The sequence below is a fragment of the Microcebus murinus genome, chromosome 7, assembly GCF_040939455.1.
Source record: "Microcebus murinus isolate Inina chromosome 7, M.murinus_Inina_mat1.0, whole genome shotgun sequence".
Taxonomy (NCBI): Eukaryota; Metazoa; Chordata; class Mammalia; order Primates; family Cheirogaleidae; genus Microcebus; species Microcebus murinus.
Genome location: NC_134110.1, coordinates 56584047 through 56644994, shown reverse-complemented (window position 1 = coordinate 56644994; position 60948 = coordinate 56584047). Strand labels below are relative to the sequence as shown.

Sequence of the window (60948 nt, the reverse complement as noted above, 5' to 3'; positions counted from 1 at the left end):
CACAGTGGCATATCTTCGTGGTTATGATAAACTGGCCTCAAACACATAGGAATAAATAAGAGTTTTGATCTTCGCTAGAAGATAAACGATGACAAGTTGAACCAAGTGATAAATCTCATGAGTCTTTTTTTCTTTAAGCAAGAGAGGACTAGTAACTGAAGTTTAAAATATTGAGAAATGAATCACCCTTCTCTTTCCAACATGACAATATGACAAGGTTAAAGCAACATTTTATATAGTGAAGATCCACCTTAAATTTCAAACCTATCTGCATGGTTCCAACATCAAGACTAGTTCACAGAGAAGGAGACTGGAGATTGTTCAGGAATTCTATTTTAGGCTAGCTTAATCTCAACTGTATTCTCTATGAAGTCAAGTTGATTATTTGCCTATTATGAGCTCAACTCTTTTCCATCCCTAATCCCCATTTGCCAAGTAAAACTTTCTTCTGGTTGGTAGCTAACTGATGACCAGTTTCATTTTAATCTTTTCCAGGGCTGTGTGTATTCTGATTTAGCATGAAAAGCACAGCCCCATTACCTTTTTCTCCCTACTGATGGGGCTTTTGAGGTCCCACTACTGAATGCTATTGGTGAAACTTTGTCTTTTCTGATACAGTGACAGACCCTAAGAACATGGCCTGACTTTTTAGTCAGTAGCTGAACAATATGATCTCATGTTTCTCTCTTACTGTATTCCCCCACTGGACTTTAAGAAACAACTCAGTTGCATTTTAATCTAAAAATATGGCTGACTTGCTTGACCTTTCTATTCTTCAAAGTCTCTTGGCAAAAATTGGGGTATCGGCTACCTCCTTGAACATTTCGTAGCAAAAGTAGAACATGTTCTTTTTCACCGCTTTCCAACTACCAACTGCTTATCTCAGCAGGAAGCTATGTTGTAGTTGGAAAAGCTAGCCTTCCAATAGACCTAATACTTATTTAACAAAAAAAGCAACCTCTGGGGCTAACCTACAAGCACAGTGAGGCTCAAACATTGTCTGTGCATCCAGCATGTCTTAAGTATGTCAAAAACTTGTGATTAGAAACCCCAATAGTGGGACTTACAATCACTTGGGCTCCTGAGTGCTTTTGGGTCTCAGAGCTTATACTTGAGACATCTTCGAAATATGAAAAGGAAATAGGAATGTACCAAATGTAGTACAATCTAATGTATAAGCCAAGATCTGTGTCAGAGTCAAGTTGCTTTGGTTAAATTACAATTTTTGAATGCATTTATGTGAAAGTAGCCTTTTATTTTAAAGCTACTAAGCAGAGACTTATAAAAGGTGTACAAAAAAAGAAAGAAGGTGTAAATAAAAGCAAATAAGAATTTTTTAAAAAGATAAACCATAAACTTCTTATGTTTTAGTCCCTTATAGGGTAAAGTATAAAAATGTTGGGGAAGATTTAGATTTTTTTATTGTATTCTAGGTTCCCAGATCTTCTTCCCCAAAGTTCAACTTATTTCTTAAAGCTTCTCTCTTTATTCTCAGAATTATCCTAGAAAATTCATATATCAATTCACTGTAACCCATAACTCACCTAACTTTACTTAATGCCCTAATCCACCAAAGAGAGCTATACCACTTATCTGTCTTTACAAGCTACTGTCTTAGTCTATTCAGGCTGCTGGAAATAAATACCATAAACTTATAAGCAACACCTGTTTTATTTCTCATAGTTCTGAAGGCTGGGAAGTCCAAGCAAGGCACCTGAACATTCTATGTCGGGCGAGGACCTGCTGCAGCTTCTCACCATAACCTCACATGGAAGGTGAGAGAGGGTTTCTGGAGTCTCTTTTATAAGAGCACTAATCCCATTCATTAGGGCTCCACCCACATGACCTGTTCACCTCTGCAAACCCCCACCTCCTAATACCATCATCTTGGGGGCTGGAATTTTAATGTATGAATTTGAGGGGGTACACATGCCTTCATACCCATCCCTCTGCTCTTTGTTCAATCCTCATTTCACATCCTAGTCTTAAATCTCTCCTATCTTTCTATTCTTACTCACTGAAGTAAACATGCTTCTATGCACCTGTTGGTATGGGCTCGCCATTACCAACCAGAAGAGCTCTCTGAAAATTCTTTAACCAATGAAAGTAAAAAAAAAACCAAACAGAAAAAAGGTGAGAAAAATGCTGATTTAATTAACATTTTTGAGCACCACTATATTATGTGTCAAGCACTAAGCTAAGTGGTTTTGCACAAATTTTCTCACTTCACATGAACTATAAGCCACAGTTTATACAGAATCCATTGATCTAATTCTCCACTATAAGGAACCAAGCCAAGAATATGAAAGCACTTTTATATGTTTCAGAACACTCAGAATAAATGCCAATCTGTAAATTTAATCATTCTGAACATATTGATTGAGTGTCGATTACGTATCAGCCACTCATTCCAAGGACATAGATGTGGCATGGCACTACTGTCTTAGATTTTAGAGTATAGAGAGTGATGAAGATAAAATATAGACAATGTACTGAAATTGTTATGCCTAATTCATTGTAGAGCTTCTTAAATGATGACATAGAATCTAGGTATCTTATTTTAGACAAAATACAAACAAACTCAGTTATGCATTATCCCTTCTACAGCAGGTTGGGCTCTCCAATGAGGAAGATACACTACTAGTACTAAGAAGCCTCAGTTGACTCTCTAGCAATGGAGGAGGACACAGCAGACAGAACTCCAATAGCAGGTGAGTTTGAAGTCATCTAGTATATTGACTAAAGATGTTTGCAAACCCCAGTAAATCATAAGCCCTGAGGCCGCCACTGATTTTGATCTCATTAATTTAATTATTTTTATCTATGATCCAGATATGTATGCTAACCAAGGTATTAAAGAAAATAATGCACTTTTTTTTAGAAGGTAACGCACAATTAAAATAATCACCTGAAGAAATTTCCTGTGTTGAATACCTCATTCTATGATAATATTAAATAAACAACACAGTATTCTGTTAGGACCATTAAAAGGCAACTACATGTGTAAAGCAATGAAAAAGTTATTTACTTCTATCTTCATTTTAATGCATAGGTCTTTGTGCAGGTCTTTATATTCAGTTGATATCAAAGACATCCATGGAAATTTCTACTTATTTGCTAGTAAAGGTTGAAAACCTAAGGAAAAATTACAAGATAAATCCAAAGGGCATACACTGAGAATCTAGGAAAATATTTAATGGCTGGAGGCACTCCTTCTGGTGGAGTTGAGATTTCCTAAGGCTCATTCTCCAGAGGTCAAGAAGCAGCTCTCAAACTTTTATCTGCTTCCACCCACAGAATAGATGGTACTTAAAAAAATTTGGATGTAAGTTTAAGCAAAGTTTGCCATAAATGCATCAGAGTCAATACAGATGTGCATATACTACTTACTCTTTCTGCATTTTCTCTTCCTTTCTTCCTTGTTCAAAGCATATCTATTAATAAAATGACAAAACAAGTTGGAAGGAATTATGAAATTATAACCCACAAATACCACCATAATTTGTACCTGTTGCTGCTATCATGAAATTTAGTGAAAAATAGGCTAGGCTTGTCTTTCACAAATGCTTTTGCTAAGACTCCACTGTGCTGTACAGAGTTGAATACTGTTAATTTTGTCCACTTGTCTCTCATTTTTCTGGAAATAGCAACTCAATTTTTCTTTGGGAAATCATCTTACTCCCTGCCTATGCAGTTGGATGGGCCTGAAATCCCGCCACCTGCCAGTTCCTTCCCTCCCACGGAGTGACTAGACTAACGAATCAGCATATTTTATTCCTCCCTGGAGGCAGGGACAGACACATGACCTTATTGATATGGAGAGACTCATTCCCAGGGTTTTGCTGGGGATATAGGGAAGGAGAGGTTTCCTTTCTGTTGGTGCTGCTAAGTTATAAGGTAAGCTGTTTTGCCACTTCATGGAGAAAGCCAACATGAAAATGAAATCAATATAAAGAAAAACAAGGCAAAAGATGGAGAGAGTCAGATTCTTGATAAGATTATTTTTAGCACCTTGATCAAACTATATCTGAAGATGTTACTCTCCTTAGGATCTTCCATATGTTAATTAATAAATTCCTTTTTGTTTATTTAAGCCAACTTGTATAGAAACTTCATCATTTAAAATCTAGAAAAATCTGGAATTTCATAAAATATAACCCAGTGAGAGAGCTATTATAGGAATAAACCATTTTTCTGCCTTAATTGAAGGAAAAAAATGCATGAACGTTGGTTCCTTAGTGGCAATTAGGTATTACTCATTTTGTGCCATTCACCTCTTGGCACTATGAGATGTCTGTGAAGGAGAGCATAAATTGAGGCAATAATTTTTCCTTTTCACATGTTTTAATTAAAGGAAGAAATTTACTACACTTAAGAATGTCTTATGATCAAGTGTCATAAGAAACAATTGGTCCCTGCCATTCATGAGAAATCCCAGCACAAAATACAATAGAACACTAAACCTCATAGGTCTTCTTGAAATATATGCTATGATGTCCCAAAGAAAAGAGTTCATGAATTAGATTGGATGTAGCCAACCCAAGTGAATATCAATAAACAAGAAATGAGATGCCTTATGTTACCTTCAAAAGCTGGTACAAATGTTATGTCATAGAGAAGCTGTTGTTTAATTAACAGCTATCGTGTGCCAGGTACTACAATAAATCTTTGCGTGCAGCGTATCACTAGCTGCAAGATTGTAGTTCCAGTGGTATTAGGGAGGTAAATATTTACACTTCTCAAAAGGGAGGATTGTGTTCAGTTTTTCTGCCAAGTAACTTGTCCTTCAGGGTCAACAAGGACATTGTAACTGGATCCACTTAAAATCTGCTTGTAGGGGAAAGGTCAACCTTTCCTCTTATTCCTAAGAAAGAACCTATCTGAAAGAATCACTCCTTTCCTACGTTTTTCTCAAGTCCTGTTTGGCCATCTTGCCCACATGCCTGCAAGTCCAAATTTTCCTTCCTCAGCAGGAAATAGTCTCTCTGGCATGTTAACAAGTCAGCCCTGCCTCAGATTAGGCTCGCCTCTGAATTCTAATCAGAAGTTATTTTTGACCCCTCAGCAGTCATTCTCAGGCATTCTTTTGTCTCAGTCTTTAACTTTCAACTCACCAAAATCAGTGTGTGTGTGTGTGTGTGTGTGTGTGTGTGTGTGTGTGTGTGTGTGTGCGTGCCTCTGTGTGTGTGTGAAAAACAAGTGGCTACTTTTAAACATATGAGTGGTTCTTTGCCATATCTCACAGTGGAGTCCTGTGAGCGTCTGCAAGGAAAGGAATTTCCCAGCACTGCAGGTTAATTGCAATGAAGGAGACACGGCATAGCTGGATGACGTGTTTGATGAATCAACACAAGGATATGTGTTTACTAGGTCTATGCCAGAGAGAGCATGGCCTCCAATGTATCTTATTAGTCTCTGTTGTGTGTAATAAAATAGGCTTTGTGTGGTGGTGAAGAACATATATTCTATAGTCAGTCATATCTGGTTTTAAATTCAGGCTGAGCCACTCACTAGTTGTATGACCTCAGGCGACTTTCTGTTGGTTGGTTTCCTTGTTTGTAAAATAGGAAGAGAATAATAATAAGGAAGCTGAAAGGTTTCCATGTGATAATGTTAGCAAAGTGCTTAGCACCCAGTGAGCACTCAATAGTTCATAGTTGACCAGCACAGTGGCTCATGCCTGTAATCCTAACACTCTGGGAGGCCAAGGAGTTCGAGGTCAGCCTGAGCAAGAGCAAGTCCCCATCTCTACAAAGAACAGAGAAAATTACCCAGGCGTGGTGGCACACACTTATAGTCCCAGCTACTCAGGAGGCTGAGGCAGGAGGATTGCTTAAGTTTGGGGTTACTGTGAGCTAGGCTGACGCTAGGGCACTCTAGCCCAGGTGACAGAGCAAGATTCTGTCTCAAAAAGAAATAAAAAAGTTCACTGATAAACTCTGACCCTACCTGAAAGTGGCCGGGGCTCTGCACTTTCTCAAGTAGTCAATGTCTATTTGTCCCCTGATACAATTCTTTGGTGGCAGTTGAAGTTTAACACGAACACTTTGGCACTGTTTGTATTGAACAAAGTACTAGGAATGTGCATTGTGACAGGCATCTAAATTCTAAGTTAGAATGAAATGATACACTCACTGGATTCTCCTTCTTTCTCTTGCATTTGGAGAGCAAGTCCAGCCTGTAGGTTTAGGATGGACTTGCTGAATCTTGCCACATCTCTACACCATTGATTTAAAGCTGAGTATCTCTAGTCTCTTGGATAATGAAACTTATGTCCATTTTGGGGACCAAATCTTCCATCCTTGGAATAGAATGACTCTGAGAGGTTTCATATGTCTCCTTTACACAGAACCCAAATTAATTGACTTGAGGTTATATGGAACTATTCCTGTGCCTAAGAAGAATTAGACTCAAAGCTTTTAGAAAGTAAATAAATGTTCCCTTTTTTTGTTCAATACTGATTATCTACTGGTAAACCCAATAGTATTATTGCCAAAAAAGAATACATGATATTTGAAATCTCCCTGCTAATTTTACTTTCTTTGTATGTGATCTACTTTTAATTGTCCAAGCCTACATTTCCGCTTACCTGTAATCCACAGCAGAAGGTCTTCCCAAGTCAATTTTCAGTTTGCTGAATACAACGTGTACTATGAAGTTTTTGTTGTTCTTTTATTCACCAGGTGAAATGTCATTTATTAATGGTTTTTAAAGCGGTTCAGATATTCCATGCTTTCTAATAGTTTACATATTTACTAATTATAACCTTTAAAACTCTATATTAGGAAAAATTTCAAACAGAAAATGTAGCAAGTATAGTATAACAACATGTATGTACGCAAAGTCCCTATCACCAGGTTCAACAATCATAAGTTAATGACTAAATTTGTCACATCTACATAGGTATTTACCATCCCTCCATTATCAGATTATGTTGAAATAAACCCTAGACAGCATGTCACTTTATGGATAAATATTTCAGCCTGTCTTTTTAAAAGATAAGTTCTTGTTTTATTTTTAATATGTCTATAATACCATGATCACATCTAAAAATAATATTTTCTTAGCATCATGATCAATCAGTCTGGGTTCCAATTTCATCAAATGGATCGTACTTGTTAACTTCAGAAAACTGCTGCTTCTTTTACCAGGTGTGATTTCCAGAACTAATTGTCAAAATCTGTGGTCACCTGTTGGATGGACACTCTGTGCCTACCAAGAAGCTTTGGCAACCAAGCTGATCCACTTTTATTCAGAACTCTGGGTATTCCCTGGGATTGTTGATTGCCAAGGCCCAGGGGAGCTGCCAGCCCTGAGAAAAAGGGGAGGGAGTAGCCCCTGAAAATCCATCTACACCCATGAAACAGTGAACCAGCGATAGTGGCTAAGGGTGGGAGTCCGAGAAGGCTTTCTCTTGTCTCGGCAGTAAGCCGGGTGACGCAGGGTGTGGGCAGGGGCCCTAAGTATAGACAGTGCTGCTTAGGCCGCCTCCACACCATCTCCCTACCCTTCAACATCAGGCAGCCTGCAGACAGAGGGCGGGGGAGGCTGCGATTGGTATCTGTCATTCCAGAATGTCCTTTTCAAGCAACACTTGGGGGAAAGACAAGGACGAGACTCCTTCAGCATGGAGGGGACACGTTATCTCATTAACACTCTCCTCACTAACCTCCCCCTCTAGCTGAGGCTGTCCCTTGAGAACAATGCTGATAGGTGCACACACCACATTGAGGTCCCTGCTCCAGCCCATCTGCTGCAAGGCAATGCTAGAATTAGGGAGCTGGGGGTGGCCCCAAGCCTGTGCTGTGTAACAGCCACCACCAGTAGGCCCTCTCTGAGAGATGGTGGAGCTTCCTAGCAGCCTTTGGTGGAAGTGCGGGGAGTTAGGGAAGAGGGACAGTCACCATCTCCACCATCAGTGTCACCTCTGAGTTGTGTGGAGGACAGGTATCCAGAACAGATCGTCACCTGGATTTGCATGGGCAGGGACAGGGTGGAGTGTTTGATAGTACTCGGAGGGTGGCATTTTCCTTGTTCCCACTATAATTAGCTTGGTGTGGCTACACCACATGGGGAGAAGAACATCTACCCACCCCTCAGCCTCATTGCTCAGGGCTCTCTACCTGGTCCTTTGCAAGGCGGCCACCCGCAGCAGCTTCTACCACCTCCTCAAAAGCACATAGCTCTGTGCTTTCCCCTTTGTTTGGAGCACTCTTCTTCTCTTTGTCTAATCCCCACTCCTTCCTCAGGTCTCTGTGCAAAGCCCCTGGCTATGGCAAACCTCACCTCACTCCAGTAGGTGAGAAGCTGCTTCCACATACTCCTGCAAGGCCCTCTGTTTCCCCTTTTATACCTCACTTAGGCTGTGCTTGTTGTTTGCATATCTTCCCTGTTTGACTATAGAGGCCTTGAGGGGCAGGGGCCACCCCTCCCTTGCTCACCACTGTAATCCCAGTGCCTGCTACAGGACCTTATTCTTAATACATAGTTACTGAATGAATGATTTGTATTTATAATATATAAAGGGAACAGATTTGAGCCCAAATTTTGATCTGGCTTAAAAAACATCAATAAGGGACCTAGAATATTAGGAATGGAACTATAACTGGATTACAAAAAGTTTTATTGTTGAGGAGAGAAGAGTAAGAGGCAGAAAAACAGGGGGCAGGGTGGGCCCAGACTGCTCATAACCTGCTAGTACATGCTAATTGCTCAGGTGCTCAGTCATGACCAGCGGCTCCGTCACAGAAGCTAGGACAAGGCCCTGTCACTGATTCTCTGGGGGCCATGTCAGGTTCCTCTGGGCCTTTGGGGGTGGAGCAGTCATCTGACATCTTAGAACCCAGGACCTGCAGATGCCCAATGACAGCCACCTCTTAGATGCTGTTACTACAGTGTAGACCCCGACGGTGTGAAGAGAACATTTTAAAGGTGGCTGGTCTAGTCTCTCATTGAAACCAGGGCTTTCACATGAACCATTTGTAATAAGTGATGCTGCAGCCCTTTCTGGAAGAACTGATTCACAATAGAGCTCATTCTGTCAAGTGATTCTCATTCAACAACAAAAAAAAGGTTTTTGGTGTTTTGTTCTGAAACCTGATTTTCTAAAACTTCCATTCATGGGCCCTACTCCTGAAGAAATACACAGGAACTTAATCCTCCTCTCAGGTAACAGACTTTGAAATGTACGTTAAAGAAAATACCAATTTAAAAAAGTCTCAATCCCACAAAAGACATCTAGCCAAATTTATTAATGATCTGGAAAAAAGTGTCACCCAACTGCTTAGTTGTTTTGCTGTACACTTGAACCTTGGATCATCTGCTCCATTAATTTATTACTTTGGGTTAATATGATCATGATGATGAATTACATTTTGCTCTAGGCTGAATTGTTCATTTCAAAGTGCTGTCAGTTGAATTTGTGTACTGATTTATTCACAGGTTACAAACAGCTAACTCAGTTGCTTTGTTTAGTTCCTAAATCACTTCCCTATTTTTAGATCATTACCATGTTTGAGAAGAATAGATAACCTTTGATTTCTCATGCATGTCATAGCCTCAGGTGCCAGAAGGTAGGGCTAGCGTAGCTCTAAGTCTCATTCATGAAATTAAATTATGTGACAGGTTGTACATGTGACATCTAATTCAATGGAATTTCTATTTTTTTCTGGGAATAGATCCCATATAGTAACTTAGCCCAAGTTAATTTAGCTCTGTTTGAGGCCTCGGCCCCTCTCAGTCGGTGGCTGTAGGACAACTTCCCCCCTTGCCCACTGGCCTGTGCTGTGTAACTTGAAGCCACCTGCAGTTGGTTGTGTTGGTGTGTGATATCCTAAGAAGTCATGCCATGTCCTTACAAGTGAAGCCATGATGCCTAGATCCATTTAACAGCATTCTAAGTCACTTTGCCAGGAAAAACGATTGACTCATGGAAACAGCTTATATTGAAAATGCAAGAAAGCACAGAATTTATCTAAGAAGATCTTGATACCTACATCACTTAGAAATGGATATTTGTGTCCCTGACCCTATTTGTTTAATGTTCTGGAAGTATAAAGGACTATGGAAGTGACACATATCCTACCAGTATTAATTATTGAATTAATTATTGAATAATTTCTTAATTATTGAATAATTTCATCTCCTGACATATCTAAGTTATCCTTATATAACAACTCCTTGTTTTTTTCTGAGAGATCTTTAGGATAGGACAGTGGTTCTTAACCATGGGTGATTTTGCCCCCTAGGAAACATTTGGCAATGTCTGGAGACATTTTTGGTTGTCACAGCTGGAGGGTTATTGCTGGTATCTAGTGGGTAGAGGCCAGGGATGCTGCTAAAAATCCTACAATGAGCAGGATACCCTCCCCACCGTCAACAAATAATTATCTGGCCCAAGATGACAATAGTGCTGAGGTTGAGAAACCCTGGGTTCAAGGATTTATTTCTGAGTCATTTAAATCTTCTCATGATTGACTTCAACTTTATTCACTGTTTTAGGTAATTGTCTTGAGTCTGGCAATCACTGAGGTTACTAAAGACCTGCTGCTTATCAAAATCTACTAAACCACACCCCCGAGGAACCCACACTACAAGTGTCTCAGGGTATTCCTAAGTGAGACTTGCTCCTCCATGCTTTTTGTACCCTCAGTGACGAGAAACTGAAAAGGAATAGATATTAGTTTTCTATTGCTGCCATTACAAATTGCCACAAACTTAGTGGCTTAAAGCAACATACATTTTTTATCTTATAGTTCTGTAGGTCAGACATCTGACACAGGTCTTAATGGGCTAAAATCAAGGTGTGGGTAAAGTGGCATTCCTTCTGGGGCTCCCCATATTTGTTCCCTTGCCCTTTTCCACGTCTATAGGCTGCCTCCATTTTTGGCTTGTGGTCCTTTTCCTCCACTTCAAAGTCAGTAGTGTTGCAACTCTCTCACCATTCTTCTGTAGCCATATCTTCTTCTGACCAAAGCCAAGAAAGTCTCTCTGCTTTTAAAGACCCTGGTTATTATATCAGACCCACCCAGATAATCCAGGATAACGTCCCCATTTCATGGTCCTTAACTTAATCCTAGCTGCAAACTACCTTTTGCCATGTAAGATAACATACATAATCACAGGTCCCAAGATTAGCATACAGATACCTTTGGGAGCCATTATTCTGCCTATCACAAAATAAGAGGAATTTTGGCACCACCTAACTTCACTTGGGCTATTAATGTTCTATGAACTGGGCCCCCAAAGAACAGGGGCTTTGGGAAATGTGCCAATATCTGTCATTATAGGATTTTTCTTGTGAGCAGCTCAATCACAGCTGTGTAGATAGGAGTAGGTTTGCCTCCAAAAGGAAATGCACATTTCAATTGTCAATGATTTTGGAAAGAAGTCATTCCTGGGTGAGTCTGAAAATAGGGATAGGGAAACACTTTCTTCTCTCTCCAAGGCCCAGGTTCCTTTGGCCTAGAACTGGAGGTGTGGAGGGACCTGGAGCACACACAGTGTTTGGGAGTGAGATTGACCCCTGGGCCTGAGCATGTGGCCTGGGAAAGAGGACATTAAGTGAACCTACTTTGTAAGGTACCTAGAAAGGGGCAGATACTATGCAATATCTGTGGGCTACTTTTAGAAAAGTCTTATTTGAAAAAAAAAAAAGTAGCTTATTTCTGCAATGCTGTGAGAAATGGAGGGAAACAGCTTCTCTTATTCTTGAAGATGGCAATCCTGGAATGGGAAGACGCAGCCTACAGAGTGCAGAATCAGATGGCTGATGAAGGCAGCATTTGGGGAATATGATGGTTAATTTTATGTGTCAACTTGACTGGGTTAAGGGTTGCCCAGAAAGCTAGTAAAACATTATTTCTGGGTGTGTCACTGAGGGTATTTGCAGAAGAGACTGGCATTTGAATTAGTAGACTGAGTAAGGAAGATCTGCCCTTACCAATGTGGTCAGGCATCAGCCAGTTTTTTGAAGACACAAAAATTTTAAAAAAAGGTACAGGAAGGGTAAATTTTCTATCTCTCTCTTCTTGAACTGGGGCATCTGTCTTCTGCCCTGGACATTGGAGATCCTGCTTCTCAGGCCTTCAGCCTCCGACTGAACTACACCACGGGCTTTCCTGGTTCTCCATCTTGCAGATGGCATGTGGCGGGACTTCTTAGCCTCTACAGTCATGTGAGCCAATTCCACAGTAAATCTCCTCTACGTGTATCCTGTTGGTCTTGTTTTCCCAGAGAACCCTGACTAACACAGTGAACGCACATGATATTAAGATATCCAGAAACTATTAGAAGAAGAAAGCCTGGCAAAAGATTGCACATTAGAAGGATGAAGGGTTCCAACTATAGTGATTTGTATGTTAAAGGAAAGTATCTGGAATATTTGTGTTATATACCAAAATCTGCTTTATAGTAAGCAGTACAAGTGTGAAATTTCAGAGAATTTTGGTAATGAATATGACATTCTTGATTCACTTCAAACTTGCTTAAATCACAAGTTTTTGCAATGTAACATTACAGAGATTGCATTGTTAGACTTCTCAAGAAGAGACTGGGGTTTACCTCTCCTTTTTCCCTTTGCACGTTGTACCTGAATGAGCTCATCCATCCTGTATTTATCCACTGTCATACACAGATGATTCTTGGTGTAACACTTCAACCTTGACCTCCCAGTGGGAAGCCATAGCCCCTGCCCTCAAGGAAATCAAGGTGTAGTTTCTTTTCCCTTTTGTACACACAGTCCCTACTGCTGTGCCTGGAAAAATCACTAAGTGTTTTTGGCTAAATAACTACATCAAGGTTACTACTCTCTCTAACCAGCTAGCTGAAGTTGGTGAATTCACTTTATTGAGCCTCAGTTTCCTCACCAAAACTGAGAGGCTTAGAAATGCTAAGGCAATTTCTGACTCTAACATTTCACATTCTTTTCAATGCATAAAGTCTTTCTTCACTCTGAGATGGTTTTATCTACTCTTTTTTTGCATTTGACAAAGTAAAAAAGGCCCTTGATTGTCTTCCAGTAAAGTGTCAGAGGTGTTTTGATTGGTAAACTAAGGTAGGATGACTCTGAGATGTGTGCATTTGGGTCCTTTTGCTCCCATCAGTCCATGCTATGTCTACACAATAGAAAGTGCATTGGGAATTAATTTCACCCTGGTGCCTTGTCATATACAATCGAAGGAAGTAATTTCTGGGTGCTGTATCAGATAGCTGTTTGGGCAAAATGAGGAATGGGATGGGAGAGAACCTGCTCTTTCATTCTTCCCTTCTACTGTGCCATCTTCTTAGGCTTCTTGTCAGAGACATACAGTATATCTGGTCCCAGAGAGTCCATCCCTCGAGCCCGAAGCCCCTCTCCTCTCCAGCTCTCCCCCTGTATTAAAAGGAAATGCCGGGGCTGTGCAATGGAAGCTTCTTAGCTGCATTTTCCTCCAGGAACGACAGCAGCTGCCTTTCCTCCACTGCACACGGAGCTTCCTTTTGAGCGTTAGCCTGTGGGTGATGACAGAAATATACTGGTTTACAAATGCCAACAGCCAAGGCCACCACAGGGGTGCAGAATTCACCTGCCAGAGTGTTTGACACTTGTGTCAGGAAAAGGCAACAGCTGAGAAAAGCCCTGTGAGAAATATTTTCTCACGTAGGTGGAAAAGGCTGTCCAAAATTGTAAATCAATTTGATGCCTATTTCTTCCAGCTAATTCTCCCAAGGGTAGAGAAAAATGGGAAACCCTTACAGCTCGTTTGGTGATTGCGTGGCAAATGACAGCACACCAATGATGCAGAAGGAAAATTTCACCATGGGATAAAGGCTTTCATTTCTTTACCTCAGAGGTTTGGCCAAGACTAGGAGACCAATTGCTTCTAGAGGTAGATTTCTGTGTGCAGTCACCTCCTCATGTTTAGTATTAAGGATCACAAGCTTTGAGCATGTCCAAAGAGACCGGCTCTATTATTTACACCAACCATGATGATAATATTCACATGCTTTTCTCTTAGCTCTGCCTCATTGAAAGTCTTAGAGAAGAGTTCCTTTTATTTGTGGTGATATTCAGCCTTCTTTAGATACTAACAGGAAGTGGGTTGCACACGTTGCTGATAAAACAGAAAACCTTTTGATTTTAAACATAGTGATGAACCAAAGTGAGGTAGGTGGGCAGGGCTCTTTGCCCAGGGTTTAATCCTCAGAAGTGGTGGGCCCAGCAACATGCAGAAAGAATGTGTGTATCAACGTTATCATCAGGAAGAAAGTCCTCTATGCAGGAAGTTACTGTCATTAAACCTGGAGACCAGCCAGGGTGACCCCAATGGACCTAAAATTCTAGGTATGACCTTTTTGAGCCCAGAGACTCATGTAGTCCCATGTAAGGAGTAGTTTTACACTCAAAAAACATAATCCGGATCCCCAAAAGGAATCTAGGAAAAACTCAAATATTTTACTTGTGCTACTTTGAGATTATTAATAGGCAGAATCAAAACAGTGTCGGGTAATACTTATTCTTCTCCTCTTCAATCATCCAGCATCTCCAATCTCTCGCAATAGTTTCCCTTCCCAGTCTAGAATATTCTACATTCTTGGCAATAATCTTTTTATAGGCCCAACGGAAAGAGCTGCTTTCTTACCAGAGGGTGGATTCCATAGGAAACTCACTGTAATGCTTCTGGCAAGACATAGAAGTGATAAATAGTAAATTTGGCATGGCCTATGCCAGCATTTCTTCAGTTTTAGGACCCTGTTGCACCATTGTTCCTCTGATTGTTACCACAGAAATGAATATAAATGACACTTTAGAAGACTGTTTGCTTACTTTATGCCTAATAATGTGTTAGGCCAATGGTTCTCAAATTTTTTCAGGAGATACAGTGTCCAGATTTTATAGTACTTTTCAAAATATTATGAAAAATAGATGAGTTAATTCTATTATGTGAACTATGATCATCCTTGGTAACATAAAAATCACAATCTTGAACATACTTGTCCATGAAGTAAAGTCACCACACCAACTTCTTCCTAGGTTTATATTTATTGATTTTTAATATTTATTGACTTTTTACTTCCTTGTTTTCTCAGCCTCTAGCCACTGGATAGCACAAGTAAAGAGTAGATGCCAAAAATGTAACACAAATATGTAAGACAAACTTGAAATGGAGAACACATCCTATTTTATTTTTTTCCTGCAAATTGGGAAAGACTACCAGTATTTTAATGATACAATACCTTTTGTCTAACTTAAAATATATCTGAATTGCATGGGACAGTACTTTGGCAATTTTGTGTTGGGTTCTGTGGAGGGATGCAAGGGAAGTTTATATCTATAATGATGGGCAAAGGAAAGTCTTATTCCTCTAAGCTTATTTTTTCCTTTCTCTAGTCTACTACTCTACAATTTTGGCCTGCTTTTTTTGTTTGTTTTATGTTTTTCTAATCTTTTTTTTTAATGGGCATTTTCAGTCTGTAGCTTACATACACACTATTTAGCTTTTTATTTAGTCATACCTTTTTTATTTAGTCACACCTTTAGTCACACCTTTCTTGAATCTCTTTCTTGCCTTGTGTAAAATTAGTCTTTACAGATTCTCATCCTACATCTCTGACAGTGTCTTGGTGTCTCTTTGTTCTTATACTATCTCATAATAGTCGGCTGCTCCAAAGTTAGCCATATTTTATACATACTTCCTGGTCAGTTACATCCATTTTGATATTTTCTCTCTAACCTCTGTGGTGATGATTTGTACTTCCCCATCCACCTTTGAACCATTCTTTTAACTCTCAGACCTTGTTTCTACTGTCTCACGTTGGCTTTCTCACTCACATTGTAGTTATTTTATTCATACAACAACTATCTCTTGAGTACTGACAATATGACGATAATAGAGTAGGTTCTCTACCCTCAAGTTGTTCATGGTTTCCTGTGGGGGACAGTTTTTTTTGCCTTTCCTTTCTAGACTATAATATCATTGGAAATAGAAATAGTTTTGTGCATGTCCAGATTCTACCAGTAACTGGCATCTTGAGATGCTCAGGAAAATGTTCACTGAATTAAGTCAAGAATCATAGACAATTGAGGGCAAAAAGAATCTTGTCTTCAATCCACTTCCCCAGTTAGATATTTGATATTGGGACCAAATATCCCAGTAATTGGTCACCGAGTTTCTTCTGGCACTGGAGCATTATTGTTTGTCACTGCTGTTTATAGACTTGATGTGAACTGGCTTTCCTAGGTTTCTTCTTTCATAATAAGAAAGAAATGATTACTTAACCAACAAAGCCTAGAGAAAATCCTGGGATATGTGGACAGAGGTAGAAAGAAATGACCATTAGGCAATAAGGGAGTCATCTAAACAGGTTAGAAAAAGGGACTGAACTATTCACCTCACGTAGCACCCATTCAACAGAGGGTCAATAGCTACAGCTGTTTCAGTTTTGCCAATTTTGCCCTCCAAATTAGACACGTGCCTTCCATTTACTTTAATGGGAGCCATATGTGTGTAGTTGATGGTGGTACTTATCGCTAAGGAAGCAAAGTGCCGAGTTCCTGCCACCCACCCACATCTGTGGCTTTAATAAGCCAGGAGCAAATGAAAAACAAACATGCTACTGGCATATTAGGAAACCATGGGGCTTTAACAAAACCAACTAGAAAGAAAAAGAGAATCTGGTGTGGAGATTGTGCTGGTGGGCGGGTTGGGCTTCACAGCCGGCTAGCACCTAAACTCACTGGCCATGGGCGCTTTGGTGGAAACATTATGGAGGGTATTTCTGAGACACTTAGATCTGGGAATGAAGCCCAGCTCTCATGATAATCACAATAATCATCACTTTGTTTACTGAGCAAATGCTTATTTGGTTCCCAGAAGTTGTCAGCTAGGATATGTTGACTCTTCCCATAGTATCAGGTTTGACCATTAGGGAGAAAACTATTTTCATATATATAGTCAAGGATATGCATAGACTCCTTCACGGTATATCTAAATTTGATAGAGTCAGCAGTCAGCAACAGTGAACTTGATAAATAAATTAAAGAACGTTTCTATGAATAAATACCATTTACAGAAGTTAATGGGAGAGGGTTAAGCCAGTAGGCACTGGTATGGACCTCTTGCAAAGACACACTGCTAACTGCAAAAAGAAAAGCTACAGAACAATAGATGTCAATAATAATATATTGACCTTTGTTCAACAAACTGAGGATTCTCCAAAAACAAAAGTCCCTTAAAATCTTAATAGGTGTGTCAATTTTAGTACTGATAAAGTTAACGTTTTGTTGACACTGGTCCCAGAGTTTAGACTCTGGCCAATGGGCCCTAGACAGAGCTCTGCACATCTTACCAGTAATTAGCTTAATCTTCTCCAGTTTGGCCTTTGTCTCAAGACAGTTCAAAATTTCCATCTCATCTTTCTTTGTCTCCAGCCTGTAGTCCAATGACTAGCTCTTTTGTTTGGAGTTATCTCTTTTGTAAAACAGGGATTTCACAGGTTAGGGTGTTTAGAACAAGCCTGAAGGAGGAACCTGAGGAGCTTGAAGAGCAAACACCTCCTCCTCCTGGGTCCCGATCCTCTCCTGCTCTACTTTTGGCATCTATTCCAACTTTAATCTGGGGCTTAGAATTTAGTATCTCTAACCCTGAAAGTAAAAAGCTGAATAGACCCTCAAACACCTTCAGTAACTTACAGGCAGAAGGGGTCTTTCTTAGCAAAGTTTTATTGTCTTCCCTCTCTGTTCCAGGGAGGCTCACTTGCATACACATTCTTTGCAAACAAAGTCTCTTTCTTTTTGGACCTCAGTGAAGGCTGCAAGGCATAACCAATATATCCCTACATTCTAGAGTTTTTCTGCAGAGAGCTTAGTTTAGTGAGGGTAGCTTAGTGAGGGTAGAGACATCCCTACTTCCATCCACCATACCCCAGCTCAGCCAATTCCCCATCTAGGGACTCTTACTTGTAACACCCCATTTCCAAGGGATGATTTCTGTATTAGCCATAACTCTTTCAGTGTCAAGTAATAGAAACCAAACTCAGTCTACTTTAAAACAGCTCATTTTCTTCTATATGTGTAACACAGGATAGTTTTCCTTGAAGCACAGCTGAATTCCATCAAAAGCTTAGTAGGTTTGGAATTAACCTACTTGGGTGATGTCACACCCAGGTGCACCTTTTTTCCACCCATAAATTGCATTTCCTTGTCATTGGCTTCAATTTCAGACTTCCTACAGTCACTTTTAGCAATTATAGACTGATATACTCCTAAGGCTGGTGTCCTTGGAAGAAAGAGAAATATTCTTGTCTAATAGTGTAAACAGTCGGCCTGGAAGACATGTGCTCATCCTAAATGGGTCCATGTGGACTGTGAAGTGTTGGCCAGGTCTCATGCTCAGCCCCAAGTTGGGTTTTGTCAGCTATACCTGAAACACCTTTAAGGGGGCAGGGTTTGTTTCCCTAAGAAAAGTGCTATAATTACTAGAATAAGAAATGGAGATGTTGGTCAAAGGAAATAAAGTTTCGGTTAAGATGAATAAATTCTGGAGGCTTATTGTACAGCATGGTGATTATAGTTGATAATAATGTATTGGACACTTGAAAATTGCTGAGAGTACATTTTAAACGTGTCCACCACAAAAAAAATGATACGTATGTAAGGTGATACATATGTTAATTAGCTTAAGTTAATCATTTCATAATGTATACACATATTAAAATATCACATTGTATACCACAGATACATACAAGTTTTATTTGTCAATTATACCTTAATTAAACTGGGAGGTAAAAGAAATTATGGATTCTGACCATGAAAAAAGATGTTGACTGATGAAATATTAAAGAGATAGCTATTTATGGGAGGAAGTAATGGATTTGAAAAGGAGGAGGAGAGAAAGAAATGGAAAATCCTAAGTAGGCTGAACATTTGAAAGATAGGGTGTTTTGGAAAGATCAGGAAGGAGGTATTAGAGGCTTTTGTTATACTGTAACAGTGGATTTTGGGAGACAGTATTTTTAAGCATATTTTGCTATGCAATTTCTTTCTGTCGATTTTAAAGAAACATAAGTAAAAACACCATTTATCAAGGCTTCTTGGAAGTGTATTTGTGCTGTCTAGTGGATGCAGTACCATGCTGGTTCTGATCTAGAGAGCACTCACTTTTATTTGGGTTACATAAGAATCTTGGAAGCCATTGCCAAGTCTTTAAGGAAAATGTCTAGACTGAGGATAATGTTGAGTACAGATCTCCACTTCCAGGCATCAGATTTCTCCTCAGAGCTCTTTCTTTTCTAATAATCTTCAATGTTTCTTTTCAACAAGAATTTAGGACCATTTTTAGTACTATATCAATAAAGATGAATGGTAGGGGTGAACATCCCTAACAAATCAGAAGGCAGTGAAAACAGTTATGCACTCTGAAAATCAGGAGAATTTATTGTCCATGAAAATAATATAATGCAGAAATTCACCTAGCTGCACACACATTGGAATCATGAGGAAACTTTAAAAAAATACTAATGCCTGGCCCTTACTCCTAGTGATTTTAATATAGTTGGTCTGGGACAGGCTTGGCATCAGTATTTTTAAAAAGCTCTCCAGGTAATTCTAATGTGCTGCCAGACTTGAGAACCACTGCTGTAGAGATTATCACCTCCAAGCATGAAGATGAAGGCCCACAGTCGTATGAATCACATTCGTCGAGGACTCATACAGTTTTTCCAATACCCTTTGGTTGTTTAATTAGTTTAATATAACATGAGAAAGCCTACTCATAATGCTTCTTTAGGAAGTAAAGGTAGTGTCCAAGTCAAACAAGCTTTCTGGGTTGACATGAGCAACTAGAAGTTGACCTGTAGAATAACTGGGAACCTAAAAAGGAACTGCATGACCATATTTATATATTGCTTTTGTGATAGATGGTAGGGCTGGCCCAGGTTTAAAGGCCAGGATGTAAGTGTTAAAAATCTGCCGCAAAGGCCACAGAGCAAATCAAATATCCAGGCACAGCTCTTTTTGACTTTCTGTACCTGTGGAGGACTTGATTCACTTAGTTGTAGAAAGGAGAACTTGGGTCACTTAGTTCAGCGGTCCCCCAACCTAATTGGCACCAAGGATCAGTTTCATAGAAGATAATTTTTCCATGGACCAGGTGTGTGTGGGGGGTGGTTCTGGGATGATTCAGGTGCATTACACTTATTGTGTAGTCAAACCTCTCTGCTAATGACAATCTGTATTTGCAGCTGTTCCCCAAAGCTAGTGTCACTGCCTCAGCTCCACCCCAGATCATCAGGCATTAGAGTCTCATAAGGAGCACGAGACCTACATCCCTCACACACCCAGTTTACAGTAGGGTTCGTGCTCCCATGGGACTCTAATGCTGCCACTGATCTGACAGGAGGCGGAGCTTGCGTGGTGATTTGAGCAATGGGGAGCAGCTGCAAATACAGATGAAGCTTCCCTCACTCCCTCATCTGCTGCTCACCTCCTGCTGTGCGGTCCGGTTCCTAACAGGCTACAGACCCAGTACCAGTGGGTGGGGATTGCAGACTTAGTTCACATTTGCCATATGTGGCAACACTACTTTCTGTGCAGGGGAGGTGCCATGGGCTTAGGGGACATAGTCAGTGTTACTTTAAATTAGAAGCTCAGGTGTTTCACTTTATCCCACCCCATCTATTCCTCCAGTCCCTCTTACTCTGCTTACTGGCCACCCCCCCCCCCACCCACATACACTTTCTCTACTGGCCCTCTTGATGACAATGTCCCAAGGGGTTGGTCTCATTGGCAAGTGCTGCATTTGTTATTCCTGAGGCTGCTTCCACACCTGTGCTTTCAGCATTCTCTAAATTAGATCTTAACCAGGCGTAGTGGCTCACACCTGTAATCCCAGCACTTTGGGAAGCTGAGGTGGGAAGATTGTTTGAGGCCAGGAGTTCAAAACCAGCCTGAACAATATGGTGAGACTCCATCCCTACCCAAAATAGAAAAATTAGACAGGCATGGTGGCACATGCCGGTAGTCCCAGCTATTTGGGAGGCTGAGGTAAGGGGATCACTTGAGCCCAAGAGTTTGAGGTTGCTGTGAGCTAGGATGTGCCACTGTACTCTAGCCCAGGCAACCGAGTGAAGCACTGTCTCAAATATAAATAAATTAGATCTGAGGAGCAAATGCATCCTGACCATTGCCTGCATCTGGTGTCATTCAATAAGCAAAACACTTCCTACTGCAGTGATGAACAGGAGCCATCCATGAATGTTTACACTTTGCTGATGACAACAGCGACAACAAAAGAGATGAATGAGATTTATATTGATGCTCTATTGAAATTACCCTTTTGGTGTTACCATCTTCCAGTAAAATACCATTTCTTCACAGTTATTTGGTAGTTTTCTCCCTCAAAATTACCATTTCTGAAAGTGATGGCCATTAGAATTTCTAAACAGTGGGGTTAAGAAGTGACTTGTTTTGTAAGAGGAAACGTTTGGCAGCTGAGTTTCTGTGAGAGAAAGTCCTGTGAGAGGATTGCCTGTTCAGGGAAGGGAAGGAAGCAGGAAGAATGAAATTAGCGGCTTTCCGGGAGGTACAAATAAACAATCTCTTTTAATCCTGATTCCTAGTTAGTTGTGGTTGAAGGAATTTTTGCTTTTAGGGAGGTCTGTTTCAGGTTATCTATAACTGTTAACAAAGCACTGTCAGATAGTGGCTTAAAGCAAGAATGAGCGTTTGTTATTATTATCTCTGGTAATAACAGAGCCCAGCAAGGTGGCTCTCCCGCAGGTTCTCGTGGGACTGTAATCTCACAGTGGCTGAGGCCGGGTCTTCTCGAAGGGCTCCACACTCTCATGTCTGCTGTGGGTCAGGGACTGCCACGCTGGGTCTCCTCGGGCCTCTTTCTCTGGGTCTCTGTCTTCAGTTTGCTGGAATTCTCACATAGTGGCTCAGGGCTCCAAAGACATGTGTCTCCAGGGAGGGAGGCAAGTGGCCATCATTGCTTTATATGACCTGGCCGTGGAAGTCCCTGCTCCACATTCCAGTTTTTGGGAGGGAGTAAGTAAGCCAGCCTGGCCCATAACTAAAGGGAGGAGGATTAGATTCTATCTGTGATGGGAGACATGCCAAAGAATTTGCAGGCGTGTTTTACAACCACCACAAAGTCATACTTATTTCATTTTTAAAAACCTTGCTCTTAGTGTGGGAAAAACCCCAAATACATTGGTTATGGTAGAACCTATAATTTAGGTCAGTGGCCATAAGAATCAAAGTTTGCCTTTAGTATCATGTCAGGCATGTGGTATTGTTTGACTTTGAATCCTAGAATTCCCTATAGTGACAGTTTATGCATCATTGTTCTATGCCTGGTATGTGCTGTGGATGTTCTTAATAATGACCTCAAGTTATAAAATGGAATTCTGTCTGCTTGGAACCATTGGCAGGTCTGACTCTGGTGGTGTTTCTACTTTTTATCTCTGTGTGGGATTATCTGTGGAGGCTTCCTTAGCTGGGAGCCATCTTGAGATGCATGCCAGATGAAGAATTATACTAAGAGAGAGAGAGAAAAAACCTAGACTAGTATCTTTTCTTTTCTTCTCTAAGTAGGTTCTGATATAAAATGTCCTAAATGAGAACCAGAATTTTGCCCAGAAGATGTTCACTCCTTGCACCATCGGCTCACAGTAAATCTGATTCCATTCCCACCCAGGTTCCCCCTTTCTCTGTATTGTCTTACCTATTTGTAATAGTCTATCTTTTCCATTTTTTTGGATGTTCTCTTGACATCTTTTGGCTCTTATAACAAGATCCCACCCTTTAGAAAGGTTTCACTGAGGATATCATCTCTTGGATCCCAGGGCAAAAGCTTAATATATACTTATTTTATTCCAGTCTCCCAGATAGTCCCATGATGCTGCCTCCTAATGCAGACACTAGGGTCAATACACATTCCCCCCACGCTGTTCCAAGGTTGGCCTGTAGGACAATAGAATGTGGCAGAAGTGGTGATATATCAGCTCTGCGAGTACTAACAACACTGGCTTCCTTCTTGGCTGCTCTCTTGCTTTCTCTTAGATCATATGTGTCTAGTATGTGTCTAGGGAGGCCAGCCTCCATGTTGAGAGTCATCTAGGCAGATCGGCCCCTTGAGTGATCTTGGGAGTGGATTCTCCAGCCCAGTGAAGACTTTCGGATGACTGCAACCTCATGAAATGCTGAGTCAGACCCGCTCAGCTAAGCCACTCTCAGATTTCTGACCTTCAGAAACTCTGTGAGACAATATGTTGTTGCTTCGGGCTGCCACATTATAGGTTAACTTGTTACACAGCTATAGATACTAATACAACTTCTTTTGTGTCTTTTCCCCAGTCTTCCCTTTGCCAAGCAGGCACTCAGTCAATGATGAATGAATGAATAAGTTGCCTTTGGCCCACTAAGATCACCCATTTTCTCTCAAGCCACAGATTTGTTTTTGTTATGGGAACTTTATAGGTCTCTATTGATTGACTCACTTTTCTACAAAGTTGAAAATTGCCAAAGGCTTTTTAATCTCCACCCAATAAGTCATTGGTATACACACATAAATACATACACACACATTATATGCACACACACACACACACACACACACTGGGCCAGATACATTTTATAACAGAAAAATTTTCCTTTTCTAGTAAAATAAATAAGTTGGATGGTTTGTGTTGGCCTGACACATTTAAATTTCAATGCTATTTAAATAATAATAGTACAAATAAGCTATATCCCTGTGAAAACTTTTTTTTCCCCTGAGAGGTTATAAACTAGGCTATTTTACTGTTCATAGCATTTATTTATTTTTGCACATTCACTTCTCACCTTTTTTGAGTCAATTTACTTGATATCTGGGAGTTATAAAAATATTTTAAGATAGGTTGATTTACTATTCAATAGCTGGGTTATGATTTTTGAATTCTCCCTTAGAGGAAAATGTTAATGATAAAGTAATTTTTATGCCAGTTGACTCTCTGATAAATGTATGTATTTTTGATCTCTGCTGCCTAAAATATACCTTCTGTTCTTTCTGCAGAAATGTGCTAATGACTCAGTGAAACCCAAGTTAAACTAGAAAAAATGCTTTGCTTGGGATTTCTTTTTGGTAAACAACCAGAGAGGTAAAGAGGTGGGTAAAGACCTTCTAGGTGATTTTTCTAGAAACTTCTGTTCAGAATTCTCACCCAGAACTACCCTTATAGAGCAGTCCCTTTTTATCTAGTTCTGTCAGAGTACACCCCTGGTCTCTTTGTCCCCCCACTTACTCCTCCCAGCAGAGGTGTGGCTTAACTGATAGGGGTTTGGGTTGGGAACTGATCATAAACAGCTCAGGGAAGCCTAATGTCTGGTCTGTCTGCTCTTAGCCATGTGGTAAGCTTAGAGCTAGGTGCCTGCCGTGTGTGTGTGTGTGTGTGTGTGTGTGTGTGTGTGTGTGTGTGTGTTGGGGAGGATTAGGGGCATGCTGAGGTTGGCCAGCACTACCTGTGACTCTGTGGGTATAGCAAATTCCATCAGGTCCCCCTTCTTCTCCCAACCTCAGCATCCACCTCTACATGCAAAAGGTTGCTTATTACAAAAACCTGTGCTTTATGTTGGAGTGTTTTTTTCCTGGCCACAGGAACAGTCTTGGACCATGCATAAGATAAACTGGAAGTACCCAAGAGTAGACGTCCCTAGAAGCAGACTTTGAACAGCATTGGCCTGGGAGTCCATGAGTAAATGGCCCAGCTTCCTAAACCCTAGGCTGAGATAACTCGCACAGGTGTGTTCTACACTTTCTCCTAGACTTCCCCAGCTGGATTGAGTTCAGGCTGCTTGCAGTGGTAACTGGCTTTAGAACATTCTCTTGCTTGGCTTTCTTCTCTTTTCAGTCCTACTCCCCTACTCCCCTGCTTCGATTAATTTCCAAATAAACTACCTGCAGCCCAATCCTTGTCTTGGGTTCTGCTTCTGCCTCTGTTTAGGGAACATCACTTTGGAACCACTGCTGCCTCCCACCTATGCCACATTCTCCAACAGCTCCTGAATGATAAAGCCGACACTTCCAGCCCTATCTGCCTGACTTCTCTGTGTATCTCAGTTAGTTCAGAACCCAGGTGGGTAAATAATTTATGTTATTGGGGTCCCTTGTCAAATTCCCATAACTTTTATTTTTTGCCTTTGGTAGTTTCTTTCCAATAAAATTAAAAAGTATGAAATTAAACATTATAAATAAACACTAACTGAATTTGGCTCATAACCTACTCTGCTCCTGCAAAAGACATGGAGAAAAAATACATATATCTATTTTCTGTTTTGTTTACAGTGCTGTAGTCTCATAACAAATTTAATCTCCTTAGCTAAAATTTGACAAACTGCTTTAGTTGACAGTATTGAATGTTTTACTTTTTTTTTCCTGTGGGATAACCAGATTCACATTTGCTTCTTTATTCTACTTTTATATAGTGGTTTTCTCTGGAAACTGAAAACATTTTTCATAGGACATGGATTTTGTTTATTTACATTTGTTCTTGGTTGTGAGTCAGAAAAATGTACAGATGGAAAGTTGAGTCTAAAAAGTTAACCTGATATGTGGACTTGGACAGTTTAACTTCAGTCTCCTCATTTATGAAATGGGGTTGGTATTGTTTTACCTATGTTTGCTATTAATATCAAATAACATGAGTGAGCATATTGTCTTATAAGTATGAAATGATATAAAAATGCTGGTTTTTATTTCTTTGGGAATAATTTTTGTGTTTGAGGCAAAGAGAGGTAGCTAATTTTTAAGAATATGATTAATTTGAAAGTACAAATAAGGCACCTGCAAGAACCTATTGGCTTCTAAAGTAGAAAGATATAAAATTGCTCCCTAGGAGGTGCCAATCTATTCTAAATTTAGAGTCCATGCATGGAAGGGGGTGTTGATTGTTTTCGCTTGATACTTTGTGGCAGCAGCAATCCCCCTAAATAGTGCTTTCTCTGAAATTGCCATTCAGAATCTGAAGCAAGGTCATTAACACAGGGTGTGTGAATAAGCCAGCTAAAACTCCCTGGAGTTAATCAATAGCTGTGATCTTCAAACAGCTGCCCATGCACATGATACTTGTGTTGATCCTGGGTGAAATGCCCCTGATAGTCAAGTTTATTAAAATAATCTTATAATCTGCTGCCTGTCTAACCAATCAAAATCTTCGTTTCTTCCTTCCAAACAGGGCATTGGTTAACTAAAATAGACATTCTCTGATGTCATGAAAAATATTGGGAGTTCATTTAATGGGCTTTCTTATATTTGTGAATTTCTATATTTGATATTTCCTTTATTATTTTTTAAAATCTCAAACATGTCCAGAATGTTATCTCCTCATGTAAATTTAGGCAGGCTATTTTCCAAAAAACAAAACAAAACAAAACAACACCCAAAGACTTGTTTTTATTTTCTGGCTTTCACTGACACCTGGTGGCCTTTTATGCTGTGAGGAAAGAGAGAGCCCTTGTAATGGCAGGACAGCACCTTAGTGTCTTCTGATTCTGTGATGTATTTAGAACTCAGAATCTTTAATTTCTCACTCAGATTGTACATTCATTTTAAGGCTCAGTGACATGACCAATCAGCTTTTGCATTGCATTTCCAGTGATGGGTTCATTTCTTTGCTAAGGATCCCCATTACTATTACTAGAATTTTTATTTTGCTAAGGTTGAATTTATTTTCTGGTTTACATGGCTGTTTGCCTATTTCTCCTTCCATATTCCTTCTTGTCCTCCCTTTAATAGAATCTCATTTTTGCCATTTGGGAGTAAAGTGGAGACCAGATGACCTATTAGATGTATCCAGTATTCCAGACTCTGATCTGCCTTCTTAACTATAGATTTTGTGTGTATGTTTAGGGAGAGGAAGAGTTAGAGCTAAAGAATTCAAGTGTTCACTCTAACTCCATTTTCCTTTGCCCATGGAGGAATAAAGAAAATGTCTTGGAAAGTGAAATGGAGCCAATGTAGAAATGGCTTTCTAAACCTGTTGGCATCCTGGAGTACCAAGTAATTGCCCCTCTTCTGCTTTGAGTGTTAATAGGTACAAAATAGATCCATAAAAATAAAATAAAATTTAATTATTGGTTTTATTAGCCCAAAGCCCAGAGCTCCCTGGTGGGTAACTAGGGCAATATTGGAGACATCTTACTACCTCTCTCCAAATCTAGACCTTGGACTGACCTTAGAGAAAGGTGCGTACGCAGAACATACAGTGACCTGACTCTACTAGCTGCTTGGAGGAAGCCAGGCTGCCTTATAGCCACATGGGAGTGCAGGGAAAGGAGATGTTTCTCATACGAGTCTGTTTGAGTATCAGGAACAGACTGTCTATGAAGTTCACACCTTGTTGTCACCTTGTGTTTGTTTTCATTCCATCAGTGTAGGGTATTTGCCACATAGGGTAGAAATATTGGATAGATAAGAAGCCATAATTACATAGCACAGTTTGAGGCTCAGGAGGTAACAAAAGAGGATATAGTGTGTCCTTATCTTTTGATACTGTCAACTTGGTCACGGCCATGAGGTTTAGCTGTGGGTTTTGTGCAAGCCCTAGGAGTTCTAGATTGCTCCAATGGGAAAACACATACCTTTATGCTCAGGGAAGGGGCAGAGCTGGTATTATTTGGGTACTGCTTGGCACTGCATTTTGTCAGTTATAAAGGAATGGGAAAGCCCTTTTCACTGGTCTCTCTAATTTTCCTAAATTTCTATCTCATTGTGATTCAGCAATACAAAGTAAGGCCCTACCTAGAATGGGGGAGATGTCTCTAATTTTATAAAGCTCCTAACTTCATTGGCAAAGAATTTTGGCAGACACTAAAACAGTGCTGGAGAGAGACATCTGAAAGAGACAATGTTCCTATAAAAGTCTGACATCTGTCTTTCTGTTGGGCTATTATAATACCTTGAAGGTAGGAACCATATCTTATTCATCTTTGTATCCTCAGCACCTGGAACATCAGTATGTACACAATTAATGATATATTAGTGAGTAAAAGTTATGGCTGTATTGGAGAACATCGGGAGATGAGTCTAGAAGGGTAGAATGATTCTGGACAGCTCAAGAGCATCTTGGATGAACATTGGCTAACATGGTTGATTTTAAAAATAAAATAAATATTATTTAGTTGGATATTTGAGTATGAAGCTGTAACATTAATTTAAAAACCAGTAGGGAACCATGGTAAGTAGGACTCTATATGAAATTTATGAACTCTTCTAACTTAAATAGGGTAGTGCTTAGACTATCTAAGAGTAGAGACTTAATAATAGATCTTAGCAAGTCCCTTAGCACCAGGTGCTCATGCAAGCTTTTGGCCAGCATTGGATCACAGAGAATTCCTTCTTGCATTTTTGGAGTGCCCAAAGTACCAACTGTCTGAAGTTTTTATTAAAGCTAGATCTATATGCCTTACATGCCAGACTTGCAGGCGGCAGAGTAGAGTTTCTGCCATGAAATGTTAGCAGCCCTGGCTTTTGTGCTTACGAACAAAGGGTCATTCCATGGCTGGGAGGAAGCTTCAGGGCTGCCTGGGAGCAGGGAAAACAATTTTTTGTTAACATTTTTTCCTTTTAAAATGGTCTAGGCCTTTAATCCACTAATTGTTTATGGAGGCACTAGTCTTCAGAATTTTTTGTAAAACGTATTCTATTGAAAGGTATTAAAACCTTGTTTGGGATGGTCACCAGTCTGCCTATTTCTTTTGGCTTATAGTGTGAGAAGGAGTTAGCAAAAAATTATACATGAGGAGAGGACTTTTTAGCCCTGGCTTCCTGGAAAAGGGAAGGAGATAATTTTATTAAGTTTATTAATGAAGCTGTCAATAAAAGTGAATTTTTGATAGCTGCTTAGATACTATACCAGGCCTCTATTCAAAAGCATTGCAGAAATTTAGAATCATCAGACCTATTTACCTTTGCTTAAAACTCTTCAATGGTTCTTCATCTTTATGGTAATGTACAAACTTGTATGATACTTTGCGTTCTTCAAAATTTGGTCCCAAAATTTCTTTCTTGTGTTTTTATGCAACTTCTTCTCCCATCAGATTATTCTCTGTCCCTCAGAGCATGATAAAACTTCATGCTTCTCTAGTGCCTTCTACTATGTGCTCTGAAACAAACTTACATTTTAAAAATTGTAGTAAAATATATACAACACAAAATGTACCATTTTAACTAATTTAAAATGTGAAATTCAGAGCAGTAAGTACATTCACAATGTTGTACAGCCATCACCATGATCTATATAGTTTCAGAACCTTTTTATCACTGCAAATGGAAACCCATACCCATTAAGCATCACCTCGTATTTTCCCCTTCCCAATACAAGCCCCTGACAACCAACAATCTATTTTCTGTCTCTATGAACTTTCCTGTATATTTAATATGAATAGAATCATATCATATGTGGCCTCATATATCTGCTTCTTTCACTTGGCATAATGCTTTCCACGTTCATCCGTGTTGTAGCATGTATTAATACTTCATTCCTTGTTATCACTGAATAATATCCTATTGTATATTACCACATTTTGTTTATCCATTCATCCATTGTGGAAATTTGGGTTATTTCTACTTTTTGTCTATTATAAATAGAGCTGCTATGAACATTTGTATATAAGTTTTTTAATACCTATTTTCAATTCATATATTTATAAATTTATATCACATTTAGAATATATATAGAACTCTCCAAAAAAGACAACATCCAATTTATATAAACAAACCCAATTTACATATATGAACATATATAAAGAGATTTAAATATATACTTAGATATAAATTCATATGTTTTATATGTATACACATATATAAACAATTGGGTTTTGTCTTTTTGTTGTTGAATTTTAAGTATTCTTTATATTTTCTGGATACTAGACCCTTATCAGATATGATTTGCAGATATTTTCTCCCATTCTTTGGGTTGACTTTTCACTCTCTTGATAATGTCCTTCAACAACCAATTTTTTAATTTTGCTGAAGTACAATTTGTCTGTTTTTCTTTTGTTGCTTGTGCGTGTCTTATTTTTTGTTGGTGTCATATGTGAGAAATCATTGCCAAATCCAGTGTCATGGAGATTTTACCCTGTATTTTCTTCTAAGAGTTGTATAGTTTCAGCTCTTATATTTAGATTTTTTGATTAATTTTATTTTGTATATGGTATAGGATAAGGGTCCAACTTCATCCTTTTACTTGTGGATATCCAGTTTTCTGAACACCATTTGTTGAAAAGACAACCCTGCAGTTTTATTTCCCTGGAACATCTTTTACTTCTTTTCTTCACTTTAAGTAAAATGTGTTTCCTTTTATGGTACCACTTCTCTTGCTGCCCTCTTAAACAAAGGACTTTCTTTCTAGCCTATCTTCTCCTTCTCACGGACCATGGAAAGGTCAGTGCACAATAAGCTTTCATTTTCTGCTTTTCTTTTACTAGTCCCCAACCCATTCTTGTTGGTGCCTAATATTATCCACTTATGCCACCTTCTCTGCATCCTCATTGCTATTAGTCACTAATTCCATCTGCCTCAAACATTTCAACACCTAGAGAAGCGTCTTTCCCTACAACTGAGTCATTGCTGTCATCGTTGTAGACTTCTGTGTTGATGACCGGCCTCTGCCTTGCCTTTCACAATGCCAGGATCTCGAGCTTCCTTTTACAAATCCATCAATAGTGCATTAGTCACCATTCTCCAGAGAAACAAAACCAAGAGAATACGTATATAGTTGTCCCTCAGTATCTATGTGGGATCGGTTCCAGGACACCTCCCACCCCTAGTGAATACCAAAAATCTGTGGATGCTCAATGCCTTTATATAAAATGGTGTAGGATTTTCATATAACTTACACACATCCTCCCATAACTTTAAATCACCTCTAGATTACTTGTAATACCTACTACAATGTAAATGCTATGTAAATCATTGTTACATAGTTTCGTTCTTTTAATTCATATTACTTGTTGTATTGTTTTTTATTTTTTAATTTCTTCATATTTTTGATTCATGGTTGGTTGAATCCACAGATGTGAAACCCACAGATCCTAAGGGCCAGCTGTGTGTACAAAGAGATTTATTATGAGGAATGGACTCATGATTATGGAGGACACAAAGTCCCATGATCTGTCATCTGCAGCTACACCCAGGAAAGCTGGCGGTGTAGTTCCAGTTCAAGCCTGAAGATCTGAGAGCCAGAGGAGCCAGTGGTGTAGGTCCCAGTCTCAGTCCGAAGGCCCAGAGACCAGGAGTGTCTGAGGCAGAAGATGGATGTCCCAGCTCAAGCAGAGAGAGCACATTTGCTCTTCCTCTGGCTTTTTGTTCTATTTGGGCCTTCAGTGGATTGGATGGTTCCCACTCACATTGTCCAGGGTGATCTTCTTTACCCAGTCTATTGATTCAAATGCTAATATCTTCCAGAGCCTCACAGACACAGGCAGAAATCATGTTTTACAAGCTATCCAGGCATCCTTCAGGCCAGTCAAGGGAACTTATAAAATTAACCGTAACAATTAGTAAGGCCAAGTAAATTCAGTATATAGTAATTTAGACTATATTTCCTGAAATAGCTTCCTTTATGAAGCTAAAAACTGTGAAGCTTTTTCCTCTCAGCACAACCTTAAATGCTCCTCTCTGTTGACCTCTTACTTTTGCTGAACTTGATATTAGCTTTTGGCATTTTTTATGACTTCTTTGCTGCTCCTGATTTCTTCTAAAACCAACATAAACATTGTAGCTTTTAATTTCAATACAATTTCAATGTTATAAGAAAGTTGGGAAAGTAGTACAAAGAACTCCCTGAACCAATTTGCTTTATCATTCTCTTTGCATGATTCATTTAAAAATAAGTTGCAAAACATCCCTTTATTTACCCTCTAAGTATTCCTGGGTGTATTTCCCAAGAACAAATACTTCTACTTACATAAATACAGTAAAATAATCCATATCAGGATACTTAATATTAAATATTATATTGTACCTATGAATTCACATTCTATATTCAAAATTCCAGCTTTTCCTTTTCCTTAGCCTAGTATTCAATCAAGTATTATGCATTGCTTTTAGCTTCCCCATAGCTTTAGCTTCCTAGAACAGTTCCTCAGTTCCTTAACCTAGAACAGTTCCTCAGCCATTTTTTGTCTTTCTTGAGCTTTATATATTTTAAGAGAACAAGCAAATCATTTTATAGGATTTCATTCAATTTGGGTTCATCTATGGCTTCCTCATGATTAGATTCACTTCTGTATTTTCAGCAGGAATACTACAGAAATTATGTATTTCTCAGTACATATCAGGAAGCTACAATGGAGTGTTGTCGTGTAATTGGTGATATCAACTTTGACTTCTGTGTTAAGTTGGTGTCCACAGTTTGCTCCATTGTAAAGTTACAATATATCCCTTTGTATTTAATAATAAGTCATGGGGAGATCCTTAGAGATTAAGTAAATACCCTGTTACTCATCAAATACTCCACTGATGATTCTTACCTAAGTCCATTCTTATAAGGATGGTTGCAAAAGGGTAATTTTTCCCCCTAACTTTGTCATTGCTGTTGCATTTATTAGATGTCATTCAACTCTAAGATAAAGCTTTACCTTTTCCTGCATATGTTTATTGATTTATTGTTCATTTATATTAGTATTGACTCCTAGATTTTTGTTTTATTCAATGGATTATCATCTATTACTATCATTAATTATTTGAGTGCTCTAATTCTCTGAGAAAGTTAGCCAGTGGGAGCCTCTTCATGATAATTCTTGCATCCTTTTTATATACTCTGATTATTCTTTGAGAAATTCCTTACTTTCTGGCATAAAAAGATGTTTCAAGGGTTTTGTTGAGTAATAATTTCCCTGCTCCCTAGTTTCTAAGAAACCCTGGTTCCTTACTGTGAGGAATGGTGTTTTGAAATCAAGATATATGTGCTAAGTGTATTTATTTTCTTCTTTAGACTGAGGGATGATTTTCACTTTTATTTGGGGCAATTAAATTTGAGGTGCCTATTCGATAATTGAGTAGAGATGTAGAGCTGGCTTTCTGGAACTCAGAGGAGGCATAAAGAATAGAGCTATCAATTTATAAATTAGGAATATTCAGCTTATAAATAATATTTAAAGAATTTAAGATGAGAACATTGAGTAAGCTCCTTAGGGAAAGTGAGGAAAGACAAGACGAAATAGTTGAGGAAGAAGAGCCAGCCACAAAGACTGAAAAACATGGACCAGTGAAGTAGGAGACATAGTCAAAAGAGTGTAAAATATTCTGGAGAAAAGCTGGAAAGAATGTTTCAAGGAGAAAATCATCAGCTGTGACAAATGCTGCTGAGAGGTATTAGTAGATGAGATCTGAGAGTTCACCATGAGATTTGTCCACTGGTGATCTCAAGTGGGGTTTCCATGGGGTGATTGAGATGAACACTTGTTTAGAATTAAAACATAGCCGATGCCTTGCTAAGAATGAGAAGTTATGAAGTGGAGAATGTAAGTACAGACAAAAGCTTGAGAAATTTTGCAATAAATGGGAGTGGAGAAAAGAGTTGTAGCTGGAGGAAGTTGGGGTGGGTCTTTTGAAAGACGGCAGATAATACAACACCTAAGTACATTGGTAGAAATGACTCCAACAAGACAGTAAAAGGATAATGTCTGAGTATTTGGGCTGGACGGAGGACTGACCCAGAATTGACCAGTTTTCTACCATTAGCAGAAAAGGGCTGTAAAGTTAGTCTATTCTGGTCTATTCCATCTTCTTTTCCATATGTTTGCACAGCCAAGAATGCATTTAAAATGCATACAGATTCCAACAGTTATAATTTCAATATTTATTAAATTTAAAATTAGAAGTGTGTATGTAAATATGATTGCCATCTCTTAAAACTTATAACATATACATATTCTTATACACATAATAAATGTATGCACACAAATGAACACATGCACATATATTTAACTGGAAAACAACTCATAAAACAATACTAACCCTTGTGTGAAATGAGTTCAATCTTTTATCCTATTTTACTTCATTAAAGAAATGCTGGTTGAGACCTGCTAAGTTGATTTCATGAATGATACTAAGTTGGAAGAAATGGGGAAATTTGCAAGTAACAAATAATTTTAAAAATACCTTATCAGCCATGGAAAAAGTCTGTAACACAATGAAATTTAACACAGATATGAGGCTCCTTAACTTGGATAAACACCACCATCACCATCATCACCACCATCACCACCACCACCACCATCACCATCATAACTACCACCTTCACCAGCACCACCACCGCCACCACCATCACCACCACCGTCACCAGCACCACCATCACCACCACCACCACCACCGCCACCACCACCACCACCACCACCATCGCCATCACCAACATTACCACCATCACCACCACCACCATCACCAGCACCAGCAGCACCAGCACCACCATCACCACCATCACCACCACCATCACCACCACCACCACCACCACCATCACCACCACCACCACCACCACCACCATCACCACCATCGCCATCACCAACATTACCACCATCACCACCACCACCTGTGTCTGTGCTGTCTATCCACACGAGGTTCATCCTGCCACTGCTTGCTAAGAATTTAAACTTTCTGAGATGTTGCTCAATGATTGCAGCCGTTGATTCAGCACCACCATGTGTGCTTTATTCTCTTTAATATATCCCCTGGCTTCCCCCCCCCCCCCCAATCTCTATTGAAGACGCTTGCAGCAATGTAGCATCATTTCTCAACCTTCTCACTTTCAGGCAGTTGTCTTCAAATTTACTTCAGTAACTTCTCTTTGTCCTTATAATTGGAACCATTTTTGTCACTGAAATATCAAACTGACACTGTGCCTCGGGCCGTAGTCTTTCATTTGTTCACCCTTCTGCTGCCCTGCATGTGTGAATAATGCTCAAACAATCTTCTCAGCTTGACTCCCTCTGTCTTTAGAATGACTTCAAACTAAGACAGCCCTCAAATCTTGAATCAACTGGACTTGTGTCTGGCCCATCATACCTTCTTGGGTATTTCTGAATTCTAGGAAAGGGCATGAGTTGAGTTATCCCTTCATCACCTCTACCATTCCCATGAGGACTTTCTGGGAAACAGACTACACTGGATAACTTGGCTAGAGTCACCAAAACACAGCTTCTTTCTGGTCCTCAGAAAGCATTAATGTATCACCTGCAGAGTTCAGGAACATTTCCCGTTTGTTTTCCATTACAATTAACAGCCAGTCCTTTTTAGACTGTGGTCTGAGGGCCTGTGGGTTTCATAGAGGCCTCTATGGACTCCCTTAGGGCAAAGAGAGAGATAAAAAAGTGGAGAGTGTGTGTGTTTGTGTGTGGTGGTGGTGGGAATTCAGGACTCCACGGCCCCTTCATTGAAGTTGCCACGCTTTTAATATTTTTATATACTAGACTTCCACATGAAGACTTCTTTTTTAGTTCAAAATACTAACGGGGGGTACAAGTGTTTTTGTTACATGGATGAATGGTATACTGCTAAAGTAAGGGCTGGCTTTTGGTGTGTCAGTCACCAGAGTAGTGTGCATCGTACCCAACAGGTACGTTCTTATCCCTCATCACCCTACCACTCCCACTTCTTCATTTCCAATGGCCTTTCTTTTTAACCTTCTATCAGTAACTCCCATAGAACTCTTAATTATAAAAGACAGTGTGAATAAGATTACCCAAAAAATTATTATTAAATGCTTTTAAAAATTCAGCAAGCAGCATTAAAAAGATATCAATTCCATTAGGGAACTTGTATTGCTCTATTAACTCTCATGTGAGGGAGTGGGGCAATCTTTAATGATCCAGGAGGGCTTGCCCTGGTTGGTCTTGATGGCATAATAATAGTTTTAAATTTTATGTGGGCAAAGTAGAGAATAATCCAGAGGTTTCCTTTTGTGCTTCCTGCCATTTCCTATTACAAAATAAAGTGAATAGAGTGGAATTGGCCTTAACCTTGGACTTGGTTTTTTATCATATGCCATTTATCTGCAAGGTAGACAAAAAGGTCCATTGCACCTTTCTCCGAAGGCCCATTCCAATTTTGAACTGGTCTCTCCCACCTGATGCGTCACTGAGGGCTGTTTTTTGCTTTGTTGTCTGTGACAGTCTTACAGAGCCCGCACCAAGCCGCTAAGTATAAAATCTTATCCCTAATGGCTTCTTGGAAGCTAGGTTGTGAGTGCAGATTGTAAACTCAGATTGCCTAAATTAGTATCACTGCAACTTTCTAGATGTGGGTCCTTGGGCTAGTTAGAAGATTTTTCTGTGCTTCAATTTATTCATCTATAAAAGGGTGTTGATAAGTATAGTACGTGACACAGAGAGATATGAGGAACACATAAAGCACTTGGAAAAGTGCCTGGTGCACAGTGACTTCTCAAGTGAAGTTAAATTTATTATTCCCACATAACTTTAATTCGTTCCAATCTAAGTTAAGATTGAGATTTTACTGTGAGAGAATGCTGCTGGTCTGAATTACTGTATCAAAGTAAAAAAAGTTTGAAAAAGTACATATATACACATACATTCACACATGTGGAAATATGTATTTTTGATTCATTTCTTAATGCATGATGAGAATACAGTGAGTCAATTTGGTTGCCATCTAGCTTTATAAATCATGATATCCATTCCACAGAGATATTTTGAGTTTGACATATTCTAAATACTTCAAACATTTTAACAAGAAAAATCCTTTTTTGATGAAATAAATGGCTTTTTACACTCACTGATTTCCTCTGCCTTGTCACCACTCTCCCACTTCCTCTGCTGTCATTGCTAATAGCTTTTTAATGGCATCTACCACAAAGTGCTTTCACATTTAGGAATATCAAAAGCACGGAAGCATGTTAGGCTGGAAGCAAAAATTGGGATTATCTAGTGCAAGCAGCCCCATTTGCTAGGCCTTCTACTTCCTCCTGGAAATGAGAGGTGTCAGCACAAGGCAATTCTGTTCTTAATGCCCCAGGGAACTGGTGATGGAGACCTAAACAAAATTTTGCTTCTGATTCTCACCTGCCAGGTGCTTAGTGATGCCTGTTGAGTAGATTGGGCACTAATAATTCCACTACTGCATTATCAGTGATCTATGGACTAGTCATTGTCCTACGCTGATTATGATGCTCTTTGTTCTTTCTGGAACCAGAGGTGACATACTAACTGCCATAGTTCAGTTTAGGGTTTTCAATGACTCCATTGCTCTGGCTGGATATTTCTGTGTATCATGTTAAGGTTTGTGCAAATGCTGAATCCTGAGATTTGGCTCTTTTTTAAATGCATACAACACATGCTGCCATCTCTCTGGATAGCATGGTGTCATTGAAGAGGCAGTAGAGACCCCTGTTGTATTTGGCAAGAGGAAAAATCCCTTCAGGCTGAGTGCTGCTTTTGACTCAGACTCATCACTAATAATAATTGTTCTTTGTTATTTTTTGTTTGCAATATCAGGTGACACTATCGCACTGCACACACCTGAAATCCAGATAGCTGTAGCTGTGGTTAGCATTCTATTTTTGCTAATCAGGGATGTTATTATTTTAGTTGTTTTCTGTCTGCTATACCTATTGGTTACATGGAGAGAGATTAGAGACATAAGGGAGGAGATGTCTTGGTCTATCCAGGCTGCTATAACAAAAACACCATAGACCGGGTGGCTTTTAAACAACAGAAATTTATTGTTTACTGTTCTGCAGGCTGGGAAGTCCAAGATCAGGGTGCCAGTAGATTCAGTGTTTGGTGAGAGCTGCTCTCCAGTTTATAGATGGCTTTCCTCTCATTGTACCCTCACATGAAGGAAGGAGTGAGGAAGTTTCTTTTATAAGGGCACTAATCCCATTTATAAGGGCCTCACCTCCTAATAACGTTATATTGGGGGTTAGGTTTCAACTTATGAATTTTATGGAGACATAAACATTCAGTCTGCATCAGGGGATAAAGAAAAAGATGAGAGAGAGAGAGAGGATTTATAGCTTTTGTTTTAGTTGGTATTATTTTGGGTAAAAGGAACAGAAACCAACTCTAATCAATTTCAGCAAGAAATTTCCTTATAAGGATACTAAGTATATCATGGAACCAAAGAACAGGAAGGTTCCTGGGCCTCAGGAAAGCCCTTGCAGGGATTCAGGATCTGCACCCCCATTAAGGCTCTTGCTTCCTTTGGCTTTCTACTCTTTACTCTGTTAGGTTTATATTTTCCTCTTACTCTAGAGCAGCTCTTTTGCTCTTTCTCCTACATGGCAGGACATGGCCACAACTCCCAGGCTTTGTATTATAGATCACGATGTAGGCACACAAACAGAGATTGTCTCAATTCTCTTGACTCTGGTCCCTATTTTCAAAAGGAAGGAAATCCACTGGCCAGTGAGCAGGTCATGTTGTAGCCTGGCAGCTCTTGCGACAACCACCCAGATTGCAGAGGGATGCTGGGCACACAACTGCACAGCGATCACTTACGATATTTTAGTCAAAATTCTTTTCCTCAAGCCAGTGTTGAATTAATTGCTACAAATTTCTGATTATTGTCACCTCCTTGTCCCATAGTTTAACCAGTCAGAAGAACCCATACTTTCATATGTCCTAACTCCACTCACTCACGTTTCAAATGGCATTTTACCATTACAGACTTTGATGAATGAGTCTCTTAATCTACATTATTGACTGTTTTGTTTACTTTCCTGTTCCTTTGTCAGGCTCACCTTTAAAAAACCCACATGTTACAAAACTTTTAGCATGCTCTCTCCTCTGATCATTTTGGTTTCCTTTCTCTGAACGTTTTTCACTTCATGGACTTTGAGTTATTGAATGAGAAATGATTTCTAGTAAAACACTTGTGCTATTTATTATGAAATTCTAGATGGCCCATCAACTCAATTTTAAAAATCATAAATTTCATCTGTATTATATATGGTGTCCCCTGGTACTGAAATATACTTCATTATAGATAGACTGTGTTATGTTCAAGAAAATAATCTATTTATTTTGCTCAATTTTGGAAGTGACAAGTGGAGGACAAATTGTTCATGACTAGCAAAAGAAAGGTGAAAAATGTAACTTTCTAGCCCACAAGGTGAAAAATGTAACTTTCTAGCCCACCTTCTCAGAGACCTATTACATCCTGTCTGTGTAGAGTCAGTTATCTGGGCCATCTATTGGTGACAGCTGGATCCTAGTGGGGTTGGCTCAGCTTATACCAGAATCTTAGGTTGTTTATTTGAAAACTGAAGTTCTGGATGAGGCAAAATGCCTTTCCTTTTTTTTTTTTCATATTGAAAGAACAAATTTTATTTTAGTTATATGACTTTTCAAACAAAGGGTAAAGGAAATATTTAATATGATATCAAAATTGATATGGGTAATTCTAAATCAGAATCTCCATCAATACACAATGAAACTAAAGAAGAGGAAGGCATATTAGAAATGCTTTCTTTTAACAAGAACACCTCATTCTCCATATAAAGATTTCAGTCTCTGGCCCCTCTTCCCAAATAAAAGTCTTCAAAAAGATTTCTTTAAAATTATGAGACACAAGAGGTAGGATTATTTGAAGATTAAAGGTCAGAAGATGGATTGAGGATGTTTTTCCTTTTTCCCTTTCCCTTCCTCGCATTTTTTTTCTATTTTCTTATCCTTTTCCATAGGTTTTTTTTTTGTTCCTGTGCTTTTTTCTTCTCTCTCTAATCTCTCCCCCTGCCACTATCTATAAAACATATTATAAGGAGGATAGGGTAAAGTGTGCCCCATTCACATGAGCTAAACAGCAGGATGTAAAACAAAGACAGTATGAAATTATCCATGAGAATTGTGCCATACCACCATGTTTGTTTTACAGCTATTTAAAAATTGCATATTTTAAATCAGGAGCATTGCCAAAGTAAACGATTGTGGAGAGAATTTCCTCTGCCACCCTATGTTGTTTGCTTTGTCCACACAGCATTCTTTGCTTCTGCTGTTAGTCCTTCTGTTGCTCTGTGTGACTTCCTTTCTATGCTTCTTATACCACTTCTCTTTCACCCATGTTTATTTCTTTGTCATGATTTTTTGTTTCTTCCAAAGATAAACAAGGATGGCTGGTACATTTTTGAAAATTTGGGTAAAGGCATATTTTGTGATATAACAATCACAATTTTTTACAATCATAATATAATACAATTTTTTCTACTTTACTGTGACTAGCTCAGGTAGGGTTTGTGTTTTCAGCGTTTAGAACATTACATGCTGTATAGGAGGTGCCCAATAACACTTGTGGACCAGATTGGGTACTAATATTATTTTAGCTTTTTAATTTGGTATAATTTTAGATTTATGGAAAAAATTATAAATATAGGAAGTTCCTATATAACCTTCACTTAGCATCCCTCTCCTTAATATGAACATGTACCCTAACTATGGTTCATTTCTCAAAATAAAAAACATTAACACTAGTACTACACTATTAAACTATAAACTTCATTCAGATTTTACCTATTGTTTCACTAATGTTTTTTCCATTCCAGGATAGACTCTATAATATCATCTTGGTTTTTGTCATCATGTTATTTTAGCCTTCTATAATCTCAGATACTATTTTTAAAATTTACCTTTTATGATTTTAATTTTATTAATTTATGATGTTAAGTAGTATGAGTGCTAAGAAAATAAACAGAAATATGAAAAATAAACTAAATCATTTTTCAATGATTTCAATTCTGTTTAAATTTAGATTGCCTAATGTAAGTATGGTAGAAAGGAAAATTATCAGATTTAAATTTTAAAATTCTGGAAAGCGAACATTTTCCCTGACATTTCTTGGCTTTTCAAATTGCCTTTATTTAATAATATAGCTCTTATTTATTGACTTTTGCAATATAGCAAAGATTTATTAGCATTAATAATTCAAACTGTACTAGATTAGCAAAATTCTTCCTGGGTTTTGAAAAATGCATTTTAAAGTTTTATTATTGTAAACAAATTAAATTCCAAAGGAAATATTTTTGGAAACAAAAAGGTTAGGATTCTTGAGTCAATCTTCAGATTTTTGTGCTAATGCTGGTAGGATTTTTAAAGATCATCAGAATAGCTCAATATTTCTAATATATTGACTACTGCTTTATGTGTTACTTTTCTTCCATACATTCTAGCTGCACTTCCTGTACACAGTGAAATCATATTAACATACTACACAAAAGTTTTTGCCTTTTCTCCAGTAACCCAAAAAAAGTCCCAGTTTTTTTCTAAACTGTATGGTATATTACGGCACTTTTAAAAAAAAATGTCTGGTATTGCCCAACAAAGCCAAGTATAATCCTTGGAACATCATATGCATTCCAAAAAGATTTTTTGATAGATTCAATAATAGGAGATCTGAATCAGAAAAAAATAGCTGCGAAAACGCTTCACGAGAACCCTGAAGCTCAGTCTAAGTCCCCGCCCGCCATCTTGTGGACACAATGAGAATTGCAACAGATTCTGTCTAAACCACGACCGTTCAGGTAACAAAGGAGGAAACATTGAGGCTTTTATTTATTTATTTATTTATTTAATTTATTTTATTTTAGCGTATTATGGGGGTACAAGTGTTAAGGTTACGTATATTGCCCATTCCCCCCTTCCCCCTCGAGTCAGAGCTTCAAGCATGTCCATCCCCCAAATGTTGCACATCTACTCGTTGTGGTTGTATATACCCATCCCCTCCTCCCCCCTCCCTGACACCCCATAAATGTTATTCCTATATGTCCACTTAGGTGTTGATCCGTTAATACCAATTTACTGGTGAGTACATGTGGTGCTTGTTTTTCCATTCTTGGGATGCTTCCCTTGGTAGAATGGGTTCCAGCTCTATCCAGGAATATACAAGAGGTGCTATATCACCATTGTTTCTTAAAGCTGAGTAGTACTCCATGGTTTACATAATCAGATGATTAAGATGAAAAGGAGTTTACATTTAAAATTATGTCAATTACTGATGCAATTTCAAATAGAATTATCAGAAATTTCTGTCTTATGATTGATCTGGTTAGAGTAGAAGAATGTGAAAAATCTGTGATATTTTCTTTAAACTTTTCAGAGTTTTCTTAAAAATCTATGATGCTTAGGTTAGAAACAAAAAAAGACTTGATAGTAAGCAGTGAGTGGAGAAGATCAGGTAAAGAAATGAAAATCTTCTCTGCAGATGGTGGATAGAGGCATCACCGCTGGCGTTTTGGCCTTGTATAGTCACATCACACAAGCAGAATGGGGTGAGCAGTGTCTGCAGACAAATGCATCTGAGCATAACCTTTTTCTTTTCTTCACCTCTTCCTTCTTTGTCCTCCTGTATCACCACAGACCTGCACCACTCTTTTAATTTTATTCTCTTCTACAATCTTTTTGTGTATACAGGGTTAGAGCCGCTTTCTCTACACCCATCATTGATTCCACCTATTGATGCTTTGAGCCTCCATGGAGTCTGGCTCACAGTAGGTACACTGTGTATCCTTTAATGTTCTTTATGTTCTTTATGGAGTGGTTGTCTCCTTGGCATTTTTACCATTTTGCATCCCAGTTTTTCTCTATATTGTGCCTTTTTGAAATGTCATGGATATTTTTCTCTGTAATAATCAATTCATTTCAAGTCTTTTCTGTTGCTCAGCCTACAGCCCTACACCTCTCCATCTCCTGTCTCATTTGCCTCTTCCAGTCATGTCTTTGTCCTTCCAAATGTCTCAAATTCCAAAATAAAACACAGCTGTCTTTTCTCTTCATTGTTGTTCACTGCCAGCCAGATAGTGAGAATATTTACATCATTATAGATACAATGTGCACGTGAGGACTTTAATAGAAATGAATATACATCTTGGAATTTAAGAAATCATTAGCACATGTCAGGGGTAGCACAGACAAAAGGAATCAGTTCTAGTTCCTCAGTATGGAGTGGAATAACAACACCTATGGAGATTTTCTTCTCTCTAGGCAAGTGTCTTTAACTATTATTTCTATTGCTGTAGTTGTCTCAGTTCCTATTTGATAGTACATAGATCTGTACAAATGCTGAGCCTGCAAATCTCTACACAAACTCTTTGAAAGATCAAGTTTCCTAAAAGCAGCAAACATGCTATAAAACATAACTATGTACCAGGCATTGTTTCAAGTGCTTTATGTAGAGTAATTTATTTTATCTTCACAGCCCTGTGAGGGAAAACTATCATTATTCCTATTTTAGAGATGAGGAAATTAAAGTATATAAAATATTTCTTACATCATAGCCCCAGAGGACCTTATCCAAATCAGGTATCTAGGTTACAAAACTCCTAAGTGGTAGAGCCAGGATTTGGACCTAGGCAGTTGGGCTCTAGAATCTATGCTCAGAACCATGGATTCCTGTGGTGTATCAAGACATCTGCTATTGGTGAAGACCTGGGGTTAGGGTGAGAGGAGCATTTAATAGGCTCCTTGGCTTTAGAATTATCTAATATGCTCCAGCAATCACAGTTAGCACATTAACACTAACAGAATGAATATTAGATGTCAGGAATATGTCTTTTTCTTTTCTTTTTTTTATTTCAGCATATTATGGGGGTACAAATGTTTAGGTTACATATATTGCCTTTGCCCCACCCAAGTCAGAGCTTCAAGCATGCCCATTCCCCAGACAGTGTACATCAAACCCATTTGGTGTGAATGTACCCTCCTCTCCCCTCCCACCTGCCTGACACCTGACAAATGTTACAACTGTATGTGCACATAAGTGTTGATCAGTTAATACTCATTTGCTGGTGAGTACATGTGGTGCTTGTTTTTCCATTCTTGTGATACTTCACTTAGTAGAATGGGTTCCAGCTCTATCCAGGAAAATACAAGAGGTGCTATATCACCATTGTTTCTTAAAGCTGAATAGTACTCCATGGTATACATATACCACATTTTATTAATCCACTCATGTATTGATGACACTTGGGTTGTTTCCACATCTTTGCAATTGTTTAGAGTCTATAGACATCATATAGAACACCAAGTGCAGGATCTCAAGGGGAATATTTTCATACTGTTTTTGTGGAAAACACCCAGATAGAGCGTTCCTCATTTAACGATAAGAAATCAGATAAAATAAATATTAGACCTATGAAAAGAATTGTCCAATTTAAAGAATGAGAACATTTTTCTCAAATTGTAGCAGAAAACCAGATTTTTAAAAGTACTTAAAACACAAAACAAAAGCAAAGTTTATAAACTATTTGCTTTGGAATTTCAATAAAATACCAGAAAAAAATTCTATAAAAAAGATGGCTAGTATATATATATTATACAATATACATACATATATTATATAATACAGATATATGACAGGAAATACCAAAAAACTAAGTGCCTTTTATGCAGGTGAAAATAAGAAAAACCTTTTACAAAATCTAAAAATGATGTAGCATGATTCATAGTTTCAATAGAAGCAGTAAAGGACATAATAGATACTCAAAAAACTCTATCAAAATGAAAAAGAAAATGTTCCTGATCAGAAAAAAATAAAGTATGAATAAAACTAAAATAAGTGAGAACACAAAGCTTTACTGACCCCAAACCAGTTATGTGTAAAACAGGCTCACCACGAAATAGCAAGTAAAATGGTGAAAACAAACAAACAAACAAACAAACAAAACCCTAGACATACCCCGATGAATTGTCAAATTTCAGAGATAGTGCTCTATTTAAATGTCCAGGCAGATAAACAAAACAGAAACAGATCAGGGTAGCTACAAATTAATTGAAATGAAAGTGGTTTCACATTTCTTTGCAACATTAGTGTTGGACTCTAAAGGCACAACACTTACATCCACTCCTGAGAAAAAATTGTGACTCTATTTTTCTCTTTATTCATGAGACATGTGTGTGTCCCATGCTCGCCCCTTCCTTTCAGACTATTGCCTAGTCCTGTCCACTCCTTTGTCCATCATAACTCTCAGAACTGGCCTCTTCTCCCCATCCCCCTGGCACTACCTCAGTTCCAGCCACCCTCATCTCTTGCCTGTAACAAGGCAAGACTCCTGTTACGCGTCCCTGCCTCCACTAAACTCAGTGCTCTTCTCTATTCTCCATGAGGGGCCAGAATGGTCCTTCTAAAACACAAATCTCATAATGAAAACCTTGCAGTGAGGGCCCCTGGCACTGAGGACAAAGTCCAATCTCCTTAGCGTGGCAAGTATGACCCAGCGTGATCTGTCCAGACTCTGTTCATCGCTTCAGTCCTGCCTCTAGTTGACCTGAGTTAGTTGCTGTACCCTGACTAAATCAGGTTCTCTTGACTTCGAGTCTTTATAAATTCTATCCCCCTTGTCTGAAATGCCCTTTTCTCTACTCCCTACCTTACCTGTCAGTCCTTTAGATTTCTTTCTTCTTAAGACTGAATCAGGTGTCATTTCCATGAACTTCTACATTATCAATATCATTCTGAACTTACCCTTAATATTACATTTATTACAATACTTTGAAATCATGTTGTTTTTTTTTCTTTGTCTTCCCCACTAGCTTGTGATTCCTTTTAGATCAGTGGTCCCCAACCCTTTTAGCACCAGGGACTTGTTTTCATGGAAGACAATTTTTTCACAGATCGGGGTAAGGGTAGAGGATGGTTTCTGCATGATTCAAGCACATTACATTTTTGTTCACTTTATTTCTGTTATTACATTGTAATATATAATAATTATACAACTCACCATAGGTTGGGGACCCCTGTTTTAGGCGCAGTTTTGTATGTACAAAACCCAGTATGTGGCACATCAAAGGTGCCTAGTAATATTGAGTTAATGAATGAAATACTTTCTAGAAGAGTCATAGTTCTTTTCATAGCAAGTAATCTCTTTACACAAAAAGATTTGTTCATAGGCCTCATTTCTGTCCCTTTCTGCTTCCTAGAAGCACCTGCTGTGAAGAATGATGGGGAAAGAAGTCAGAGAAGGTGATGATGTCTGGCAGCAAGAGAATAAAGACAGCAAATAAACTTGCCTTCATAGAGTGGACCGGGCCATTCCAAGACCATCTTTTTGGAAAAGAAGCCAGACCAGAGGCAGGTACTCAGTTGTGCCAGTTGGGATGTTTTTTGCTTGGGTGATGGGAGGAAAAAGTCAAAACAAAATGCTAGAAGACCCTGGAAGATCAATTTTCAGTGTCCAATTAAAGGTCAAGATCAGTTCTCCTTAGGTTGTGCATGCTAAGGAAAACTTTTTGATCTTTATTTGTTCTTGTGCTTTATTTTTATCTCATGGGGGTGGCCCCTTCTCTGCTCTAAGAGTATCATCTACTCTCATTGGACCAGTCCCCCTGGTAAATGATATTTTAGAAATCTGTTGGGAGGGTGTTTAGTTTTTGTCCCAGTGACCAAAAGGCACTACTGACACTTAGTGAGCAGGAAACTGAGGCGTCTGGATGTCTAACAATGTTCAGGAGAGTCCTGCATAATAAATAATCGTCCCATTTACTGCTGACTTTTGAAGTCCCACCAGCTATTCATATATGCAAAAGAACTTATTTATAATTATGTGAAGAAAGAACCAAATTATCTTTTTATGTATGAACATGTCTTTTTATGCCATTTTTAATATCAACTAAATTTGCTAGAGTGCAACTATTATGACATAGAGAAAGATTTTACTTCATTTTATTTGGAACTTTACCAAGAATTGTGAGGCATCCTGGTAAATCTCATTGCAAATGAAAATGCTGCTTGTGGTATTTGAGTAAAAATATGCAAAGCACCTGGATCAGCCTGCATTTTTGGCTGTTTAGATCATTATTACTTCTAGTGTATTTGCATATTGAATTATTTATTATTTTACTATGACTTTCTTTTTATTTCACCTTATATATAGCAACCAGGGTATTCTATGTTTTTTGAAAGTTATATTTATAGGCAGATTATATTTTCTATAAATTTTATTTCAGAATAGTAGAGAAGAAGGTACACAGTATTTATTTTAAAAGGTGCGTATTTGATTTGATAGGTTTGAAAATCACTGATGTATGCAGAAGAGCATAAATTTTCAAGAACAAGGTCTACGGAGTTGGTCCTGGGTTTGAACCCCGTCTCTGCCACTTGCTTGCTGTGAGAACCTTGGTAATTCATTCCTTTCTGTTAGATTTAGTTTTATCATCTGTGAAATAGTTAACCTGTATAGTTGTTATGGCGATTATATAAATGTATACGCCTGAAGAGGCTTATATCTGGCCCTGGTACATAAGAAGTGTCTGGTAAATGTTACATACAATTATTATAAACTTCAACTATTTAAATTTTCATTTTTTCTATATATTTTTCAGTCCTATCTGAAAGCATATGTTTCAGTTTTTTGTTCTTTTGTGTTAATTATTATACTTTCCCAAGTATTTTCATCTTTGAGTATGAAATATAACTTGTCAAACTCTCTTAATATTCCATAGCTTGACGTACACAATCAATCACTTAAAATGTTCTTGAAACACGTATGCAGTGGAAGAGAGTTTATAATCATTCCAGGAAAATTATTTTAATAATAATAAATTGTTACAGACTGGAGTCTGTAGATTAACGTGGATGATGAATGAATTTAAGATTTGTGCCTGAGTCTTCTTTTGGAATGGTGACAGGTGTGAAGATTAATTGGTAGAGGAAAGATGAGCGTGCAAGGAATGACAGTCAGATGACCTTGATTAATCCAAGAATCCATCTTAGTTCCCTCAGAAGACAGCCTGTAGATGTCCCCAAACACATTACGTTAACATTTAAAGCTCAGCTTTGCTGAAAGCAGCCATCACATTTATAAATTACCAGCAGCTCCAGCAAAAGAACACAGGACAGATAGAGGCAAAGCAGAGGAGGCCCAGACAGAGGAAGGAGCATCCCGGAAAACAATCACGGCTGCCAAGGAAGCGCAGGAAGAGAAGTCAGAATTTCTAAGAAAGAACATCAACTATGGATCAGAGGGCCAAAAAAGAAATTTGTTTGGCTTAGCCTATGCTAAAATAAAGTATTTTTTATTTAATTTGCAAATTTGAGATTTAGCTTTTTTTAAAAAAATAATAACTTCACACCAGAAAATTTAAATTACAGAATTTTATTGGCATATTAAAACATATATAACTAATTATGATATTCCTTAACTTGGGAAAGAAGATTTAAAAATTCTTCAAACATATTATGAGCAAAGTATTTCTTGAGCTTGGCATATCCTTAAAAATCTTACTTCCACAACAAGTGGTACAGTGAATATATATATTTTTGATGACTTTTAGCATCTAAAATTCCTAAACTTTATAAAGCGTTTGAACCAGTTGTAAATAGGAAGCATGGCACAGCCTAAGAAATGGGAATTCCATTATTCATTATAATTTATTAATCTGGGAAAGGCCACTGGGTATAAAATGATATATTTTACTGGCAGGAAAATAAATAAGTAGCATTTGTTTACCTCATCAAGAAGTTCCAGTGTAGTAGGTTTTCCACAGTCTGATCCTACAAGACAGATGATATTTTGGCTTCCAGCAAAACTCCTGCTGAAAGGAGTGGAGCTTTAGCAACCACAGGACTTAAATGAAAGGAACAGTTACTCTCACTTGCTTAATAAGACCGGTGACTCTGCACCAGCTGTTATTTTTCTGGTGAGAGCATTGCAGTACATGAGTAGAAAAATTACTAGAATGTTGGAACTCAAAGAAGATGCTATAATAACTTCGGGGCAACAGGTATAGGCTGGGACTATTCTGGGATATATATGGTCACTTACCAAGAGGTCCACTGGTCAACCTGCCCGCTGTACACATTGGGAAATGAAGCCACATTTTCTACATTGTAATTTAGTGAAGTCACACATTCCATCAGGGATCAAGGTGGGATACAGCTCAGCTCTTGATAAAGTGGCGTGTGTTTGTTTCTCCGATACACTTCCTTTCCGACTACCTCTTTTATACATGTTTCTATGCTTGCCTCGCAAGAGAGGCTAAATATGAAATTTTACAAATCATAGTAAAAGGAAATATGAGAACAAAGGTGAATTCTTACCCTTCAGCTTGTTTTTAAAAGTTGGTCTTTTTTGCCCTTCTCCCTGCCCATATGCCGAAGTAATAGGAATAGAATGGAGAACAGGACGTTAGGTGTGCATTAATTAACAAGCTATTCATTAGCTAAACCTCACTGTTTGAGATTGCTACTTCATCTACTTTGATCTTGTTCTCGGAAGCCTGATTTCAGAACATGCGCTCCCTTTGTTGTTCTTTTCTGCTCTTTCTTTCCTAATATTGGCAACCTGGTGAATTGCACTGATGCTGATGTAATACTTTTCAACATTACATGTCTATTACATTTGCCCTCATTTGTTTTACATAACTACTATGTAAGCACAATTGTCTGAGCACTGCTTAATTCTATACCTCTCTCTTTATAACCTGTTCTACCACATGAAGCCTGGAACAGATCAGATCTCCTAGGAAATCTACAGAACATATTCTCTGCATTTAATGCCTGTAGAACTCACAGTGCTGAAATTTAGGGGTACCTGAGAGGTCCATCAGTGGACTGAGCCCAGCCAGAGAACTGTGTGTTTGGGGACCTTTTTGACCTACCAAATACCGTGATCTCTGATTCCACACATTAGATTTTTAAGCCCTTCAGCCTGTGGGCATGGCTGTGGGCGTTATTATACCATATGCCAGGACATCTGTAGTTGCTAGCAGATGGTAAAGCGTGTGGCAGACATTTGATTTTACTTCTCAGCACTTTATGAAAAACAAAAAAGATCTGACCTTAATAGGATTCATGTTTTTTTAAATAATAAAATTGGCTTATTAAAATGAACTTTATAAACATTCCTCAGTGCATAATTATTATTTTGTACACTTAAAATAAAAATCATGCTTTTAAAATATTTAAGTGACTAAAAAGTGGATTTTATCCAAAAACTACAACTGAGCACAGAGAACTAAAAAATGATGTTGTAGGAGCTCCCATTAAACTGAGCCCTCACCACATGCCAAGCATATTATGATGTGATTTACAAGTCTTAAAAAATTAATCCTCATAGCAACATAGTAAAATATTATGATGACCATATTCTAGATGAGGAAGCTGAGGTTCACAAAGTTTGAGCTTATTGCCCAAGACCACACAGCTAGTAGGTGGTAGAATGTGGGGTTAATTTGGGTTTTGTCCAAACCAAAGTGTATGCCATGTTCCCTCACTTAAATAGCAGGCAAAGGTAGCATAGTTTAAGCAATGTTGAACAGCTTAAGCAGAGATTCATATCAGCTATAGCTTGGACTTTTCCAGCATCAAAAACTAGCTTGGTTTTTGCAGTTATTCAGCAGTATCACAACCATTGTTAAAACTCAATTGCTTCTCTGTTTTCTCCTGGCCACACACACACACACACACACACACACTGTCACAGAGAGAAGCAGCCTAAGCATGTCACAGAAATTTGAGGCATTTACATTTGTGCCTTTCCGGAGATCAGATTTGAAACCACTGTTTTCTCTGTCCTTAGTTTGCTAACATATGTAGGAAGTCGCTTCCAATTGGCAGCCACACTGGGCTCTGCCTGATCCGGATTCAGCAGTGCAGGCATTTGGGGCAGAGATCATATTAAAAATCAATCATCCCAAACTTGCAGCTTTGATGACAGTATGTACATCCTTACTTGTATGTTATAGTCATAGACAAATATACCCATTGACTGCAACTTTATTTTAATACATAATTTTTTTTTTTTACTCTGCCCCTGTGTTTTTTTCCACTGAAGAAGAATGACATGGATAGTTGGTATTTAATATGTAATCTATATAGTAGTTGGTCTCCCCTGTGGTAGACATTGCTAGCGCTCTTATTCCTCCTCTTCCTTCCTGGACATGCAGGGGGCCGCATTCCCCTGCCCGTGCAGCTGCCTGAGGCCTTTGACTAGTTCCTGCCATTGAAACGAGAGTAGAAAAGAAATATGTATGTCTGGGTTCCCTGCTTATATGTCACTTGCCCTGAAATCCTGTTCCCCTCAGGATAAGCACCAAACTCTGATTATGGTTTAAACATTTTTTCACCATCTGTCTGCCTTCACTCCTCCAGCCCTTCTCTCACTATTTATTCCATCTTATTTTCTGTCTCAGCCAGCCTGAAGCTTCCTGAAAGCACCAGCTCTTTCTCACCACCGATTTTTCATTCAAGTGACAGTCACTTCCTCCAGGCAGTCCACCCTGACCTCCAAACAATGGTTTATATGCCTTTTCTATGTACTTGTACAGCACTCTACATACTCCTAATCATAGCATTTATCCCCTTTTATTAAAATTTCTTCCTTACTTCTATGTTCTCCTACTGAGTTATATGCTCCTTGAGGGCAGAGACTGATGTGTCTTCATTGATTGATTTATTTAATATTTGACCCTTCCCCTGAAAACGCTCATCCCATTTTTACTCCTAATACCTTATTTCCCCCCTTTTTATGAGAAATACTACAGGACATCTTCCCCGTCTCCTGTTTGCTCCCTTGCCATACCTCAACCAACAGCAAGTCTTGCTGGTTGTGCCTCTCAAATTATATCTCCATCCACTTCACTTCTTCTCCACTGCTCAGTCTAATTTCTTCTTTAGATTATAAAAATAGCATTCAAATTGGACTCCCTACTTCCTCTCTGTGAGCTGGCCACTGCTTCATAGGTGAAAAGAAGTCAGAGATGAAGTCCCCCAACTTCATCTCGTCTATGGTCAACACTTTCCAAGTCCTCCTCTGGCCTTTCTGCTGTTCCTTGAACAAAACAAACTCATCAGGTCCAGATGTGTTTACATGTGTCTAATGTGCTGTCTACGTGTCCCCGTGTGACACTACGGACTGTTTGGGGACAGGGATAAAGGGCAAATGCAGTGATGTGCCATCTTTGCTATCTGTTCTATTTCTTTGGCCATATCAGCAAACTGTGGTTTGTAATTAGCCTTGTAGCTATAAATCTTTGTCAGCTAAAAAGAAGTAGACTAAATCACTACATGTTAACTTAGGGGAGAGGGGATGTGGTTGTAGCTGGAAAACACGCATGTTCTCCTGGTGTGGAAACTTGCTTATTTGGCAGAGAGCTGGGGAGGAGATAAGTGTACAGAGACAACTACCCGAAATTGATACTACTACTGCCCAATTCCCCCTGCACGGCTCTCCACCATTCTTTCAATAATGTCGCTGGCACAAAAGGACAGCTCTTTTCAAAGTCTAGTAATAACTGTAACGTAACTAGGATGTGGCTTCTCAAAATAGTGTAAAAAGTTTCTGGACAGGAATGTGACAAACAAAGGACTAAAAATTGGTCCAGATAAATTTTTTTTTTACCTTGAAACAGGTAAAAATTAGAATAGAAAATCTTTATTAAGTTATTTTAATAGTGACTACACTGAAATACTCCTAATAGAGGTAAGACAATAGAAGGTGATATAAATATTAAATCGGCAGAAATTAGGAAAACATATAAAAACAAACAAAGGCATGTCAGAAATTAAAAACATAAAAGAATTTGCAAAAAGAAAACTGAAAATTAGATACTGTTGAAAATGGATTGGAAGATATAAAAGACAGGCCCAAAAAATAAAAGTCTTAAAGAAACTGAATAAAGTGAATATAAAAGAACATAGAGTTAAAAAACAAAGGAATAGAGAGAGTATGCTAGAAAGACAAAGGAGATATCACACACACATTCTTATTTCTTAAGGAAAGAATAATAAAAATTGAACAAAAATTTATCAAAATATATGAGAGGCTATAGTGCCCTGCAGTATTGTGGATTATATATTTGAATATTTCTCCTACTTAACTGAAAATGCTAGGTAAAATATAAATATTATTTAAATGTATAACTGAGTTGGCAAGTAAATAAATCCATATAGGCCAAAAGCAAAGTAAAAGCAGGAATAGTGGGAGGTGAAGATGTGCCCTGAGAATATTTGCTATACCCTAAGGTACCCTGAGCTTTAGGTCGTTTGATTATTTAGTATTTTATTTTGACATAATTTAAAAATACAGAAAAAATGAAAAAAAAATAGCGCAAAGAATTCCTATGTATCCTATGTATTCCCAGAGACCCCATTTAAATTTTGCTAATCATCCCAATGTTTTTTAATAGCAAAAAATACAAACCTGGATTATGCATGATGCTAGTTATATGTCTCTCTGTTTCTTTCAATCTGGAACAGAACTAGAGTCCTTAACTGTCATGACATTGATGGTTTTTCAGAGTCCAGGCTAATCATTTTGTAGAATCTCCCTCAATTTGAGTTAGTCTAGTGTTTCCTTACTACCAATCTCAGGTTATATATTTTCGTCTGAATATCATTGAATCTTGTATGATATATAGTATCTATTTTTCCCATTATTTGTTTTGTTAAATTTGATCACTTTATTAAGATGATACCTGTCAGGTTTCTCTACTGTGGAGTTAATCTCAAATACCCTTTACTTTTCAATAAGCATGTTTTGTGGGGAGATATTTAGAGACTATGCAAAAACCTTGTTTCTTAACTGACTTTCATCAACTAATTTTAGCATCCATTAAAGTTTTTCTTGCTTGAATTAGTTATTAGCATGGTTGTCAGATGGGTTGTTTATACTATCATCCTTTCAATATTTATTTAGTAAGTGTCTCCCATACATCAGAAGTTTCTTTTCTTTATACTTAATAATATTACTGTGGACTTGTGATCTCCTATTTTATTAGGTGGGAAATAATTCATTACTATCACTATTTATTTTGATACTTTAATTTTCCCAGATTCAGCTATGGGAATTCATTCAAGCTGGCTTCTGAGTTCTTTTGCTATGTCCTCATTATTTGTCTACTTCTTTATTATCTGGTACAAGATGTTAAAGGATCATCTTGTTCTTTCTGTGCATGAGACCTGGATTCACCCTTTTCCCCAAGGATCCTTGGTTCTATTTAGTGGAGCATGGTATTTAGAAACCAAAATATGGTGGGAGTTGTGCACGGTGCTACTGGGTGTCACTCCCCCCAAGCTCTCCCAGTGGAAAGATTAGAAAATTTATGTATATATGTTCCCATACACATATTCACAAAACACACATTTACACTTATTCCTTTAATTAGATATCTGTTAAAAGCCATCAGTTCACACTGTTATCTTCAATTCCAGTCCAACAACAGCTTTCCCATTTGCACAGTTGCACCTCCTTCCCTGATGAGAAAACTAGTTCCCACTGGTTCAGTCTCCCTGTCTGTAGACAAAGTCTTCATTCTGCTGGCTCTTAGTTCTTGCCATTAGGAGCCTAATTCCCAAGGACACTACCTCATTCGGGACTGCTGATGGATTTTGGATAAAGGAAATAAGTCAACATATTTTTAAATTACAAAGAGAAAGGGAGGAAAGAGGAAGAGGATTGAATCCTGATTTTCGAAGTTCCATAGGTCTTGATGGATATAGGGATAAAGTCCAGGACCTCCTCAATGTGAAGCATCTAATAAGAGACCTCTGCTAAAGCTGGGAACTCAAAGACACATTGTTTTCCTTTAATAAAATGGAAAATGAGTTATAATCCTGCCACACAGAAGAGGACATAACATTGACATATGTTGGGAGGGGAAAATATCTCTCCTGATTATTCGTACCACATGTTAAGCCTCATGCAGTTTTGCTGCCTGGATTCATGTGATCTGTTTCTTCCAGAAATATGTCAAACATAACCACTTTGAACTCAGTGAGAAATCTATAAGTGTACAATTGAATATTTTATACCATACCATATAGATAAAGAGACAGAAAATGTTAAAGAGAGGTTAAGAGAAAAAAAAGGACAAGTAAGAAGGGATTGTCTAACATATATCTAATTGGAATTCCAGAAGATATCACAAAGACTGGGAAAGAAACAATATTTGAGTAAAGAAATATAAGAATAGGCAGGATAAATAAATCCTAATTTAGATGAGTCAGAGTAAACTATAGAATTCTAAAGGCAAAAATAAGACATTAAAAGCAAAGAGAAAAAATGCTACAAAAAAAGTGCCAATTTGATATATGATTCAATTCTTAATAACAGTAACCAAAAGTAGCAAGTAAATATCTTCAAAATTCTGTAAAAAGGAACTGTCAATCTTATGTGGTACATCTGGGGGAAATATCTTTCAAGAATATTGGTAAAGTTATCTCCAGATTATAATAACTGAGAACATTTATCACCAATAAATCTCTACTAGAGGATATTGTAAAAAATAAAGCAGAAGAAAATCTGTCTTATAGGTAAGCTCTAAAAGATGAGAAGAATTGGTGAACCAGGTATAAGTAATTGTGTGATAAAGATCTAAATAAACATGTGTTATGAAAAAAAATCTGTGAGTGTAATTGAAGTTTTTTGGACCACACAGATGAAGAGATAGAAATGTAGGACTCTGAGAAGTTAGAAAAGAGTAGTGAGATACTCTAACATATATCATGTAATGTATACTGGTGGAATTAACCCAAGATAGAACTAAGATGCAATAGCATGTAAGTTAGTAGAGGCTATCAGAATTAAAGTGCTCCAAGATTCTTATATTTTTGAGGAGGAGAATACGGATTTTGAGTAACATCAGACTTTAGATTTAATTATGTATGACAGAATTAAGAGAATTAGCATTAAAAGAATGAGCATAATTTACAAACTAATAGAGGGGATAAATGGGTTCAAAATAAGAAAACATGATATCTCAATCAATCAAATGAAGGCAATCTATGAAAAAGGAATAGTAAAATTAAAACAATGAGAAAGTATAAATATGAAAATATGGTAGAAATAAGTCAAAACTTACTAGTAATCAAAATAAGCAAACAAAGTTAAAATACAATAATTGTAAGACTAGATTTTAAAGTCAAATTCTTGTGACATTTATAGGAGACTTGGCTAAAACTTAAAGGATACTACATTTTTGAAAGAAAAAGAAATGGAAAAATATGATTATACATTAACCAAAAGAGAGTGAATGCAACTGAACTAATATCAAGCAAAACAGACCTTAATGTAAAAATGATTTTTAAAAGTGATTTTACAAAAAGATAAGATTACTTTATTCTTTTACAGAGTCTCTCTATAATGAAAAAAAATCTTTGATTTACTTTGAAGAAAGAACAATTCTAAACTGAATTTGACTGGAGTATAAGAGATATTGAAAAATTCATCATTAAAAGGGAGAATGTGTCATACTTCTTTCAGTAGCTGGTAAAAGATACACTAAAAAAGAAAAAATCAGCCAAGTACATAGATTTTGAATAGCAATGAAGAAATTAGATCTAATGACAAAACAAAACGTTGCCTTGAGGAATTGGCAAATATACCCTACTGCTAACCCTGTGAGTAAAATATTTCATTACTAGCCCATAAAGATATTACTATTAGTTACAGATGAGAAAGGGTTAAAATTTAGAAATTCTTAGCAATCTAAATCCAAAGCCCTAGACAAAAGCTTAATCTTCAGTTTTTACTTTTCTGGTTTTTTTTGTTTCTCAACTTCAAATCATTTTACATAATGCTGTCTGTATTTGCATTGAAAACCACTGACAGTTTGTTTTCCTCAATCTGTTGTGTACTTGGATTTCTACTTTTCATGGGCTGATCAAGCAGAGTAAAGCTTGTCTAGGAGCAAAGCAGATTAAAAATTCCCATCAGATTTGTAATCAGACAGGCATTAACAAGAGTGTTCATCTTGTTTTGGGGGCAGGACAAATATTCACACCTAAAGTATGTCTTGAGAATGTTCACAGAATATTAAGTTTCCACCAATATGCTACTAAGTTGCTATACACTTTTTTCTTTCTTTTTTTTTTTTCCTGTCATGTCCTCTTCTCATTAGGGTTTTTGAGAATGGTCATATGACCATTCTATATAAATATTTTAGTAAATAATATTAAATTGTTTATCTTCTGATACACATTGCATTGATATGGTTGATGAAAATGGAGGGAGAGTGTGTGTTTCTTCTCTTATTCAGAGAATCAATGGATGGTCACATGAAAATGTAGTGAATTTTGTCTTTCATATCATATATATATAAAAAAAAAGCTTCCATAGAATCTAGACAACTTCTGTTCTACTCTCAAGAGAGATTTTGCCTATCAAAATGCAGCTTAACTGCTGTGGTTCACTGCTGGAAAATATTTCTTAGAAAAAGTGAAAAGAAAGAAATAAGATATAGTTAAGGATTACAAATTCTAACTTCTTTTTACTGTAGAGCTTCAAGATCTCCTATCTGTGGTTTTCCTGAACAAATTGTTGTTTTCAAAGTTGGTATAATCTATCCCCATCTGCTGGTCTTATTCTCCAACTTACCATAGAAAGGATTCCTGGACCTTGCGTATTTGTCTCAGATGCAACGGACAGGCTTTTTTTCAGACAACTGAAAAGTACCAGAGTTGAATGTAAGGTGCCCTCTCCACTGAGATGTCATTATCACATGACAGGAGCCTCAAAGCTGGTTTAGAACAGGAATTACTCCTAATGACTGACGAACTAGGTAACTAAATCCCCACAATTAAGTTGCAAAGTTGTAGCACATGTTTGCAGATGACTCAGCACTTCACAGGTGCTCACTGCTTCAGAAAAGTCTGTGTGATTGGAAAGTTCTGTGTAAATTAATTTTGTTCTTGTGTTTGAATCTGTATCAGAGGACTTGATCCTAAAGACATCCCAAAATGTTTTTTTTAGTAATGTGAAAGTTGCCTTATTCTTGTCATACCCAACTAAATAGGCCATGGGGCAAACAGCACACAGCGCACATAACATTGCTCTGAGAATGTCATCCTCTGCAAGCCTGACGGCTGAAACTGCCTACTGTAACCTGAAATCAGTTTTATCTGACAGCCACTGAAACAAACCACCGGGACTCTAAGACTAGTTTTACTCACTGCCGACAATCCCCAATCAGAGCTCTTCAGCTCCCAAAACTTTACTGGTGCCAATGGACTTTCTTGCAAGATGATAGGTAACATTTCTCCTTTTTATAAAGCCTCCAACCTCCTCTTCGTTCTTTAGACATACCAACGACCACTCACTCAGTCTGTGTGTAAGCCTCGAATTGCTTCCCAAATAAAATGTTTTCGAGATTTGTCTCTAATTATATCTGGCTTTGGCAGTAATAATATCAAGGATGATGTACAGAGAACAGTTTCTAAACTTGAATGTGCATACATGTCACTTGGGGGATCTTTTTAAGTACCGATTGTGATCCAGTATGTTTCTTGTGTGGTCTAAGAGTCTGTATTTTTAACAACCCTCACGTAATGTTGCTTGTCTTAGGACCACGCTTTGATTAGCAAGGGCAAAGAGCTTTGCATATTTACATGGAGGAATCCTCCAATAGCTTCGTGGGATATATATTAACCCCTTTTACAGATGAGGAAATAGAGGCTGAGAATTTATCTCATAACATGCAGACTAAGTTCTCTGATTCAGCATTTTTAGACCATGCTTTTGTTTTATAAATAATCACCTTCTTATATATTTCTTGAATTTCTATTTTCATATATTTGGTCTTCATATATTAGTAACTTTTGGTCTTAGGAATGTTGCATCTTCTTTATACGTTCTTTTCAAAATATATATATTAAAGTAACCACAACATGTCTTAGCACTGAGTTTTAAAATACACAAGGGCTTATATTATAATTCGTCTGGTCCCTAGGATATGAAAGTCCCACTGTATTCTGCATATCTGTTCACAGTACAGCATCATTTTGACAGACCTGCAGAACACGGTATGTTCTGCCAACAGAATGCCACGGAGCTGCTCTATTTATAGGATCTTCTACCAAAGGCAAGTTTGGGATTTCTCATCAATTTTGTAGAAAAAAATTCTACCAGAAGTTTTTAACCTATGCTGCCAGTTAGAAATCCATGTGAACTTTTAAAAACCACTATGGCTGGGTGCCACCCCCAGAGTCTGACCAATTGTTCTGGGGTTGGGCTTGGCATTACATGGCTTAAAAGTCCACCAGGTGATTCTAATATGAAAGAGGCACTGAGAACTATTGTTTTAAAAGTACTGATACTTAAGCTGATACTGATACCTACCCAGAACAATTAAGTCATAATTTCTGGGTAGGAGCCAAAGATAGGTATTTTTAAAAAGCTCTTAGGTGATTTTAATGTGTAGTTTGTTTGAAAAACACTGTCCCAACTCATTTTCCTAATGAATTTAGTATCTTTGAGGTGTATAGCTTGTATTAGTACCATGGTGAAAAAAACAAGAAGCATTTTCTTTCTCCCAAGAAGATTAATTAGAATTATCATAAGAAGATAGGGAGTTAACTTTGATTAAAAAGATATCAGTTATGAAAACTTATGCAACAGAGAAGAGCATCAGGAAGATTAGATCAGCCTGTGCGTGTTTTAAATCAGTGGTTTCTAAACAAGAACGTGGCAATTATTTGTCAAATAACTCTCAGAGGATCCCATTTGTACTAATCTTAAAGCACGTTTGTGTTGCATAACTGTACCATTAGGAGTAATAAAATATGAATAATTCTGGGACAAAATTAAAGAAATTTGGAGATTTTTTTTTTTTTTTTTTTTGAGACAGAGTCTCGCTTTCTTGCCTAGGCTAGAGTGAGTGCCGTGGTGTCAGCCTAGCTCACAGCAACCTCAAACTCCTGGGCTCAAGCAATCCTGCTGCCTCAGCCTCCTGCGTAGCTGGGACTACAAGCACGAGCCACCATGCCCGGCTGATTTTTATATTATATATATTAGTTGGCCGATTAATTTCTTTCTATTTTTATGGTAGAGACGGGGTCTCGCTCAGGCTGGTTTTGAACTCCTGACCTTGAGCAATCCGCCCGCCTCGGCCTCCCAGAGTGCTAGGATTACAGGCGTGAGCCACCGCGCCCGGCCGTGGAGATCTTGTACTAGATAAATTCATTCTGTTAAAAGTTAGTATCTGTTGAATGCTGTCTTCAATATTTTCCTCAGTGTTGACTTTTTTTTTTATGTGTGTGTGTGCAAGGTCATGCTGCTTTGTCACATGAGCTATTTTAGTGTCATAGATCTTGGTTTCTTATCGGCTTCAATGCCATGCCCTTTAATATAAAAACAGCAATTATAACAAATTCATGAAATATTGTTCCTGGGTAAAATGTATTATGACTAAAATTCATTGCTTAGATTTTTCTAGATTGTGTTACAGAAAAACTAGGTAGCTGTAATCTATAGTACAATGAAGTATCTTCACATTTCCATGTGGAAAGCAGCTACAAATTTCCAGGCCTTCCTACCACTTCCATCTAGGGAGGCACTGAGCTTTAAGTTCCTCTCTTCACATTTTATTTAGGGACAAACCCAATTCCTGCCCAAGTGAAGGCAAAATCAAAATATTGGGGGTGACTTTTTTAGGTAGTCAGTTGCTTAGCTTATAAATAGTTTAAATCACTATTTTGCATGATGTCAAATCTAACAGCAGGTAGACTTTACTGCTGCATATTGTCATGATAGTTAGCTGGTCGATTATTGATAAACAGGAAATAAAGATCTCTGCCTCATTCAATCTCTTCCCCTTCACCAAGATCCCCAGTTTGGGAGCAGTCTTAATTTTTGTGTGCTCTCCTAGAAATGAGGCAGAGAGGAGGCAAAGGAATTCTTTGAAATGATTCAGAATCATTACTTTTATTATTGTTATTTTTGCCTAAATGTAGATCTCACAGTGACATTGCCTCATAACCAATGGGTGTTGAAAAAAAGCTTAAAGAATTATTCAGGAAATGTTCTGGGCCTTTGTGGTGGACCATGAGATGCTAGGGTTCTTGAGAAGTTTGTGCCAATATTGACAGGTGTTTTTCCTCAATTCTTGCCAAATTCTCTCACTTTTTTCTACTCTCTGGTTAAACATTACTGAATTTGTTTCAGTTCTTGCAATGAGGTTATATCTTTTCTAACCTCTGAACTTTTGCACATGTTGCTCCGTTTGCCTAGATCAACAATTCTCAAATTGTTTGTTCTTAGGATCCCTTGACACTA

At 38.1% G+C, this 60948-nt stretch overlaps 1 long non-coding RNA gene across 1 annotated transcript; it reads left to right on the top strand.

Moving 5' to 3' along the window:
- The first annotated feature begins 1021 nt into the window (after positions 1 to 1021).
- On the top strand, positions 1022 to 46097 carry LOC105882131 (uncharacterized). The gene is made up of 3 exons (XR_012920177.1): positions 1022 to 1775; positions 2608 to 2711; positions 45881 to 46097. It is a non-coding gene; the product is annotated as an uncharacterized LOC105882131 (long non-coding RNA).
- Positions 46098 to 60948: the final 14851 nt, after the last annotated feature.